This window comes from Molothrus aeneus, chromosome 1 (genome assembly GCF_037042795.1).
Source record: "Molothrus aeneus isolate 106 chromosome 1, BPBGC_Maene_1.0, whole genome shotgun sequence".
In the NCBI taxonomy this organism is placed as follows: Eukaryota; Metazoa; Chordata; class Aves; order Passeriformes; family Icteridae; genus Molothrus; species Molothrus aeneus.
In genome coordinates, this window is record NC_089646.1 from 53,240,954 (window position 1) to 53,313,042 (window position 72,089).

Below are 72,089 nucleotides of genomic sequence, written 5' to 3' on the forward strand. Positions count from 1 at the left end.
TACTTAGAGAGACATGTAAACCCCACAAATCTTTTCTGTTTTAGCTGTGTGTCACAATAACTCCTGTGTAAGCTTTCTGTAGAAGCGTACAGATCAGTGAAACCCTAAGTCCCCTGAAGTCAACTGGAAAGCTTTTGTTTTCCTGGACAGGGCAGGGCAAGAACACCAGCAAGGATTTTTTATCCTTGTATGTGTTGCAAGACTGAATATAGATTAATTTTTACTCTGTGTTCAGGTCCTTCCTATGGTTTGTTGTTAAATACACAGCATCTGGTTATCATGACTGCCTGAGTTGTAAGGATAATTTCTTTATTATTCACTTGTGATTTGTGATGGCAGCCTGAAATTTTTACCTGGTAACTGCAAGTAAAATAGCATTAACTGCTCTGAGCAAGAAGTAATTAGATAGATAACTACACAGCAGAGAAATGAGAAAACCATGAGTTAACTAAACATTTCTGCTAAAAAGAAATGGATGGATTTAGATATAAGGTTTTGCTTATTTGGCACAACAATGCATCATGCTGCCCTTGTTATGGGCATTATAAGAACATAGCTGGCTGGGGGATAATGACCCTCCAAATTCATGATTTTCACTTTAATAACACTTTGGATTAATATTTTCTCCATGGAATTTGGGGTGTTGGATCAATTTTCTGAGAGAATATCAAGAAAAGAGACCTTATCTGTAGAAAGGCCATCTTTTATGCAGATACTTGAATAAAGACCCACCTAGAAAATCACTTTACTGTTCTCATTTCTTCTCTGATCTTGCATTTGGGATGCAAACATCCTTCATACATTATGTGATAACAATAACTGGCTCATGTGAAATCAAGTTGAGACAATAGATATGAGTACAGATTTGGGACATGTCCTTCACTTGTGTGAATCAAGGATTTTTCTGGAAAGGGAAAATTGTTGTTTATGCTGAAGTTCTTCAGTGATCAAAATATGTAACACATGGTCACTTTCTCAAACTGTCTCAAAACAAATACAAATTTCAGGTTACTGGTTTAGAAAGTCCATTTCAGTCACCTTGAAATTTGCGTTAATTTTTACTCCTGGAAACAGAAAAATCTTACAGTAACCACAGCATTTGGGCAGACAGATCAGAGCAGATACAGCATCTATACATTGATAGTGTCTCCTCATTTCTAAATTTTTAGACAGGCTTGTGGAGATCTTTACACACCCAAGTTGGAAAAAAGCCCAAATACAAGAAAACAACCTTGAATGGGAATATTTTCAAGGCTTACAAAGTTAACATCTGGCTCTAAACTCTGGGCAGTACTCCGGCCCCTTGCTGTGAAGCTGAGGACAGACTCCAGGCTTGTTTTGGGGTTTATGTTTGTGAGAGGGCTGGATGATTCAAGGCCACGTGCATTTCACCAAGGTTTCCAGAGCTGGGTCCTCAGGGAAGGGTGGTGGAGGTGACGGCAGCCCACGTGCCACCCCTGCCTCTCCCCTCTGGGCTCCTTGTCACTGTCCTCGCCCCCAGCACTGTCAGAGGCCTCAAGGCAGCTCTCATTGCCTGCAACCCGCTGGGGCCGGGGAGTTCTTTGCATTTGCTCAAGTATTGGGTCATTCCTGTTTGCTTCACTTGTTTAATGGGATCCTGCAGTGCCATCCAGGTCACTGCTTTTTTACACCATCAACTCTGACCCATCCAGTCGGACAGAAAAACCTTTGACTGACATGTTGTCAGAGCAGCCTTTGGACCAAATCCACTCTTGTACTGATTTTCACACTGGTGTGAAACTTGACTTCCTTGGAGCTACTCTGGAGTTGCAGCAGTGTAATTGAAAGTGGAATCAGGCATCAGAATATCCTTTATTTCCCTGGCTGAGGAGAACCGAGTTATCAGTGTGAACATTTAAATGTGAATGAAGCTAGAGAAATGGAATTCTGTAGCCAAAGGCTTCAGGGAAATGCCTTCACCAGTGTTTAACACAGGCTGGTGATAGTCTTTTCTTCATAAATTCAATACTAAGGAGGATTACACCCTCTCACTTAGTGTATAAAATCACAATTAACGTACTATAATGGACTTTAAAGGGCAAACCCTGTAGAAATTATTTATATCTCACAAAATATTACATGAAACCCTCTCTTTCTCCTGATATTTTTGTCATGTTTCCCCTTTCTGCCTGTGTTTGAAATCCAACTTTATTTCTTGCTTTTTGTTTGTGCAAAGCTGTGGGACAGCTGGAACAGTGGAGAAAATGTAGGAAAAGAAGGATTTAGGCAAAACAGCCCTTTTGCGGTGACCAAATCCTGTCAATGTAGCATGTAATCTTCTATTTGCCACTAGCCTTTGGAGAACAGTAATACAGTGAAGGAAGAGAGAGAAAAGCTAAAGCAGTAAGTTGAGATCTCTCTATCTTCTGCTTGCTCCTTTCTTTTCTTGGCAGATATAGAAGCAAAATCCCAGTGTCACAAACTCTAGCAAGAGCTGTCAGTCTGTTGTGGTTAGACCTGTGAAATCCCAGAACATGTGGCAGCCAAACAATGTGCTGTGATAGGTCAGCAGGGCCAGCTGGGTTAAAAGGGGTGGCAAAAGCAGCAGGTGATAATTTACCTACCTCAGCATCACCTACGAAGGTCCACAAAGGAGCTTGGCTATTTGGTGCAATGCAAATATATCTCTAACTGAGTTGAATTTACATGAGTTGTAAGGATAATTTCTTTATTATTCACTGGTGATTTGTGATGGCAGCCTGAAATTTTTACCTGCAACTTTGATAGAGATTAAGTGGTTGAGGTTTCTGCATTAAAGAACACAGGATAGTCAGCCAGGGACAGTCCACCTCTGACAAATATTGCCACATGATTAAATGTAAGTATGGCCCTCAGTTGTGCTTGCACTTTGTTCAGTTGGAATATGCTTGGGAAAAATGGACACAGCTTCTCACTGAAGTAAACAGGCCCAGTCCCACTGACTTAGTATGAAGCTACCACAGTCCAAATTACATAAGGGTTTAGCCTGTGGTGAAATGCTCTTCCTTCCTCACCCAACCCCCCCACCGCCCCCAAATACTCCACTAGATTTCCTGGTTTTACAACAGCTATTTAATATCTGGTAAACTAAAGGAAACATACAAAAGTAGAGGACTCCATTCGTGATTAATGTGTAAGGACCCCTGGCTTGTACCACACACAACAAAATGAAGATGGAAGGTCAGGAAACCACTGTTGAAATTTTTATGCTTTCTCAGGTGGTCATAGCAAAACATTTCTGCTGTCAGTGTTTTAGGGATGTTCTAACACTTGATTATTCCTGCTTGCTCTGCATTTATCATCTATGAATAGACAAATGCAGATTATTTGCTGCTAAGCCTCTCATTGGGTAAGAACTGTAGATACAATGAATTGAAATTTGAAACTGTTGTTTCATTGTAAAGAAGGATGGCTGCAATTAGGAGCAGGAGCCGCATGTCAAAGAGTGGTAGCTCTGATGACTATGTTAATAAATGAAAATAATTTTAACTCAACTGTTCAGCTTTAAAGGACCTAACAAATGGAATTTTGATCTAAATAATTGGGAATCCCACCTGAGAGGGTTACACAAATGCCTCTCCATCTTTCCTAGATCCTAGGCAGTATCAAAAGTACCTTCCACTATCCTGGTTCTTGAGAAAAGAATTTTCATAGCTCTTAGAGATCTGACTGTGTATGTGTGTATGAGCATACATGTTTTGACATTCCAAACAGAGAAGGGGAAAGAGAATAATATAGCTTGATGTGAAATTCAGGGTTGGGAAGAGGAAGGGAGAGCAGTGGTTCAGGAAGTTTTTTTTTCTCTTCCAGCAGTCAGTATATCGTAGCTGAAATTGAAACCCTATAGCAAGCTCCCTGAAGGAAGCAGCATAATAAATAGGTCTTTAAGGTCCTTTCTGAATGACATGGAATGAATGCCTCTCTCTTTCCCCCTCTCTTCTCCCAAGGTAGACTTAGAAAATGATTCTCCACGTAAAGATATGTGATCTGTGCTAATGGAAGCAAATGAGAATGCCAGCTGCTGTTTCACCCTCTCTTGCACCCCTGCCCTGCTCCCACCTCCCCACAGTCACTCTGGCAGTAGTTTCATGCTTTATTTCAGACTTACTGTTTGAATAATGATAATAATGTCTTGCACTCCTGTAGTGTCTTTCATCTGAGGACTACAAAGCTGTTTTACAAATGCTAGCTCTATAGGGGTTCATTCAGCAATGTACTAAAGATGATCACAGAACGAACATACAATCCTATAATCACGCAGTTGATTATTTACTCCTTGCAAATCTATATCATCTACATCTACATCCATCCCACAGTAAAAACTTTATGACTGTCTTTACAAGATACAATGAATACATGCAAGTTTAATGCATAGAAAAAAATTTAAAGGAAAACTTACTGCAGATTTCCCAGGAGGAGGGATACTATTTATTCACTCCCTACTACAGAATGAAAAATGGAAAATACTGAGGTATTTGTGCATCATTATCTAAGACAGGTTTGTGTCTGTTCCAGCAGGAAGTTGTGTTCTCTCTACAATCTGAATTAAAATTTCTGTGTCCTTGCTGCAAAGTATCAGGTCCAAATAACCCTGGATTTTGTGACCTGGGAGAAGTTGAATGCACACCCTTGAAGCAAGGTCCTCTGTATTCTTAGAAAGTTTGGGATTCCTGATCTGAGCTATGAAACTTGCAGTTCCCATCTAATCTAAGCTTCATGAGATGTGTTTTGTTGTGTTTTCCTGTTATGTTCATGCAGGGGAAGGCCGAATTCTGCCCTTTTTGCGGTTGATAAGCAAATTTCACTACTTGCAGTTCCCATGAAAAAATGCACGTCTGCTTGTTATCTTTCCCCCCCAAAGCTTCAAATTTTTGCTGGGAAATTCCACAACTGGGCTTTTTCTAATCAATTTTACATCAGCATAATGGGATCTCTCATGGTATGTCAGAATTTTATTTTCTTCTGTCTCTATCTCAGTCATAAAGAAGCTGAGAGGAAACGAGAAGTAGGCTATGCAGTTATTTTGAATTCAAAATAAAAAATAAATTTGAGCTAAAAATGAATACATATAACTCAACAACATGCCTTTATCTAATGAGTCACTGGATTTTGACCAAGTGACTTCACAGGCTTTTCTAAAGAATCTATGAATTCTGGCTCCCTCCATATTCAGTGCTCAAGTGAAAACACAGAAAACCTGCTTTCATTATCACTGTCCCATGTTATTATTATGTGCTCAACATCCATAACTAGGCACTGCATTTTGAGAAGGTCCTGTGGTCACATAACCACCTAAATAAACTCCAGATAAGGTCCATATGGGCCTTGAGATAAGTGTCATGTATTTTGATTCCTCAGTGAAAAAAACAGCTCCATTGAGATTTCTGGAACCTTCAAGTGTTTTGAGACGGGCCATGCCTTATGCTTGGGCTGTGCAGCTGTATTTCTTCTTATAATTTGTGATTTTTTTCTGGAAAAAGTAGGCATAAGAAGAACTGTACTGCAATAAACCAGTGTGGAAAGATTGTCGGGGTCTTAGGTGAGACAGAATCCCTATCTTGGAAGTCTCATTTGGCCTGGGATTGCAGTTCACAGTGGAGTGAATCCCAGACACACAGAAGAACTTGGCACACCTCAGGGGAGGTGCTTTTTCAAGAACTAGCTGAAAGGTGCCAGGAGGAAGCAAAATGGAGCCAAGGAAACTCCTGGGCTGCTTGAAACTTCACAAGGTTGTCCTCTGGAGATTACAATTTTCTTGACAGAAGAACATGCATGTGGGTTTTTTGTTACTTCAAAATCTACTTTTAAAAAGTTTATTTTTTCAATATAGTTTTACTTGTAGGGTGGTGGCTTGGCCACATTATGCCTCTGATCAACACCTTAGGCCAGCAGCCACTGGGACTCTGGTTTGATCTGGCCTTACAGAGGCCACTGCAGTTAGAACCCGGCCTAGGAAAGAAAGCAGTAACTCCCTGAGGGGAGGTACAGACTTGGCATCTGTGAGGGGACGAGGTTATCCTGACAAAAACAAAAAAGCAATAGAGCTTCAGTTGTCCTGTAACCAAGAAAATCCAACACCAAGTGTATGTATGACCTTGTTATGATGAAATGTAAAGCTTTTTTAATTGAATGGTTAGAGCAGGATTGGTACTTGGAGTTGACACTACAAGGACATACTAGGTGAGAGACTGTTTGCTTTTTAATTTGCAGTTCTTTCTGTTGAATTAATTTGGTATATGTTCTGTTCCACACCCAAGAAATCCCAAAACAAGGCTCAGAAAAGCCCTTCAGGCACTAAAGCTCTATGGATACAGCCAGGAAAACTATTTCAGGCTTCTCTCCATCAGATTTGAATCAGCCTAAGCTAACTTGTCAGTGTCACATTACCTGTCACTGTCACCAGTAAAAAGGGTCATATTGAAAACACAGGTAATTTTAGACATTGTCCAAACAGAGAATAAACTGAAATTTCTTCTTTGAGAGGGTATAGGAGTGCTTTTCAAAAGACAAAAACAAAAAAAATTCAGAGCAGACACCCGAAGTTTCAATTTGAAAACGTCTTGTGGCTGTGTGACACTTCAAAACACCTGTCTAAGGTATCTCCCCACCACTCCTCTCTGAATGTTTGCCTCCAGCCACTTTTGACTTGTGGGCCTGTAGAAAGTGTCCCATGTAGGTGTGGGCCTCTACATAGGGGCATTTAGCCTGGTGGCAGTGACTTTCTGAAAAGCATATTGATAATTCATGCAGGTGTTCCCCCAGGGGTGTAATTTCCAGCTTTTCCATGCTTCACACACATCTGCAGCTTCACTGCACCCTTAGGTTCCCTGGCCACAGAGACCAGTACAAAGTCAGAAGGCAGCATGCACTGGGCTCTGGTCTCCACACCTGTACTCAAGCTGTACAAGCTTGAGTAGGGAGCTTCAAGGGACTCAGCTGCATAGGTGAAACCTGAGTTTTGGAGACCCCTAGGACTTGTCTACAATGGTGGAAGCCTTACTCCTGTGGGTCTTGCAAAGCATTTGTTAAAAATCACTGAATTGCACTGAATGACATCAAACACAAGAGTTAGGCATATGGAAGTAAAAGCTGGATATAAGTGTTTAATGACAGAAGGTAAAGGCAATTTAGTACATTGGTAAAGGCATTCAGTACTGGTGCAGTGCTGAAGGAAAATGTGCTCCATGCAGTAATGGTGAAGTTTAATTTTTCCATTATCCTCAGGAAGGCCCCACAGTCCTTGCTGGAAAGGCATGAGAGTGATGCAAAATATTGTGAGTGGCTGAACTGTATGGTAATCAAAACTGTTATAGATGGATAATGAGATGATTGGCTCTTGCAATTAAGGGATAACTATTGTGTGAATATTAAGAAAAGCTTTAGTGATGCATAGTTATGTTATTGTAGTTTAGATGTCCTCTGTTCTCCCCATAGTTCCCTTTTTCCCCCCTGTATTGTTGCCATCAGACAGCCTGGGTTGTCTGGGACAGGTAGAGAGAAGGCAGCACATGTGTCCCTGACCTGGGGCAGTTGGGAATGGAAAAGCTTGGTGCTTAGGGGGTGCAGCATGATAACACCTGATCTCCAATCAAGTTACAAGAAAGCAGTCTCCACTGATAAATGGCACAGAAGAGCTGACTGACGGACTCTGGGAAGAGCCAGGGCTGGCTGATGCAACCCCAGGGGTATAAAAGTCTGAACATCTATCTTGAAGATGAACTGGCTGTGTGCTATCCATGAGGGGCAGTTCCCAGTGCTGCAGCTTTCTCCTTATGTAGTTCTTTGTTGTATTTTTGTTAAGATTTAATAAACCTCTTTAAATTTTCAATGTGAGCAGTTGTCTCTCACGAAAACCACACTTGATGTAGCAGGATATATATATGAAAAATTATTCTGCTCCAAGGTCATGCTTCCACGCACAGGACAGTCCCCAGGATGCTGGGGAAGATTACTAAAATGACTCTCCGTGCTGTTGCAATGTTCTTGGACCATCACAAGCTTCTTGGTATTTTAGAAGTGCCACTGAGGGGAGGTTGGGTGGTGCCTGCATATAGCAGCTGCAGAGATACATTGCATTACTGTTAATTCCTGAGTGGGCTGGAAGGCCTCCCGTGAAAAGGGAGGTTGGGTACCTAAATCACCTCCAGGTGCCTGCCAGCAGCTTCCTTGCGTAAGGAGCAGCATTTAACATGGTCATAGACAGGGGTGTGCACGTCAGCACCCACCTCTCAGGCAAAGGTTCTCAGATGTGTGCCTGTGCACACTGGCAATGCCCGGTGCAAAATGCAATTAATTTCCTTAGCTACTGCTACCCTGTAAATACTATGATAGCACCAGTATTTTCTAGTATATTTCCCCTGTGGGGAAAACAAACCAGTTTGGACTCAGGGCATAACGTTGCCTTCAAACATACATGCACAGCTGACATGGATTTCCATGGCACCTTGCCCTGAATGTATAATTGCATTTGGGTTTGAACAGCTTTGTTTATTTGTGTATTTTGTTAATGTGTTTTGCACCTCAGGCATGTACTTTACAAATGCAAATTCTTTGGCTTACTGGGGTAATTTACGGCTTTTAAAGTCTAATTTTTGAACCATTTTGCAATAGTAAAAAGCCCTTGTTTAGTGAGATCCTTTGCCAGGGGGACCTTTGCTGTCTTTTCAAAAAGGTGCAGGGCATTCCCACCTCCCGCTGAAATCAGCAGGGCTCAGCCCACCAGAGGGAAGCTCACAAAGTCCTAAGCCTGGCATGCAGGAGAAAAATCACCCAACCTCCTCCTTCTAAATCATTATATTGCAAGAATACTCCAGGGCCCAGGGCAGAGCACGAAGCACACTCCTATATCCACCATCCAAACACAGAGAGAGGAGAGGGAGAGGATAACCCTGCACAGAGGAAATGAGAAGAGAGTATCTAGCTCAGGGAAGAACTGAGAAGATTCAGGGATGGTTTTCAAGTAGGAGCTGGCATTGGTTTTCCCACCACCAGAAAACACTTCTGTGGGATTGACATGAAAGGACATACAGGCTCCAGCTTTGGCGTGGGCAAGCAGCTTGGGGTTACTGATGCATTGTCCTGCAAAGGCTCAGGACTGGCGCAGTAGAGGAGGAGAATTACCTCCAAGTTTTAGGTGGGTAAATAAGACAAAGAATGGTCTCCAGATTTCTTCAGACATGTGATAAGAAGCCTACATCAGATCTCTGACTTTCTCTCATGTTTATTAAACATGCAGCAGCTTTCCAGCTGCTCCTCAATGGCAGTTCTTACTGGGGAAGGGGTAGGCTGGTTTCTGTTCTGAAACCCTGCAAGAAGTGTTTTGTCCTTGGCTGAATTAAGGGCATTAGTCCAGTGTTATACCATAACAAAACTGGGCGCAAGCTTGCTGTGTTACAAAATGTTTCTATTTGTATAACTGCTTCCTGAAGCAAAACCCTTAAATTTTAAATTGTAAGTACTTAAGATGTAAGGGGTTTTTTTTGTTTCTTTAATAGTTTATTTAAGGAATAAGAAATGGGAAGAAAAGGGTTGCTTAGTTTTTTTTAAGAGCCACTGAGGGTTTAGAGTTATTCCAAGCCTTGGGGTTAATTTTCAAAATGAAGTCTTTGAGAAAATAGCTTTCTAATAAAATTTTAAGATTTGGAAGCCTCTATTCTCTGGAGTTTTTAGGCGACTTGGTTTATTAAGGAATTTTACCATTAATAATTCTCAGAAATGACTGTGCTGAAATTAAAAGGGCCTAGTGATGACAATGGAGTGTACTGGTTCCCTTTGCAGCTAAGAACCAGGGGGTCAGAGGAAGTGCGTTAGTTGCTTAGTTTATCCATTCTGTTTTGTGATGAGAAAGTTACTTTAAGCCAGCTCTGCTCAGCCCAAAGCCCTGTTTAGACATGAGAGTCATATCTCACTGATCCAGCTACTCCCAGCTTGCATCAGCTTTACCCTACACTGGTATCTTGTACTTGTGAAGTGAATTGCTGAGGCTCATGCCGTTTTGACAGAGGGCTTAAAGCAGCTCAGCAAGTCAGAGTGAGACTGTGTTGGGGCATATGGGGTCTGATCCGTTAAACTTTTGGCCATGCAGCCCAGCATAATTGTATTCTTTCTATTCACAAGCTGCTAAATTCCTACAACAGGTTGCTTATATATACTTTTTCCCTCCCTATCTGACTAATAAGATTTTTCAAGGCTCAAAAGCCACATAGCCTTGAAAGAAATCCTTTCTTAGTTGCTTAACAAAGATAGGCCTGGACTTTGTGCAGAGGGTGTGGAAGCTATCATATTAACCCTTGAAGCTGCTGTCAGGATTCCTGGTTTAGTCTAGAGGAGGGCAGAGGAAAATAATGCTTTGTTCTTATAAGAACAACACTCATTTGGAGATGGACAGAAATGTTAAAATTACAGCCAACAATATTTATTAAGTTTAGGGGCTCTTTCACCTCAAGGGCCTCTCAGCTGATATCATCCTTGTTTCAGCTGGAGGAAAATGCAATGAGATGCAATTCTGCAATTCACTGGTGAGTGCACAACACCGTGGCATGAAATCTGATATCTCGGAGCTGGAACCCAACTCAGGTTGCTGCCTCCCAGCCATGCCTGAGGCACAGGTCTGCACTTCCCTGGCTTCATAGCCCACAAAACAATTATGTTTCATTTCCCTGTGTTTGGGGTCAAGTACACAACAGAAATAATCTGTGAGATTGTATGGCAAGGCTTCAGTCCTCCCTGGAGACCTGTAGGGATGCCGTAGAGGCAGTGTGTCTGAGAAAGGGAGCAACACTCTCCAAACTTGCTAAGTTTCACCAGCCCTCCAAGTGTTGCTGAAGTAGGTGAGTAAAGCATGAAACATTTAGTGGCAAACTTTTAGGGTTGCACTATATCTGCAGGAGGCCCATAACACGCTGCCTCCCATACCCAGGAGAAAGTTATTGCTAATTGTTAGGAATTTATTCCAACATGTAAAAGTAAATTCTGACCTTCGTGACATGGTAGCTGAGTGCCATTGGAGGAGTAAGGAACTGAAATAGTGCATAATACTTCAGAGGTAGATTTTTGTTTAGATGTCAGTGCAAACTATTCATTTCCCCCCCTGCCCCTTTTCTTTCTACTTTATTGGAAATTGGTAAAGAAGTATGCATCCTTAAACATGGATGAAAAACAAATGAAAAAATTTGCAGAATTAAGTCCAGGATCTGGTTGCCCACATGCTTTCTGAAGTTCAGTAAACCTAGAAATTTGTCTCCTGAAGCTTTAAGTGTAACTCTTGTCATAGTTCAGTTTGTGGTCTGCAGAATAATAAACTCAGAGATAACAAGACACCCTTATCCCAGCTTTGAACAGTAGTAGGAAATGCTGATGGTGTGCACCATTGCCTTGTGCTGATCCAGACTTCTTAAATTTCCAGTTTCACTCACTTTCAGCCTTCGAAAGGGGATCACTGTAAAGCCGCACTGTTGAGATTTACCTTGTGAACTCTGCTTAAAACTGAGAATCAGACTTATACACAGCCTGCTGAGATAACTCTAGTGCTCTGAGAAGGCAAAAATATCCAAGAAATTCAGTGTTAAATCTCAAACTCTGTCTTTAAACCTGTCCTTCAGACCTATGATTTCTGCTTCTGGTAGGTGACATCTGTAGTGATTCTGAGGATCCCTAATAATGTCTGAGCTGTTTGTTAACTCTTTTCACCCAGGCTGAGGTTTCACATATCATTGCTGAAGGTTATGTGGTAATCTCTACAGTAAAAAACAAAGGAAAAGATGCAGGGCAATCATCTTATATGCATCAGGGGTTTTTTACTAATTTTTATTTCCTTTTCTTTGAAGAGTGAGGAAGTAGAATGACTAATTTGGCTTTCTAGTACTTGCTAATATTTAATCTTAAGGGCTGGATTTCGGGCGAGGATTTTTGTAAAAAATGCTAGAATAAAATTGCTATTGAAAAACTCTTTAATCAGAATATGGACCCATTATTTATTTCTTTTGTACCAAGATTGTATATTAGCAGTTTAGGTGAAACAACAGTGTAGGCATAATGCAATAATTTCTCATATAAAAGGCTTTGGAAACAATTTAAGTTCAAGATTACTGTACTACTGTAAACTGTGTACTATCTGCTCTGTGTATTCAAACGAGGAAGTGTGATTTTTCCCTCTCTCCTTCTCTCCAGTGTGACATGGGCAGATGTTCAGTTGTGGTGTATGTGGTCATGAGGGAGGGGTTGATCTGAATGGGCCTGGGCCATTTCTGAATATTGACTGAAAATGAGTCATAGTCTGCCTTTGAGAGTTTTGTGTCATCTTCACTAAGAAGATCATGAATCTGCAGCTCAGCACTGAGAAATCCCAGTATTTCCCACCCATCTCGGTATGTCCACCTCTGTGGAACATTCCACTGTGCTGTGCTTTTACCTCCCTTCTACAGCCCAAACCATCTCAGTAATTGGCATCTTTGCTCTGGTGGCCAATCCACAACCTAACACATCCCAGTTAGAAAACTCCTCTGTGCCTTCTAGCTCATGTTTTTTTGCAACACTTGCCTTTCCTGATAAGGCACCGTGCCCTCTGCTGTCTCCTCTGGGCTCAGCATTCACATCCTACAGATAGCTGTGCTCCCTCCCCTTGTGCCTCCCTGCTCAGACCTCAGTCAGAATGTGCTGTTAGCAAATGGGATCTCTTTCCACACTAGTTCTCCTGCCCTTCTCAGAATTCATTCCAGTTATCTTTCAGGTAACAGCATGCCCAGAAATTAAGGCTACATTCCAGTGCCTGAAACGAAGCTTGTAGTGACTCAAACCAAAACATCTTTGGTCTGTTTTGCTACTGTATTACTCTTCACTGCATGTCCAATTTGCTGCATACTACTACTATTAAATCTCTGTTGACATTACAGCTTTCCAGGTTTCTCCCTCCCATTGTGTGACTATTTCCCATCTGGGCTTTTCTCACGTGGGAAATATTCACACAAATTCAAGACTTCAGCAGAGCTTCCCAGCTGCATTAGGCATTTCACCAATAAATCACTGTTTCCTGTGTCAGAAGAGAAAACTGATTGGAACAGCCTTTCAAATCCCAGATGCGGTGATCCCTTCCCTATTCCCTTACTCCCAAATCCTGTGTAACATCACAAGCAAAATTTTAAACAGAAAATTGAATCCGGCAGGATTTCGAGGAGGTTGCAGTCCTAAGAGTTGGCAAGGATCCCCATGCTACCTCTGAAAGACATTGAAAAACTGACTGGAAAAAAAGCTGAGTTTATTTTTGCTGTGTTAACCAAGGTTATGACCTAGTGCATAGCCATCAGGATCATTTCCCTGTTCCTTAAGTTTTGGCTAAGTTGATGTTGTTAAGATGAGGTAAAGTTGATTTAGACACCTGGCCACCCTGCAGGGTAAATACAGATGATATGGGGTGTTCAGGAGGGACAGCCTGACAGCCCCTTCCTGGTGTTGTTCAAGGCCAGGACCCTTCAGAAAACAAAGCAATTCCCATAGGAACATTGTCAGTGTGACTTCAGCCCTGAGGATGATGAAAAGATAATATTTCATCCAGAGTTCTTCGGTCATCAGCAAGGATGTAAAACTGGCTAAGGCAGTTCAGACCCTGGACCACCTAGTCCAGGGATTCTGTTCCCAGTAGTGCCTCCAGGAGGGCAAGGATGAGAACAGGGCAACCATATGTGGTAATTCCTTCTTTCAGCCTACAAATATTTTCAGCTCAGGGGATTTCCCGGCCCTGGTGAAGCTTTTCTGTTTTGTCACCCAGGGGATTTCTATTTCAAGCACTTATCCAATCTCTCCTCAAGTCTATGTAAACTTTTTACAATCTCTCCTCAAGTCTATGTAAACTTTTTACATTCATTGTAGTTCTTTGGTAAAAGCTCTACAGGCTCTCTAATTGCTGACTAAAGAAAACACTTCTCTATGTGACAAACCCAGCTCCATTTACCTTCATCTGGTGCCTCTGGTTCTTTTATTGGAAAAGGGAATTCACAATCCAGCCACTCCTCACTACTGTGGATTTTGTAGACCTTTATTTTATCTCCACCAAGTCTAGGCAGAAGAGTCCAAGACTACTCAGGGATTCCTCACATTAAAGCCATTTCTTACCTTTGATCATTCCTGTTTCCTTTCTTTGAGTCCCTCTTCCAGGGCTCTCAAGTTGGGTACAATACTGAAGGGAGGGAATGGAGGAATAGTACAGTGGCACAATGATTTTTCATGTTTTATTTTTTGTTAATTTTCCAGCTCCTCACTGACTTGAGTTGCCTTTGGATTGAGCCAAAAGTCTCTGCACGTTGATAACATGCAAGAGCCTGTGTTGCTGGAGAAAAAAGACTTTACTGTCTGGTCACTGCTAGATTTAAGTTTCTTAGCAATAGATCAGATCTAAGATGAAAGATTACTAACACAATTCAGGGCAGTTCCTGGATTTCTTAGCTCAGGTAAATCTGTAAGTTAGGCAGTGCCAAGGTTTGAGCCTCGGAGCTCAGTCATTGGCACCTTTGTTACTGTGCTCCTGGCTGCGGTTTCGTCCTGCACCAACCTGCCCTCTCCAAAACAACTTCCAAGCATGCTGGAAGAATTTGCATGGACCAGGGATGGTTCCCAAAGCAGTCTGGCTGCAAATCAGATGCTGTTAGTTCCTTTTACTGTGATTTAGAGGATGAGAGAGACTAATATTATAAATATGGCCAAACATGCCAGCTGGACTCAGAGACAGGGAAGGGTCATAGATATATCCAAAATCTTCCTTGTGGAATGATGACATTAACAGAAGCAAGGGCAGGATCTAGAACAGACATGGAAATGGTTTGACCTGATTGTGGGATACTAAGAAATTAATACTAGCATTGGTTATGCTTTTTGCATTTAGGTATGACAATGAATTTCTGTCTCCACAACTTTCCAGCTGCCCACTGTTATCAAGCATCCAAAATTGGGGATGATTGGATTATTCTAGATAAGAAGATTCATAAATTTATTTTGCTGCAGGGCATGAAAGAATCTATGCTGAGGGGAAATGTTGATTTAATTGATTTCATTGCAAAGCCAGTTAAAGGAAATCCAGCTACAACTTGCATGGAAAGCAGTCCTAAGGCTTGGTTGCTTTTGACTGTGATGAAAGGCTATCCACATATTTTACAAAGGTAATGTAGCTTGGGTGTAGAAAGGTGCAGGCCTTCTCCATTTGCCTCAGTGATGTGTTACCCCAAAGCATTTCTACTGCTTTAGGTGTCGTCACTGCCACATTCACTTTGCTAATGCATCTCTTTTCTTTCACTTGCAGGAGCACTGGCAGCATAAAAACAAATTTCCATTTAAATTTTTTTACCATCTGGGGTACCAAATAATATATAAGGTAACTGCAATGGAAAGTGACAAGTGACAGGAAGTTTCTTGTTTATTGCAGTTAATTTACACTGTGCATCAAGAGCATTTACATATAGTTAATGCACCATTGCCAGTGGTTCCCCTGTTGTTTGTGCAAGTCTTTTACACTACAACAGAGATAAGAGAACATTTGAACAAATAGAAGAATTAGGCACAGGCAGTAGAGATTCATATCTAATAAGTAAAGCTTCAAGTCCTTACAGAGACCAATGTAATTAGAGGAGGATTGCACTGGATATTTTAAGTTGCTTTTATGAAAACTGGTGAAATAATGACCATACTTGTTTATTGATACTGGTTTAGTGAGGAGAGGCCAGCATTCCTAGTGAGCGATTTGCGTTAGTCATCAGTTACTTATTTTGTGGCTATAAGGTACAAAGAAGATAAAAGAATGTCAAAGAACTAAAATCAAAATTCAGCAGTTGGGAAATGCCAAAATTAAGGTCCCTGACTGGAAATGTAATCAAAATGGAACAAGTTGGAAGTTATGGGGCAATGTACACGACAAGAAATAGATGTTTCATCCCCTTGTAAAGTGGTGGCTGCAATTCTACAGCTTAAAAATGTTAGTCACATAGTACACAAACTCTCAGTCTGAGTCTTAAAAACTAGTTCTTTTATGTTACTATTTTAATAATTAAATATGGAGCCTACTGAATAAGAGGAACCTCCTCTCTCCTTATGCTTACTCTACTTGAAACAAGTGCTATACAATTTTCTGTTACCTTTAGACTTTAGACTCTTGCCAAAATTCCAGAAGCTCTCAGGTCACTCCCAGCAAACTGGAGTTCATATTTGTATTCCCCAGACACATAGCTGGCTGCACAGATGGACAGTTCCTGGGGACCCTCTTACAAATTACAGAGCACCTTGGCTGACCACAAATGATTGTGCTGTGATTTTCCTGATCCATCCTGTCTAAGGAATTTTGTTTTCTGTGCATTGCCTGCTGCCCTGAGCAACACCTGTTTCCTGCTGATGTCTACAAGGTTGTCACAGATAGATGAACCTCAGCAATTCCCAGTTCTCGTTTCCTTGTGTTTGCACTGTGTTCTCAATCCTTCTGGTAGCATTTGTGTGTAACCTCCTCTTAGGTTTTCCAGGACCAGCATAAAAAAAAGGTAAAAAATTTGCGAAACAAGATAGTTTCTGGGGGAAAACCCACCCCATATAGTTTTATTTAGTGATTTGTGAAGCACTCTATCCCATACTGGTGTATGCAAAGGCTTTCACCTATAGCAAGATAGATTTTGAGCCTGCAAGGGTGTCAGCACCTTATATAAGTCTATATGGCAGGAGTGGGAATGGAAAAGGCACTGAGGAGGTGGCAAAGCAAACACATTTTCTTGGCTGTAAAAGAAAAAGAAGATAGGGAAAAAAATGTCATGACTATTTAATCTGCAGGAAAAGGAGAGATTAAAGGGTGGAGAAATTTGCTTGGAGGGATACTTGTTGACCTTGTGAAGACAAAAGCAGAATAATCTTCTGCCAAATATTTGTCTCATTTTGGCTTTCAGTTCTATTGCTGGGAAAGCCAATGCACTAAGGCATAGGAAATAAATGGAGGGAAGCTGCTTTACTATCCCTCACTGGAGAGCCAGGTCCAGCACAGGGAGCACTGGTGACTGGAGTGTGAAGCAGGCAGCTGGTGACACACCCCCAGTCAGAAGTTACGTGGGCTGCAATGACCTGCTCTGCTCATATTGCCATAGCAGCACCTACATCGTGAGGATGTGTCTGGGACTTTCCCATCATCTCTCAGGTGATTTCCAGTGACAGGGTACCCTGACATGCTGCACTCAGCAACCTGCCTGAGCAGCTGAATGGTGTTTAGTTTTGATTGTCATAGGAGTGAAGGTCTTTGTTCTTTCCATTCTTTCTGCAAGCTCTGTGGAAGCCAAATGTGCTCAGAAAACTGAAGTTACCTTCATTTGCAAGGAGTTTTTTAGCTGTAAGGTGCATCATACCCAGTCTTCTGCCTTTAGAAACTATACACTAAGCCCTAAAAATTAGTGTAATTAACTTTTTCTAAGGTAATACCTTTTTAAGTACTTTTCTTTCTAACTCTTTTTTTATCCCCCAGGCCTTAAGCTCACGTTTTCAGACTTGTCTCTGCAGGCACAAAACTTACTTTTTCTTTTAATGAAAGCTGAGATTTTTCACAACTCCAGAATCTGGAGCTCTGAGCAAAACAAACAGTAATTACAGCTATGAGACCTGGCAGTACAGAAGAGGTAAAGCCTTCAAAATGCCTTCTTGCCTCTACTAGCAAAACCTTTCTCTTACTCTATAAAAGCAGCTACTCTTCACCGAGATGATAATTTAATTTACAGCAGGCAGCTGGAAGGGGCAGCAGAGATGTGGACAATGACATTGTTTCTCTGTTGGTGGCTGTTCTGCTTCCCTCTGACCATACACAACCCCAAAGGCACACATGGATATCTGTGCCTGGGGAAGGGCAAAGGAGGAGGAGAGCTTTTGAAGTTTTAGAAAAGAGAAGTTCTGTTCTGTAAGAATTCATCCTGGTACTTTCTGAAATCTGATCCATACTTTCATCTGCTTGAAACAGAATATTCATACTGAGCAGAGACCTTGGAAAGTTTTAGAAAGAAAAGCATACATATCTTTCTTCAGTGGTTGCCTCCTCTGATTTTTGTACTGCAGATGTACTTACATCCTAAACTACAGTCCAGGTCCAAACAACCTTTGGGCTGAATAAGTGGGCAGGCATATAACAAAGTAGGTAGTTAACCAGTAAAGACAAAGCATCAATATCCTTTGGCTTCTAGAAACTCTTACTTGTACTCTTATGAAGATCACAGAATTTGTTACCCAATTATGAATCTATGACCTCCTCCAGGTGGCTGTTATATATGAAGAAATCAGAAGGGGAAAAAAGGATCTTGTTTCAAAGTCTAGGCTTGTTCTAATATAATCTTCACCCAGCCCTGAATACTGAAAGAATTTGTTTGCAAAGTTAGTTCTAAGCTTTCACTCATGTTCACTGAAACAGTTCAGCAAAGGCTAGTCTTTACAGAAACATGGTTACTGATAAAAACCTATAGCCTGCACTACAGCTGTTATTTATGACTGACAGAATTAGAGGCTTTTGTCACAAAAATAAACAGGGTAATAAATTTGTAAGAACCTCAATGTAGCCTCTGTAAATTTTTCTAGGGTAATATTCCACCCCATAGAAAGAGTCTTTCATTGTGTGTTTATGCAGAGCTTATGTCTGAGAAATTAATTGAATCACATATGGTGACTGCAATTATCAGTCAGTATCCTTTTTAACTCCTATAGTGGTTCTAATGTTTCTGTTAGTGTAAGATGGTTTTTTTTAGGTTCAGAGGTAGCAAATAAAGGGTTGTGAACATTAAAAATATGCATATATACATAAACACACATATTTGTGTGTGTATGCACCTATATATTATATTTTTTAAATTTATTGATGTATAATATATAATGGGTATATATAGATTCAAAGTCTTTCAGAGTTTTTCTTTCAAAGCTTGAATAAATTGACGATCTCTGGTCTCCTTTTCTGGAGTTTTCCCAAGGCCAGCACACGTGTGGACAGCACCAGGACTGCCAGTGTGAAAATGTGAATTAACCTCACCTTCCTGCATGTGCCCTGTGTGCAGACACCCCCAGCCCTGTGCTGTTGGGACTCAAGAAGCAGGGGTGGCTGATGGACAATCTGTAGCTGATTTATTGGGCCCAACATGGTGTTTATCTCACTGCAATCATCCAATGACCTTAAACATTGCCTTATATGGTAACACAGCGTTCTTGTTAACCAATAACGTCGCAGTTCACCATATATGGACATCCCTACCTTTCCTCACCTGAGGTACTGTTAGCTCACCTCTGCGCTGTGGAAACCCAGAGCACTGGGAATATTTCTTTATCTGGTCTGGGGTGCCCTGACCCCCAGGGGAGCACTGACTTTGACCCTCATTCATGGAGAAAGTTTCCTAGACTTCAAGATAGACTAGAATCCACAAAAGTGTGAAATAGATTATAGGGAGTAGTGTAGGTGTATCACTTGGTGAGAAATTTAGGTTTTGGGATTTTTAGTATGTTGTGGATGGAAGCAAGATGGAGGGCACAGGATGTTGTCCTGGGTTTCTTCTTTGTGCTTCTTCTTCCTTCTTCTTCGTGCTTCTTCTTCCTTCTTCTTCATGGGTTTGGCTGGCATTTTGTAATTGGGCAGGAAAGTCCGCACTGGGGGCTCTTTGGGATCATTTATTGGGTTAAAAGGGAAAATAATCTAGGTGTCAGTTCTTAATTGGATAGTTTAGTCTTAAAGAGTTTGTAACAAGAGATTGTTGGCCATTTTGTGCCTTCTAATGAAAAGCTGCTGAACTCACAATTGTGAGACTGTTTTACTGATAAGAAATACTAAACACCTGATCCAAACATGAACTATTGTCTCAAGTGCCTTCAATCCAGGCCCAGAAAAACCAATGACTGAAATCCCCACACTGCACTGCTGACATGTCCTGCTCCTGCGTGTCCCATCTTATATCCTGTTTCCACAGCCCACATCCACGCTGTGCCTCACTCCCTTCTGTAGCTGCAGTCCCTGGAGAGTGGGTGGTGTCCCTGCTCCAGAGTCAAGCCCTCAGCACACATTCCTCTGGAGACACTGAGTTCCTAACCTTTTTTAGGAAGACCCAGCTTGTAATTCCTCCAGCTGTAAATACACAATAGATGGATACCAGGCACCTGTTGCCTAACTCCTTGCCAAGCTTTTCAATTTTAAATTGCGCTGGATACTTGTTCAGGGGAATCTTTGTAACTTATTAGCTGTAGAATGTGTGGGAAAGTACTGGCCATGTGTGGGATGGCAGAAAACTGTCTTTTGAGGTATCAGAGAAAAACAATAGCCATGGACTTACAGCATAAATATGAAGCAACATCTGGTCTTAATTACTGTTGGGGAACATATGTATATCATGCATGGAAATGATATCTATCAGAGGAAATTCCTCTCAGTTATATACCAGCATAATTCAACTGAATCCAAGTGATTTACTCCTGAGTCACCTTGCTGTAACTGAAAGTGGAGCTTGGTCCACCAACTCACTGCTGTGATCCTGTGGAAGGAAGGACGATAATGAAAATACGTGACACACACTTAAATTGTTCTTTGCTGAGCTTATAGTGTAGCAGAAGAATACACATGAGATAGGGACAAGCACATCAGGGGCCTGCTTCAATAATATTTTACTGTCTGAAATGATCACTTTAACTCTTAGGAAGACTTATTAATATTTATTATTTGCATTTTAGTTGTGTCTGTAGGTCTCAGCTGAGGAAGATAACCACGAGATGTAAATCCCTGGGCTCCTGCAATATCCCCACAGCAATGACAGACGTTTTAAAAGCTCTGTGGATGGTCAGTATTCCAAGGAAAAAGTCATTCAAGATGGCATTCAGAGATGGCTGCAGCTTGTGTTACACAAGGCTTTTCAAAGAGATCCTGCAGAAATTCTTGGTATCAGACGTTGTACTTCCTAAATGACAGTTCTCTTAAATGCATATATATATATATTGCCTTCTCTTGTTTAAATGATCTGCTATTATACACTGCCAAAATCAAGGCCGTGTCCTTGTATCCTGTAGGGAAGAGAGGGATTACTTCATATACTATACATTTCACAGACAATAACACAAATATTTACATAATTTCTTTAATTAACTTATTTGACAAACTCAGTCTGCACTTGAACCTCTGTAATTTCCTCACAGATGCATGGATTTTCCAACTGCTGCATTGCATCTGTACACATACCAAAAGAGACTTGTAAGAATGATTCTTCCACCTCTGTAGCTCACTGTCATACACAAGATACCACCATTTATCCTTTCCCTGCTGTTTCTTTGTTGTGATTTTGACGTTCTATTGCAGAACATACTTCACTGCAGTTAAAATCCCTCTGTTATGCTCCAAATGTGTATTTCTAAATATAAGCCTAAATCAACCTATCTTCACCTTTCTCAAAACAATCTGTATAATCACTCAATGGTCTGCATACTTCTAAACTGTGTTAAATTGGCCTATAGGCCACCTGCAGGCAATGCCAGCTTTGATTAGCCACTATGGAATCCCAAACAGATTCTGCTTTACTTACCCACCAGGGTAAGTTTGCATTTCACACTTTGTGAATTATTAATACACAAAGTTTTTATAAAATGTAAAAAATTTCTGAAAACAGTGTGTCTTGCTGTACAGCCTTGGCTACAAACTGCTTGCAGGTCCCCTGTATGGTCCTCATCAGTACAAATGAAACAAGTAGAGCAGATACTTGAGGGTGAGCTCCCTCTGCTTCTCAGAGATACCATACAACTTCTCCACTGTTCTTCAGATTTGACAGAGTACTATTTTTCTTTCAAATTGGTAGGATGAAGCTGGGCAGAAAAAGGAGACTAGTCTTGTTTTAATATTGTAGCCAGTATGACATAGTGGAAAGATTTCAGTACTTAATTTCTCAGTGCTCTTCACCTCAGAGCGGAGTCTCAGTTCATCCTGCCTATCTCTCTGCTAACCAACAGCCAAGTACATTTTTGGTTCCTCTTCCAATAGGCAATACTGAAAGCATGTTACCTGATTTCTGTGTCTTTTCCTAGGGAGACTTGAGAAACTGGCATGATCTTTACCATGCTTTCTACCAAACATGAAGGTTCTTTAATCTGACCAGGCATCCATCCCCTGTTCTTCATCATGATGCTAGAAGTTGTTATTTTTGTGCTTCTAATTAAATTCACGTATCTTAAAAAAGCCAAGTATACAAATTATATCCAAATAGACCTTCAAGTAAAGAAAGCCTTGTGTGTGACTTCTTTATGGTAAAGAACTCCTCAGCAAGAGTAGTGGAAGGGTTCTCATGCATTTTTGAAGGAAGCCTGTGAATCGGATTTGTGCTTTTATCTGTTTGCTCCTGAGCAAACATTCCTGTCCCCTCTGGTGCTTTGTTTAGCAGAAACAAGGCAGAATGGGATATCCTAGTAAGCATAAGTTCCTTTTGAATTTTGCATGGATTATTTTCCTCCCATAGGGATGGCTCACTTTGTGCTGCATCTCTCCACAAATCAACCTTTTTCTGCAATGATGTCTAAGACCTACATCTTACTGCAAAGGAGAGACTGTAGAAAGCAAAATGTTGTAAATTGTGTGGGTTTGAACTTCTATCAGATAAGCTGAGCTTAAGACACTGGACTGATTTGTCCCTGAGGACATTTTTGTCTATCATCAGATTATTTGGGAAAACAAGACCAATACTCCAGAAATCCCTTCAGAAAATCCATGTTGTACTTACAGGGTCTGTGCAAATACTTTGGGATAAATGACACTTTGAAAATTGGAGATAGCTGGAATCTTCTGAAATTTACATATTAAATTAATGCCTTGGACCTTGCTTCTTTCCTGTGGCCATCCATAATAGGGAAGGTTGGCTGTGGAGGATGTTATGAAGAAAATAAATATGGAAATGCCCCTTCATAGGCATCACGGTTGAGCAACTGCTGCTCTGAACATCTTAAAAATGGACACTTGTTACTCAGACTGGATATTTTTCAGGTAAATGGGTTTATGGTGGCTTTGCCAGTTTTTACAGCCAAGTGTAATTATAGCTTTTGATGTTAGGAAAGTGATCTATACTGTGTCCTTCATATTCTGTTCGCTTCTGTACCTAAGCTGCATTGTATTGCAAAAATCCAACAGTTGGAAAAGTTCAGTGAAACAATAAAAAGAACAGATTAATTAAAAGAAAATGAATACAGCTGTTATATTTAGGTATAAAATTTTACCTGGTAACTGATTTCTATTACTGCAAAAGAACTATGTGTTTACTGTACTTAGCATATGTTTAATGTCTTAACTCTGTTTTCACTTATGGCCCATTTCAATTCTTAACCTGTGATTTTCCCCTAAATGTGGTCTGCCCTATGGAAAAATTAGGACCTTTACTCTGGAAACTATGAGTGTTTTGTTCCAGTAATGAAGAGTCCCTTGTTTCCTGTCCCACAGAATTCCTGGTGTATAGCTGTCTGGAGTCTTTGCCTTCTATAGCAGGAATTGAAGGGAAGCTCTAGTAATTTATTTACATGAGTATCTGTAAATATGGTTTTCATATGTTTTTTTAAGTTGGGTTTTTTTTTTGGTTGTTTTCATAATATTGCAACTATTGAGCCTCTTAGTCTTTCTGAGCAAATGCAAAATTGACTGTGAAAACAGAATGTAAGTTATCTTTGGTAGTCAGTTGAAATATCTACTGCTCAAAATCCAGGTTTCCTTTGATTAATCATTGTCACATTTTACATTAAGGCACCCCACTGTCCATATTAACTTCCTTTCTAATTGCATCTCCATAGCTCAGTAATTTCAGTTGTGCATTTTGGAAGTCCTCTTTTTAGTTTATTCAGCAAAGTGCTAAAGTAACACAATAGCTGGCCTTTCTGACAGAAAAGTAGTACAAAAAGCTTTGTTCTCTTTCATCTGGCAGTTGTGGGTTGGTGCTCAAAAGATGGTTTCATACTGCACAGGGGCAAAGGGGTTAACCTGTACTTATATGTTGTTGTTGATTTTTATGTCAATATCTTGCAAATTAAAAATCCTGGCAGTAAAAGTGACATGTGAGCAGTCAAGTGAACAGACAAGCAAAAGCTTTCATTCTGGGAGGTTTAAACAGGCTAAAAACTGGACTGGGACATGAACATTTTGTTCTGATAATGTTGGTTTGGCTCTGCTACAATTTCATTACAGTGTTTCTAATCACATTGTTTCATGTTTTTCATTAATCTGAGGTACAATAATCAAGTTCAATGTTTCAGCTATGTAAGGAAAACATGAGCTGCCTAGCTAAACCCATTGAAAATATCCTTGCATGCACTATGGAAAAATACACCTTCATAAACAAAGTGCACATGTCTCTCTGATGCTTAATCATGTTCCTCAGAAATAAAATGACCATGCTATATATGATTCTTAAGTGATATATATAGAAACAAGCTGTTCCATAAGCAATGTAGGTAATGAAGCCTGGTTTCCTTAAGGTTTGTGGTCTTTGTTCTTAAATCCTCAAATTCAGTTCCCTCAGAGTTTACAGTAACAATGACTCACCCATTGTGGATAATATTAGAAGTAAGTCAGGGCTTAAAGAAAGGCATGTTCCTACAGTATGGCATGGCAATGTTTGTTAAATCTCTGCAGGAAATTTCTACTAAATGTAGAAATTTAGGAAGCCACATGCAGAGCTGGTTAGTATTGTTCAAAACCAGAAGACTCCAAGCTCTAGCCATGAACTTAGACACCAGTTATGCCAAGTGTACAAAGCAGTTTTTCCAAGCCCAGGCTAAGAGCACTCCTTGCATCATGCTGAAGGTGAATTTGTGCTGTCAAGTGACACCTCCAAAAAAGCTCCCAGTGCTTCAGCACTCACCTGGGAGATCAACAGTTTTGCACAAGAAGGATGGGAGCTATATGAAGTGAAAAAATGGGGAAAGATAAGCCCATTTAGGTGTGCTCTGTTATTTTTCCATTTTGTACTTTGCCCATAAATTAGAGACTGTTTTGGGTGACATACTCCTCACTCCTCACTCCTTCCAGTGCAGCTGTATGCCTTCACAGAAAATTGATTAAGGAGTTGTGAAGCTGCACCTCACTGGGCAGTTTGATGTGGGACCCTGGGAACTGGTAGAAAATGAGAGAAAAGAGAAAGAGATTGTGAACACAAACTTGGTCACCATGTATTTTCCAAAGGCTGTGTCATCCATGAGACTGCTGATACACCTGGGAGGAGTGGGGAGCCCAGATCTCTTCTTAGCCACTGCTGCCCAGGTGAACCCTGCAAGGCAGATACAAAGGCAAATGCACATCCCAGAGCTCAGATATGAGTCATATACCCACCTGCTCTTCCCTAGCAAGACGGGGACCCAGCAGGCTGTGCAAAAATGCAATTTCAAGTAACAAGGCTGAAATTAAAACTCAGGGACTTGTAGAGCACAGGCAACAGGGTTATGCAGCAGCTAAGCAGACCTGTGCACACTGCTTATCATCCTAGTACTTAATAAAATCACTTCCATCTTGGCACTAGTCTTTATTCTCTGGCCTTGGAAAGAGAGAGAACAGCTTGCTTATCAAAATCACGTTCAAACTTGATGTTGGTCTTTGTTGATAATGGTATGTGTGTAGGTCAAACTTACCTGTCTGCTGCAACTGACATGGTGAAGGACCAAGAGAGGTTGGAAATGTTACCTGGTGGGAAGCAGGAGTAGAGGATGAGACACTCTTTAGGCTCAAGTTAGAGATGAATATCCTGTTAGTTTCTCCTCTTTCTTCCTCCACTTATTCTTCCTTGTTGGAAGCCACTGTTCCTCTAGGGGAGAAGGAAACTGATGGATATCTGAGGTCCCATCTCAGCATCATGTCTCCTCATGTTGGCCTCCCAGTATTACTAATAATTTATCTGGCCTGAACACCCCATTTATTTCCAGCTCACACTCGCGTCTCCATTAGTTTTCTCTTGATGACTCTGTGTGTGTTCCCAGAGCACCTAACACATGGTCTGTAGATCCTGATCATTGCTTTATGCACTAGGTCATTAGTAACAGCAGTACTCAAAAAAAATTCGTGTATTGATCAGATATTTTAAAAGTGGCCCATCTCCATCTCTGAATTTCCTGGTTTGTCTTTTCCTTTATGTATCTGATTTTTAGATTGCTATCTTTGCTTGATAGAAACTACATTTACTGTCAAGAATGTCAGTGATATGAAGCTACTAGGAGGCAATAATCTGTATTCTCTATTGATAAACTATTGCAATAAAAATCAATAGCACATTTAGCAGTTTACAAAAACCTCACTGCCAGATGGTTTCTTCTGACATTGCTGATCTCTTTGTGTTCTTTGGTCTTATGTATATCCCATAAAGTTTGTACATTATTGCATCTCTGCTTTTTAACTGCTGCTACTGTAAGAATGAACTAATCAGAAATCTCTGAATGCCAGTCTAATAAAAGTGCATAAGGATGGATCATGAGAATGACCTGAATGCATAGGGGATTTATTGTATGAGTATGAGAAACTGTTTGAGACTAATATTTTTGTTTGATTTATGAATTCTGTCATCTTTTATAATCCTCAAATTAATAGAAAACAGTAGGGTCTTTGCTGTACTAAAACAAAAAACAACTTTCCATTGGTAAACTTCATCTACATTAGTTTTTCAAGCATTTTGAAAATCCAGAGTTCCTGAAATTTTTGAGCTGGGTTATGATTTGCTAAAATAATAAGAGACCCTCTGAGAGTACGGGTTATTTTCTTTTATTTCATTTGCTGTAGTATGTGGGTCTGGTTTTGTTTGCTTTGGGTGAGTGACTTTGTTTTTAAATTCAGGACCTGAAACGAAACAAATTCTCTCTGCAAAATGTAAAAATTATTGTAAAAATGTAAAAATATTGTAAAAATAGTTGTTTACAATAAAAAAAAATCAAAGAAAAAGCTTTTTGACATGTATTTTGATTAAGTAATAGTATTATCTTATAAATCCATGAGATGGATTACAAAGGAATAGCTTACTCATTTCCAGTTGGAAATAATTTTGAAAGCATAGAGATAAGAAATGTTGTCTATGCAAGGAGAACACCTAGAATGAATAAAGAAGGAGATGAAGAAAGGGGAGGAGAACTAAAATCCATAACTGAAGGAAAGCCCATTATTTAACACCTAAACATATGTGTGCATATAAAAGCATACCTTATAAAATGCTTAGTTTTCAGAATGATATAAAAATTGTTGACATTTTTTGCCTGAAGGAATGTGCAAGAGATGTGAGACCATGTACCCCAACTGGCTCCTCTCTGTCTGGGAGGTGAGTTGTTTGGGATGACTGTGAGTAATGGGATTGCTGCACAGAGCTGAGATGGGCTCTGCTATTGCACCATCAGAGAGCTCTCTGGTAGATAATTGTGTTCTGGTTGAAGCTCAAGGGACTGCTAGTCAGATCCATCCCATCTTCCATTCTTTCTCATGGTTTTCTCCAATCAGGGCCTTTTTATTTTGCTTTCTGCTGCCTGACACATTTCCTGGAATGAGATCTCTTAGAATGCAATGCTCAGGAGTGAATATTCTGACTGTGACAAACACATGGTGAAATGCAAAGCTAACTGCACATTGCTAACTGCAACTTCCCCCACTTGGCCAATACTTGACATGTATCAAAGGGTTTGTAGGTTTCCAAAGAAGCTAAAATAAGGAATTGGATAGTTTTCAAGTGATTTAAAAAGTTTGTTTGGAGAAGATGAAAATCTACCATATTTTCATATGGGAATAAAAAAAAAAAAAGAAAAAAAGAGATGCTTTCATGTCAACATTTAATCAGTGTTACTAATACATTCATCTTCATCTTTTGAAGAAACCCCTCTACCATTAACTATTGTTTGCTCTTCCATGTTCATCTGATGTCAAAGTTACCACAATAACCTGTGAAGATTAGACATTGTTGTTCTCCTGCTAGTATCCTGTAATTTCCTAATTCCTCTGATACACAAAATAAGCTGGTTCTGAAACTCATAGCAATATGTTGAACTGCAAAATAATGGTTTTTGGAAGGAAAGTTTTGTAGGAAACACTGTTGCCTAATGAACCAGGAACAACTGCCTGCATGCCATGAAGATTCTTCAGAAAAGGCATACATAACATTAAAAAAGAATTTTCATTCAGCCTGTTTTTACCTCTATGTTATGTGCTGTTGAGGCACATCAGTAAGGGAAGAATTTTGATTGTACAAATATTTATATATATTTCAGAGTCAAGTGCAGTAATGAAATTACTTTTGGGCAGAAACTTTTTATGGCTCTCTGTCAGCCAACAGATACACCATCCCACGAGTTACGTGCCAAACACACCACCTAAGATGTGGTGGTGAATTCATTGATTACCCTTTGGTTGTCACCAGTCCATATGGTGTCATTGAAAATGAGTAATAGTATTTTTGTGGAATTTTTCAGTAGTTACTAGGTTTGCTGTCTTTATTTACAGAAGTATATTTATGTTGGATGTCATTACTTTGTTTTGGAAAAAAATCAATACCTTTAATGTCAGCACATCAGTAATCATATCTGCTAAATATTAAATGGTAGGTTAAAAAACCATGAACCAACAAAAGCCAAACAAGTAATGGAATAATTTTGCATTAGGACCACATGGAAAAATAACATGGAAAATATTAGTAGGCCATTAGGCAATTAAGTATGTGGTATATGTTCACTTAGCATGTGGGATACTTTGCCCATATGTATCAAAATAAAGAAATCAGAACTCAGTGAAAGTAGGAAAAACTCAGGGAAGGGAAGTATTAACAGCATATGGAAGAAGAGGCAGCTCTTATGTGGGAGAGAATACAAAATCTGGTTGGTGTGTGAGATACTCCCTGTTATCTGAAAGGAAAGGACATACATGAATTTGTGCCTGAGACTCAGTCACTTATTTCAGTTGAGAATATAACCTGAGAAACATAAAATGAGTAAGTCAGTCCTTAGTGAATTATTATCCTCTCAAAGTTTTTCTGCATTTCAGAGTTGAAGATAGTATTTGCACATGGGTTTTGGTTCTTCTGTATCCTGAAATAGGATGGAAAATGATGACAGAGTAGGGCACTTTGTCTCAGCCACTTTTTTTTTCCCTCTTTTTTGAGAAGCAGAGGAGTCTCTGACTCAGAACACGTAATACAGAAAAGATCATAGACTTAACTTCTGCTATGGCCCCCAGGAAGTCCTGCTGCAGCCTTTTGTTGTTGTTCTGTCCTAGTAGGTGTCTACACTCACTCTGCATGGGTAAAAACGATGAGATGATGTGTAGGAAGTAGAAGATCCAACTTCAGAAGCCCTGTCTGATTTTAGTGTTTTACCTACTCCAAGAATAGTTCTTACAGTTCATATTGGAAATGACTCCACAAAAGAATAGCCTATCTTATGAATACATTTTGTAATAAAGAACAAAACAGATCAAAACCACATTGTATAGACAGAACATTACAAAACATTGTGAAAATAATGTGTAAAATTACTTTCAGGTCTCATTCTTCATGGATTCATTTTTGGCAGAGTATGTTTTATTGTTGGTGGTGCCTTTCGTTTGGATACTCTGTGCCAGGGGCTGTACTTGCTTATAGTGAAATTAATGTTCCTACTACAGAGCTCCTCCAGCCTCAGCACTGATCTAAAAAGAATAATTAAGATAGGTAATTTCCATTTCCTATCCCAGGGCAGATGTAGTAATGAAACAGGCTGAGGATGTGATTCTAAGTGATTCTAAGCTTTTCTTTAAAATAAGGTTTATCAAGCCTGAAAGAATATGGGTGGAACTTGTAAGAGCCAATCACAGACATGCAAAAATGGGGAGTGCAGTATTGCAATGCTGTGTGCCTTGCTAATGTATTCCATCCTTTGCATACAGCTAAGAGGTGGTGCGCAAAGCTGCTCTTCACACACCCACTGACATAGTTACTGCAGACTGAGACATCCCCCTGATTGTGGCCATGGAGAAGACTCAGAGCAAGTGAACCTCTGTGGTCATTTCATAAGCATCAGGTGAAATTTAGTAGTTTTTTTGTTGCTTAAACGTACTTTTCAAATCTGCTTCTGACCACAGTTTAATTCCTCCTTCATTTCCATTATTTTAATCTTAATTTGCCTTTCTTCAGCACCCCATTTAGGCCAAGAAGGATTTGGTTGGTGATTAATTGGAAGTAGATGTAGGAATGCATTGGTTGGAGGGAGAGCAATATGTGCCACTCTCTGGGTTCCAGCCTGACCGAGACTTGACCCTTTTGTGCTTCTCTGAGTTTTTGTCTTTGATTTCAGTAAGTTTTGATGATGATGCTGTTCAGGAAACAGAGCAAAAGCCCATTGTTTTCTTAGATTATCTCCTCAGATGCACCCCTGAAGTATATTGCTTGGTCTGACTGCAGATCAACCACAAACGCTAAAGCAAATAATACTGTGGGAGCCTGAAAGTGCAGATGCCATTCAGAGTAGTCACAGACACTTTGATGTGGGCACTCAGTATATTTCCTGTGTTTCTTCACTCTAAATATAGTTTTGGCTTTAACTGTTTTCACCCAGTCTCTCAGTCCAGATCTCCGTGCCATGGAATGAGAGTGTATAAATGCTGTGCACCTGATGATTTGGTATGTACTGTTCCATAACAAAGGCATGGTTTTGGAAGGATCAAACTCAAACACACACAGTGGTCACCAAGGAGTTTGAAATGCTGGGATTAATTTCATTGGCTGTAGAGACTGGTACTAGCCAGTAATCCACACCTCCAAACTCAGAAAATTAGGCACTTGACTCTGGACTTTAAATCTGGCACATGTATAATTTGAACCAATCCAAGAGACTTGTTATGGCAGAGTAGCTGAAGATAAATGAGTACAAAATGCCTTGTTTCAAGACTATTATATCTTTGTAGTGAAGGAATTGAAAATACTTGCCTTCTGCCACACTGTACCATTTTCTTCATCTGTTTACTTAGGTGCTTAAAAATGTGCTGTAAATCTATTTGTGCAGCAAAGAGGATGATGTCTAAAAAGTTATGAATTGCATATGTGCACCAATTCTTGACATGTTCTTGCCAGCACTACAGTAGTCATTATTATCTCCCATACTTTAGGTATTATCATCTCTTTTTCTCTCTCTGAAGGAATAACTTCCTTTCTTATTTCATGCACCATGAATATTTTTCATCCACATATTTTTTTTATTCCTTTTGGCAACTATACTTCCAGGTTGCACCAGCCAGATGGGCTGGGATGGTCTTTAAAAATGCTGTGCAAGACATAAGATAATGAAGAATCCATATCACAATAAAACATTTGAAAGACCCACAGAGCCTTCTTTTTGTTTTCCTTAATTTTGTCTGTCTTAACACCTATGTAAAGGAAAGAGCAAAGTTTTTGTGGAAAATGGAGGAGTACTCTTCAGGTGTTTCTACCTTAGTGGTCATCATGCAGAGCTGATATGGCTACTCCTCCTACTCCTCCTTGTGCAACTTTTCCCCCTAAATCTCTGTTGAGCCTGGTTTCCTGACTGCACTAAAGCCTCCACAGTTCCAGTGCCAGTATGCCCATCTGCAAAACTATGTTTGGCACTCTGTTTGGAAGCTCCTGTCTCCAGCTACAGAGGCAGGAAAATCAAGGTTGTTGTGGGCAAATAGTAGGATTCGTGGAAGTCTAAACCTGAAAGAATTGGAAGGACCATCAGAAAAGTGTAAGAATGGCCCAGCAGAGTCAAGATGCCTAAAAGTGTGGCAAACCTCCTTTACTACTCTGAAATCCCCTAGGAAATCCCCAAAGGAAAATGTGGGAGACCTAAGGTTGGTCTGCTAAAAGCTTCCACAGCATTTTTGAGTAAAGTATGACTGAAAGATGGTTTGATGGGAATGTAGTATGAGATAGGATGTGAAGCAAGGCAATAACCTGGAAGACAGTCCAGTTAGAAAAGGACACATGCAGGCAGGAGAAGAGGACCACAGTCCATGGTGGAGGGGAAAAGTCACAAGACAACTTGATATGTGGAAAGCAATGTAGAATATATATTAAAAAAAATCATGAAGTGAGAGAGGGAAATAGGGTCACAGAGGATGTTCCAGCATAAGGAGCTTGATGTAAGCCGGGGAAAACAAGAAAGTACTATTTCTGCTTTACTTTCCACCTGGTTTTCCACCAAGTGGCTTCATTGGCCAGTTTCAGTGGTAAGCTCTTGCGTTTTATTGCAATAACCAGAGAAATGTGGTTAATAAACAGACTGTCCATAATTTTATTTGTTTCTATCATGACCCCTCATAGTCATCTCCTCTCAGAGAAGAAGAATCCTAGTCTCTCTGGAAGCCACTTCATGTTTCTCACCTTCCTCATTTTCCTTTGTTTGTTTTCTGGCTCCCTTTTTAGAGTGGCCTACTAAGGAGAGGAAAGGACTGATAGACTAGACTGCATTCTGTATTCGGAATGTTCAATTCCATATTGTTTCCCTCCACTCCATTCCTAGTTGTTCTCAGTTATTCAGAGGTCAATTACCACCTCTTTTAATGATGCTGAAGAAAAATTTTTGACTGAATTGAAGCCCAAACCCAAAAAACATGGCCCATGAAAAACCATTGCTTTTACTCTGGAGAAAATATTATGTGTTCAAAACCATACAACCATTTCATAAAAGAATGTTCTTCACATCCATTTTCTTAAAAAGGAAAAAAAGAAAGGAAAAGAGCTGTCTGGGTTAATTAAATGACATTATGTCATCAGCACACAGGAAAGGTGCATAGCAAGAAGGGCAAGAGAATCTGATACAGAACTTACCACATTTGTTGTCTGCTTTGTCTGTAGGATATTTGGACAAAAATAAAAGCACCCATGTGGTGGCTAATAATGGAGGATAGATTTATTAGCAGTGGAAATGGTCCTAAACTTTTAAGTTCTTAATGTTTCAGGGACTATTTAGATGTAGAATTTTTGGCTGAAGTACAGTTTGGAATAGTTTCTGGCTTTGGCTTTTTTCTTGCATTTGAAGGCATTTGAATTCTGTTCTGCTGTAGGTTTGATAGACATGCATATACTACAAGGACAGGCAAAAAATATACAAGTGTGTATGCAGAGAGATTGTTTATAATGAAAATTTGATGGTCACCTTAAATTCATTGTAAGTATTTCAGATTATATACTTCATAATTTTCCCTGAGCTAGAAAAGTACTATAGTTAGGGTTTTTTTTCCCTCTAAGGAAAGACATGCCAAAAAAAAGCAATTCCAGTAAACAGATAGTACTTCATAAAACTTTCCTAAAATTGTTTACTTGTTTTTTTCCTTTATAAAGATCATGTAAAACTTTTACAAAATCCATAATAATGAAGAGAACCTAATCTGGTTAATATTATTTATACTAAAAAGTGTATTTGCCTGTATATTCTGGCAGTCAGTATATCTATCCTCTTCTTCAAGTCCTTTGAACTCATGCAATTATTCTGGTCAGACAATTATCTTCTCCTGTGATGTCTTTGAAAAACTGTGTTCTTGCAACTTACCCCAAAACTGCTGCAAGTCTCTCTTCCAGGAGACATGACAAAGTTGAGATTCATTGATTATTTTCTGGGATGAGGTGTCCATAACACAGCCTCCAACTGGGTCATTCCCAGATATTTAGTCTGTAACCTCAGGACCTAAAAAGAAGAGCCTCTTCTCTTGAACTGAGAATCTGTTAGGTAAGAAGGAGCAAAGAGGCAGAGATTCAAATACATATTCCTCTCAATAAGAGAGGAGACAGGATGTGTTGGGATGGGGAATGAGTGAGCCATGGAGTCTGCTGTTTTTCTCCCATAGGGGAAGCTGCTCAACAATCAGACTTCTCTGAAGTGAGTCAAGATCACCACTCAAAGTGAAGACATTCTCACTACCCTAAACTCTACCAGCAGAATAAAGAACATATACTGCGGTCCCAGTAGCAAAAATAGGAAGGAGGAGTAAGACCTGGACAGTCAGGGATGTGTGCATTTTTTTACCTGTGCATGTCTGTGAGAAAGATAATATTGGAAGAAAGCAAGTTTGTTTTCTTCCCTTCAGAAAGGTGACTGTGATTAAAAATGCCCATGTGGACAGAGGTAAAAGGGTGTCCTTATTAAGCCTCATTTGTTCATTATCCTCCCACTCAATAACCAAATTTCCTCATTTCTTTTCACCAACCCCATCTCAAACCCCAAATTTCTCAGCCATTCAATCCCCAATCTATCTTAAAATCCCCTTCTAGACCTCCCATTCTTCCCTGTAGAGAAACTTCTGAATATGCAGCCCTGCAGCCAGATACAGCTTGGCAGATGCTGTAGTCCTCTTGTGTGTACCCATGCCTACTTTTTCTCCTGCTCTATAAGCTGAACACAAGTTGCACATACATCAAAACAAAACTCAGAAAAAAAGAGATGGCAACAGGAACATGTGCGGAATAAAATATATGTGCTGTAGCTCAGTGTTGTGAAAAATGACTTCCTCCTCACAGGGCTCAACTCTGAGTTCAACATCTGCTAGGCTACTTAGCTCTTTAGTGGACACTGCATCATTGCTTTACCAAAAAGAATATCTTAACATGAAAACAGGGTTATCTTACAGTGATACTTGCTCAATATTTCTACCTCCTTTCTGGCAGTCTGCAGCCTAGGCACTTTTGAATTAGAAGTTATATCTGTATCTTCCTGTTTAATCGCCCCTTGTGGACTTCCATTAATTTGTTTATTTATATTTTAAAGCTTTTTGGTATTTTGACTTCTACAGCATGTGGGAGGAGGGAGTTCCCCAGTTTTTTCTAAGCAAGCAAACTGCTTTGGTCAGAAGTACAAGCTTGACCTCCATCATGAAACTAGAACCAGGACTGCAAAGAATGTGTGAGGGAAGCCAAGTTCAGTTTTATCAATTTGTGGTCCAAGCTGTAGACTGTGAAATCAAACTCACAGGATACAGAGGTAGTAAGTACCAGACTATCTGGAGAGACCCAGGTCCCAACCTTTTATTTAAAAAAAAATCACCCTGTGGCTTAGCAATATTTGTCATGCCGTCTCCTAGCTACACTCAGCTGACTCCAGAAGTAGTTCTTAAAGGGAAGCAAATATTTCTTTTCACAAAAATAGTGAGATTGGGAAAAGGAAATGTCAACTCAGTGCGTGGCTCAAAAGACTTCTCAGGGTAACACAATCATGCAGCCACATAGTTGCTTCTCAAATGGTGGTTAAAAAGTGGCTTTTGTCAATCACTTGGAAAATGTAACCACCTTATCAAGCACTGGTGAAGCTAATAAAAAGGGAGGAGTGGGTTGTCCTGGAATTCCTCAAAAATCCCTTCAAATATTTGCATTATTGCATTTCAGCTGGATTCCTTTTAAACTTCCCTGCTTGACTGTCCAGAGCATTTCTGTTCTCTAGCCCCTCAAATAATGGTTCAGATAGAAACTCAGTTCTTAGAAGTTTTTTTCCTTCTTTTCTGAGGGAAAATGTGAAGACAAACAACTGCCTGGGATAAGCTGTTTCTTATCTTCATCTTGTAAAACTCCTCCAGGAAAGCTAATTACAACATGTAAGACAGGGCAAAGAAGCACCAGAAAAGGAAAGGAAAAAGAGGCCTTAAAACCCACAAGCAGTCAGAGGAAAGTCCTGGCCTTTATAGTTACCGTCAGCAGCAGGAGAAGCCTGGAAAAGGTTGTGCAGTGAAATCTGTGGCTCTGTGATTCATTACTTCAAGGGGAGGTTTAACATAGCACAGGAGGCTGAGCGGCCCCAGCATTTCTGTGCCTGGGACAGAGCTGCTTGATTTCATGGCAGTTGGACGGCGCTCCAGGATCACAGTCTTTCCCAGGCAGCAGACTTGAGCCTTAAGTACCTAGACTTAAAAAAAAAACATAAAAACCCCAAAAAACTAAAAACAAAATCCCAACCAAACAACAAACCAAACCAAAAAACTCAATCCTCACTGCAGGTCCCTGCTGCACCTACACTCTGGCATGGCTCCCAGCACTGGGGTCAGTGTGGCAGCAGCTGGGAATCATGACATTGAGGGACAGCAGAAGGCTACTAATTAAACAAAAAGTGGATTTATTGCAAGTGGTGCCAACGATATGGTGGTAACAGCAATACATGTTTGTGGACCTTCCTCCAGGATATTTTTTTCTGGTGTGAGCAGCTTTGTGTTGTTTCCTGGCTGGCAGTTAGGTGAAATGCAATTGCATTATGGTGTTATTTTCATCTGCATCTTTGAAACTTCAGTGGGTATGGTATATTTCTACCAGGAGATAAAGGGTGGTTATTTTTGAAAAATTTCTTGTTGTGAGGGTAACTGGAAAAAATCGCCCTGAGTCACACTTGGGTTCTTGAGAGTTCTCAGCACTGGGGACCTCACCAGTGAGGGCAGAGGGTGGAATTCAATGAACAGATTCCCAGAGAAAATCAATCAACATCTTTCCCTTGTATCACAAGATTTCCCCCCCAGATTTGAAGAATGTTCATTTTAAAACAAGATATTGAAAAAACCTTTTCCTTTTCACTTATATGTGAGGATCCTAGTCCAAGGTTTTCACTTTCTCCTTCAAGTGCTGCTCATGAGCCAGATAGCTGAAGCAGGAGGTGTGAGCTTGAGCAAACCATTAATATTGTGGTGCTTCTGTTTTCTTTCTTGTATGAAAACACCATAGCAATTCTTACCTAGCTTACCATACATTGAGAGGCTTATTATTTTCCAAGGACTGGTGATCTTGATCACTGTCTGCTAAATCAGTAACAAGCCTTCCTCACTTTTTTGTGCTTTTCTGTTTGTTTTGGTTTTGTATCTCCCTCTTTTTATTTTCCTTTATTCAAGCCAGTTCAAGTTCCTATGGCACTTTGTAGCCCTCTTTTACTTTTCACCTTTAAAATTTTAAAATCATCATTTAGGTCATTATTTTTAGTCTCTACTTCAGCTCCTACTCAGTCTGAATGTTGTCTCCTCCAGTTCCACAAACTCTGTACCTTGTCCATTTGGTCCCACCGTGGAGCCTGTCAGATTGCTTTGAGGAACACCCAGCCTTAGTGATGGTGCACCACAGCCTCTTCCCCCGCCCAGCAGTAACATCCGCAAAGAATTCCCCTCTGCTAGTGAGCCATGGTGACCTCCCCTTCCTGAAACCATGCTGGCTATTTTCTGTTAATCTGCTCTTTTCCAAATGTTCTCCTTTTTGACTCTTAAAAGAGCTTCAAAGGCTTTTGCTCACAACTCATGTCAAACTGACTAGTGTGTAGTTTCCTACTATGTCTCTATAGGTTCACTTTTAAAGTTATGCCATTATGCATTAGTCATCCTTTTTCCTCAGAGACCAGTTCTGAACTCAGTAAACTTATGAAAACATCTACCAAAGTCTCTCCAGTTCCTACTATTATTCCATTCAGTATTCTCTGATGGCTGCAGCACCAGGGTCCCAAAGCCTGGTCCTGTGGAAGGTCCCCAGGCACACGTCTCATCTTTGTTCCAGCCCTGGAGTTCAAAGGGTACATCTAGAGGTGCCAGAGGAGTTTTTCTGGCTTTGCACAACTGTTAGTGACCCCAAAGACTGTCCAGAGAGCATTTGAAATACAGTTTCTGGTATTAATGAACAAAGCAGCCTCCAGAGAGGTGCTGTAATTTACTCTAGGTCTCCTGTATCTTCAACTATATCACAAGGCAATAGCTAAATATCAATTCCTTAGGAGGACTCCAATGTTGCTTTTTCTGTCCAAGTAATTAATTTACCATCTTCTCTTGTAATTATTTATAACCATGACAATTTGAATTCTGCCCTTTGGAGACTTAAAAGGAGGGAAAAAAACACTGTCACCTGAGAGCTTTGTCAGCTTGTTTGATTTCTCTACTTCTGCACTTTTGTATAGCCCGTTCCCATATTCACTATGTATTTCCTGAGTTTATTACATGTGATTTTGGAATATTCACCATTCCTATATTATGCCTTATGCTACTGAGATGTTCTCTTGCCTTCATTCAAATGGACTTGCCAAATGGGATTTCCATATCAATGTTGTTTCCTATCTCAGTATTTACACTTTTGCTTTTACAAATAAATATTTATATTTTACAAGATATCTTCCCCTGGTATTTTCAAATATAAATTAATTTAATAAATGAACCTATGAAGCAATAAGGAGTTATAAATACAATTGTAAAATTTATAGTAATGTACAAGGTTTGAAAACATGTACTTTAAATTTGGGATCAGTGGGAGAAAGAAAAAAAGCAGAATGTCCTAAAATACCAAGATTTATAATGAAAAGTTACTTTGAAGATGAGTTTTTTACAGAAGGATTAGCAAGGAAGCATACTGGATGTTTAAGGGAACTCATTTTCCATCTATACTAAAGTAATTACTTTTCATAGCTTAACATAGATAAAAAATACCTTGACATAATTCCTTATAGTTCCCCAGGACTTCAAAAAACCAATGTTTTCCAGACCAGCAGAGTCTTTGGCATCTTGCGTCTGCCTTCATGGAACTCAGTGGATGTTCACATGTCTTACCTGTAATGTGTCCCAGCACCACTTTTAGAGGAACATAATTGCAAATTATTTCTGCTCTGTCACTCTATTTATCTTTTACAAAGCCAGCAGTGATCGCATGGTCTTTGAGGACTTTCTCTATTTTTGGATATATTTCTGTACTGCTGGTGGCTGGGGAAGGCAGGATGTTTGTCTTTTTTTGCTTCTGTTTTTGGTAAAAGTCAGTTTGAGTTCAAGGCCAGATGGAACATGTTCTTGGAAGAAAAACCAGTGAAGATTACTAAATACACAAGTCCCATATCCTAATCAAGAACTTCCAAACTGAAAGTAGTTGAAGAGTGGGACATTACTAATGGGAAATTTCAAACATGCCTGTCTTTCTTTGTCTTCTTTAGGTATCCATTTAACCACCACAGTTGGAGAAAGCATGATGTGTTCAATAGCCCATTGCTGTGATATGTAATGCCTTCCTGTCATTTCTTTTAATTCAAATTTTTTTTGACAACACAAAATGGATTTGTGTTTACCTGGTTACTGCTCTCCCACAAGGAGAGCAATTCAGGTGCTTGGCTACACTGTAAATGTGTCCAGAGACATTTAGGACATTTCAACAGTCTGTAAAATGTAATGAAAATATTCTTTTAAAAGTCAGAGCCAAAGAAGATGATCTGCAGGACACTTGTGCCCTTCTGGGGAGGCAGTAAGAGGCCAGGTGGGTCATCCTCAGGTGCTGACAGTAATGTGTCTGTTCAGGCACTCATATCTCACCTAAAGGCTTTCAGTGTAGTCAGGAAGAATATGTACTCTCAAAGGTGGGATTTACACAGGCTGTCTTAGATATGCACCTCCAGATGGAGTAACTCAGATCATATGTCTGCCTCTTGGTGCTAGAGGGATCAGAGGGCTCCTGGATAAGTACCTAGAGATGCAAAGTGTTGAGACAGGAATGCCGTGCACCATTTCTTTTGCCTCCTATCTTCTCTCAGGGTTGACTCTGTTAAGAAAAGAAACATGCATCTGACTCTCAGGCTATTTTCATATGTGGTTCCCTGACACAGCAGTGCCAGCTTGTCACTCTAACCCTGGCTGGCCAGATACTTGACCAGTCCTTCCCTAAAATGTAAAGGTGTGAAATCCCACCAGGCAACATCAGTCAATGGAAAATGTTTGTTTGGGCAGCATATATTATCATTATACTCACTGAATCTTTCCCCAAAACATTGAATTGGAACTCTGCTCTAGGTTCCTGCTTGCAATGATACATGCACTTATTTATTAGGTTGACTTCTTCATTGTCAATCTCTTCTTTCTCTCTCTCTCTCTCTCTCTCTCTCTCTCTCTATATATATATATACACACACACACACACACACACACACACACACGTATATATATAATTCTATATTCTGAAGAGACTTTTCCTTCTTATTTTCAGCAGCTGGAGACAAACAATAGAATGGAGACCTTAAAGAACTTTTAATGCACTGCATGCTACCTGCAGCTACCTCTTCAATAAAAGTGAGATCTGCTTCTGGATTGTATCCTTATGTGGAGCTCCAGTTTCCAAATCCTTCTTTCAGAGACTCCCTGAACCTGGGATGGTCACATTTTTTGCTGCTAACTTTTCCAAATTCACCATCTGGCACTTCTCAGTGCTGAAGAGTCAAGATAGTTGTCAGCAGCAATGCAAATCATTGTTGTTTTGTTAAACTAACCTATAGTACATCGCCTTCTTTTTTTTTTTCTTTTCTCTTGCTTCCAGAGGGTATAAATAATAATGTTTAAAAATGAATAAACACACATGCAAAGACATATAATATCTCAGTCACATTCCTAAGTCCTTGCTCAGGGTTTTCATTCATTTACAATGCCAATAAAACTCCAACTGAGGTGAATATGATTTTGATACTAAAAATTGAGTAAAATTTGCAGGAGAAATTTGGCAGAAATTTGCAACAGCAGCATTGGCAATCCAACTCAGAATGCTTATTAAAATGAAAGCTGAGATGCCATTTGTGGCTTGGAAAAAAAAAAGTCTATTTTGAGGACTTGGCGTTTTTCCTCCCATCACTGTATCCTTTCTCAGTAGCAGCACAATCTTTAGCACTTATGGATGAAGTTCTGAAAATCTTGTCACACCCGCTACCTGCTACCACAGCAGTAATGAGAAATACACCCCTGGCCAATGAGTAAGTTCTCTAGCATAGACAGACAGGGAGCATAATGAACATCTTTGCTTTCAGTCATTTTGGTCAGTGAGTGGGCTGGTTCATTCATTGGTTTGGTTAAACAGCACTCCTTCCGAATACCATATTTGCAAACTCCCTAGCAAAAAGCAAGGCTCTTCAGCAAAAGCTGTTGAGGACAGGCTCCTAGTGGAGGTTGTATTTAGCACCTGTGGGTTCCTGCTGCCTATGACACTGCGAATTAGCTTGATGAGGCACTGCAGAGTGCTGGAGCTGCCACCCTTTGTCCCCTGGGACTGTCACTGTGCAAAGTTTTCATCTCCTCCTACCTAACCGGCAAATGAGATTATTTTCTCAGATACAAATCTTTGTTAATTATGAGCAGAGATATTTTTAAAAAATTAAATAACAAAATGTAATCTTGGAGAAGTGAGCACTGCCACAGAAGCAGTTAAGGATCTGTTTGGAGATCTTTGAAATTTCTGTTAGTGGGATTTCCACACTGATACAATCTAACACTTTTTGGGGACTGTATACTTCTGTTATGCTAGGATATCAGAATTATCAATCTTTTGATTATAATATTCATGATAGTCAAGCAGACCAGAATGAGCATTAAAGTGTAATTTAATTTAACCATTTCCACTTTCATATTTCCATAGTTGCTGATACAACATCCTGGTGCAGCATATCCTCTCATTATGTCTCCATTTTGCCTTCACATACTGCTCTCTTCATAGTTTTCCCTTTTCCACTTTTTTCAGACCTGTGGATCTCATTCTGACCTAAGGTCTACCATTATAAATTCAAAGTACTGCCATTTTTTGGCATTGTGTGTTTGTACTGACACAAATCACAGCAGCCTCAGATCCTTGGCATTGCTCATATTCTTCTTTTCTGTTACGATCTCGCTGAGCCCTGTGCGTGACTGATCACTGCAGCTCACTCCTGCCAGATCCTCAGGCTTCTCCACCCAAATCATCCTCAGATGACATTCCTGCTAACGAAGGATATGTGCTGCAGACTGCCTTCCTCCTGCTCCTTTGCCCCATCTCCTCCTTATCCCACAAAAGGGAAACCTTGAGAAGGAAGGAATACAGTAAAAACCATGGGAGACACAGGGAGGAGGAGAGAGCCTGGGGTTCAACAGCTCCAAGCTAATCTGTCAACAAAATCTCATTACAGTAATATAAAGTAAGTCTGTCATTGTACTACCAAGGCAAGCCCATCCTTGTCCCACATTGTTTTGCTACCAGAACTTTTTTCCCTGATCCCACCACCTCCTTGCTTATCCTGGATGGTCACAGCCCTTCCTTGTCCACTTGGGGAGAGGTAGAGAGCCAGAGGGGCCCAGAATCCCCACACCTACCTAGTGGGTTTGTGGTTCTTGACAGAGGAGGGGAGTGAAATGAGTTAAGGTGGCAGTTTTTAGAGCTGAGTATGGTGCACATTGTTGCTCTCAGCTTTTGTTCATGCAGCTCTTAGTGCTGAGTAATAGCAAAACCTCAGTTTTGTGTCACTGCAGCTACAGATCTAGCAGCTGCTTTTGCAGCTTCAGACCACAAGATACAGTCTGACTGACAACCAGGAAAGAGAGGATCCAGCTTCCTTTTAGTAGCATAATACCTTTGGCACCAAATGTATTTTCTATTTCACACTGTCACACATGATATTCAAAATGAGTGCCAGGCTGTGTGAAAGTTTTCTGTTTTGCACCAGAAGATCCTGAATCTAACAGGAAAGCTTTCCCAGCCTGCAAGGAGCCCTGGTGATTGCTTTGTGAGGCCAAGGGGAAAGTGTAAACCTGACGAGCTTGGGGGTTTCTCCCTTTGTCTTCAAATTGCATTGACTCTCTGATATCTGATAGTGGATTTTTTCACTTAGCCAAGGGTAAGTGAATGCTACCAATGGGTAGCAGAAGGCAAGCACTTTTAACTGTGGTATATTTTTCTAATTTAATTAAAAATTTTTAAAAAAATCTTTCAAACACTACTGAACCTCAAAAAGGAGTGAGCTGAGCAATTTTTGAAATGGCTTAACATGCTCACAAGCCAAATGACCTTTGTGGAGGAAGTCAAGAAATTGATGAAAAAGCTGTTGAGCTTTGTGTTCAGTGTGGGCATCTACTTCAAAACCTCCTAAAGAGAAGACACATTTCCTGATCCAGTCATTGAATACAAGAATTTATTAAACTTTTATTTCTTGCGTTATGCATCCATGAAATACATGAATGTACTATTCAGTTGAAGGTTTATGAATTGGTTTTATGGAAGGGCTAATGTTTTTTTTAATCTTACATTACCTAATGGTTAAAGCTAATCCAGAATGTTGCTGAGTGTCTGAAGCCACAAGTAAAGTTGGTTTTATGTCTGGCCCTTTTGGGAAGGTAGACTGTCTTGCTTTTTAGATTTAACCAGATAGAAAAATCTGTTTTCATATATGAGATTTGGACAGACATTTTTCTGTTTTCTTTTACTGCTGTTCTCTTAGGTTGCATATAGATTTAAAAAAAAGAAAACAAACCCAAACCAAAAAAACAAAAACTCTGAATCCTGCAATACAAACAAAAGGGTCTAAATGTTGCAGAGACACATATTGTGATTTATTGTTCCCTGTAATTTATAATTATGGTATTGTTACTGTCTCAGCTATGAAGATATTGCATTAATTTATTTTAAGAAGATTGCTACATGAGCTGTATGTGTATCCAAATAAATATTATTTGACTTTTAATGCAAGGATAAAAGCTAAGATGCTGCTGAGATAAAACGTCAGTGCTGTACCTGGAAGAAACTTCTGCAGACCAAACTTGGCCCAGTTTCCAGTTTTATTGAAACCAGATGCCTTTGCAGCATCTAGCTCCAAAATCTGTGATACTTTGTCTAATCTATAACCCCTGGGAACTGCCAGCACCCAAGATACACCATGGGAGGGTGTCCCAGGGGCTGCCACCACAGTGGTGCAGAAACGATGGGCTTGGTGCAAAGGTCTTGCTTTTCGTGTAATTTGTGAAGAGCATTTAACTACGAGATGCGAGATTTCTTGGGAAAATAGATAGTGACTGCAATCTCTCTGAATATTGGAGGATGTGTCTGGACAGATGTTTGGAGACAAATTAGTGTGAAACCCTTTGCAGTCCCCTTTGGACACCTTGTAAGACCCAGGGCTGAAGCTACACACAGGGCTTGGGAAGAATCCATGTGGCACCAGAGCTTCCCTCCCTCCTCTGCAAAGGGTATCCCAGGACAGGGGAAGGCACTGGCCTGACTTGGCTTCTCCCAGCTGCCATATGGTTCCTCAATGACTGTGTCCAGCTGCCACAAATTAAGGCTGTCCCTCAGCCTCAGACTGCTGCAGGCTACCCTGGAATTGGGCAGGGAATCAAAGAAACACATCCGACTGACAGCCCAACCGTTCTCTGCCCCGACAACTGCTGGAGTCTCTGTATTCAGCCTGGGACATGTGGATTTGTATGCAACAGAGCTGTCCAGTCCAGCAGTACTTTCAAGGCTGAAATTAATGTTGGTTAACATTTCTTCCCCTCTCTTTATCTCTTTCAATTTTACATCCCCACCAGTCTCCAATAACAGGTAACTTCACTAACCGCATAAAGCTGTTCTTGAGGTGTGCTGGTCTGCCAATGGAAACTTTAACAAGACAGTTTTCTCTCATGGGATTTCCCTCTCAGGGTTTGGTCCTTTTGTTTTTTGCTGGTTTGGGGTTTTTTCCTCTTGTGAGTAATGGCACAACTACTCATAGGTTTCACATGAGAGAAAGCTGCTGTGTAATGGCCTCATTTTGAAGGTTCAAGGGATGAGATAATTGGTATATAAGTTACAGAGGTTGGCCTGTCTGTAAGATTGACTGGATTCTACACCTACACTAATAGAAATACACTGAGAAAAAGGGATAAAATTTCCGATCAGAGATGTGCAACAGTCACAGAAAAACTAGCATTTAGGGAAAAGAAGACTTGTTTAAAGGAAAATTATGATGGAATATGGCCTGAAAGCAATCTGCAACATGAGATCAGCACATAGAGCTGCATCCTGGCTTCCTTTCAGCAGACATAGCCCCAGTTATTGGAAGGAAACATTGTTGAAACCATGTATGAAACTTCCTGGATCCTTATCCCATTTTGCCTTCTGTATGGTAGTATAGAGGACCAACAAATATCATCACTGTTTTCTTCAAACTTGGAATTGTTGCACAGTGCTCTAGCTCAAGAATCTAGGGCTTTGTATACTGTACTTCATCAAAAGGAATCATTTAGAGGAAAGTAATATGGTGCATAGCTTGAGACATCAAGGCTACCAGGAGAAACGTTTTAGATGTATTTATTTACATTAAGATAGTTCCTGCAAGACAGGAGAGAAAATAGTCCACAGAACTTGTGAAAATGCTGAGTATTTCTGTTTGAACAAATTTGAACACATTATGTTTTTCAGCATTCAGACTATATTCATGCATTTGTCTACATCTAAAACACCTCATTCTGCCCCCTTCAAAAAAAAAAAAAGAAAAGAAAAGAAAGAAACCCCTACATCTTTTACCTTTTCCCTATCCAATGCTATAACACTAAAGTGAATTTCACCCTTATTGGTCAAAATTTCTATTTCTAAAAGTGCTTCTTTATCTTATTTTTTTCTGCTTCCCCGGGCTGAGTTGCTCTGAGGGAGGAAAAAAAAATCCTTTTTATGGGTTACATTACTTATGTAGCAGGCATGAAACTGCAAACACCTGGTAGAGTTTCCCTTGTGTGAGCTGCAGCCTACCTCAGAGTACTTTGCAAACATCTGAAACTCATTCTGTGGATCTCAAAGGCCCTCTCCATCACTGATTGAATATTTTTATGAGATTCATTATGGAGCAGCTGTGATTGATACCGGTGATCACACAATAGAGGCTATTAATGTTTGAGATGTGGTCACTGTCATCCAGAAGAATAATTATTAAATTAAGGTAAATACAACATGTACCCCGATTCCACACACATTACGCCTTTTTTTGGCAGGGAACATCTGGATGAGGTGATGCTTGCTGTAGGCATGGGGATGGTTGGAGTATTGGCTCACAAGGATGTTAATTTTGGCTAGTGAACTGAGAAGTAAAATATCAGAAAGAATTGCAAAATTAATATCAGATTTAAAATTGCTAAATAATAACTGAATGGACAACAAAGTATTCTGTGACTGTGCTTCTGCCTTTCTGTGCATTTCCTGAAATATTTTGTCTTTGTTACCAGGCAACCCCCAAAGTTTTCGCATGCCATGCAGTCTGTAGAATCTGTGTTATCACCTTATACTTGGACACTCCATGCCACTGTCCCTGTGGAAAATAATAATATTTTTCGGGTGAAATGTGAGTGTCTCTTTCAAGAGACTCAGACGCAGACATGGCATATGTACCCGTAGGAATTTTTTTGTGTCTTTTTGTGTTTGTTTGCACACACATGCATATGTAGCACTGTGTGTAGGGTGTGCAGGACAAACGTGTGTGTGTACCTCAGAACAAGGAGAACATCTAAGAAGATGATTTTCATACGAGGGCAACCAGCAAGCAATCTAATTCATAACTTAAAAGAATCCCTGGTATCTGGAACACAGCCACTAGCAGCTGAATGGTGCTAAACCACCAGATTAAAATGAGGGGGACATTTTGTGAGTAGCACCCTCTAAAGGAATCCATAAAAATGTATATTGAAAAGAAGAGAAAACAAGAGCTGATTTTTTTTCTTGCTGGATTTCACCTTTAGTAGTTCTTGATATTTCATCTTAGTAGGTACTCTAGTTTGCAATGGATTTGTCATATACTATTTAAAGTAATTAATTGATCACAAATTAATTTGTGGCTGTATATTGGGGATCTAAAATCACCCCTGTAATTAACTTCATTGCTGCTGCTTGTTGAATTTTCATGGTATTGGCCATTTAAAAGAAACCTATCCAGATTGTTTCATCTCAATGGAATTATGTTGTTTTATACCTGGTGGATTCTATGAGTAGGACAGAGGACAGAAACTGTGGGGTTTTTTCGTTGCTTTGATCCTTTGTTGATAGTGTCCTATAATCTTTTTTCTTGTCTAATCAAGTGGATAGCATTAAAAGAATAAGACACAACATCAAAAATTATTATAACAAGCATCGATCTTTATTCAGTTTTTTATAGGCAGAGTCTGCTTTTTTTCTTGTTTCCTACATTTTTTTGTTCTTTAAAACCAGTGGCAATAAGATCTGCAGTTATAAAAAATCCAGTGTTTTATTTATACAAATATCTTGCTACGAAATGACAAATGAAATAAAGGGTTTATTGTTTCTTAAAGTAGCCAAATTCTTCTTTCAATTATACCTGTATTGAATAGAGTATAACTATACTGAATTCGGGGCTGTTCACTGGTAGAGACAAAAATTTAGCTCATATTTTATAAGTGAATGAAGTATTTTACCAGGTTCTCCTTTCCTTCCTGTGTGAGTCAATTACACAATACATTCAGAGACTTGCTCCAGCTGGGGCTTTACACAGTAATCTGCACTACTCATATGCCAATCTCAAGTTTATATTAGAAAGAATCTTTAAACAGTTGTAAGTTCAACAAAACAGAAATTCAGGGTTCAATGTCAGAGAATTAATCTTTTTCCAGATGTAACAGAACCATAGATTATCTCAGTTTATGCAGCTGAAAACTGCATTTCTTTAAAGTGCAATTATGCTTACATTTTACATTTGGCTAAATTATATCTCTTCTCTGCAAGCTATACTACTAGAGGTGACTACAAATCAACATATGGGTTTTCTCTAATGCAGAGAAAGCCCAATTATGGCAAGGCTGATTGGTTATTTGACATTTATATGACGTACACCTATCCTAAGGTATGGAAAATTATCATTATTTTCAGATGGGAAATACCTGGCAGACTATTGAACACTGTCTGTGAGCACTTTTGTTGTACAATACAACACTCAAGCTTTACATTCCTTTCAACCATGAGTGTTGGAAGAAAAATTCAGGGGAAAAAACCTTGACATTCTACTTCTGTGTGTTCTTTAAAGACAATCACTATTTTTTCCCCCTGTGCATTCTACAGTGCTTTTAATTTGAAAAATCCTTTTGTATAGGTGATTGCATCCATCAGCATTTGAATTTCAGTGGTAAGACCCCAGTCACTTTAGCAAATGTACTTGTGCAAGGTTGTGATGTTAATATCCAAAACAGTCATTCTTAGCTTTACTATCTCCAGAACTTTTCCAATATCCTAGAATTATGTAGTCCTAAAAGGAGGATGGATAGGGTATCTTCTGTGGCACTTTTCTGCTGGCTCCTTGGAGGAGGTGAATGGCTGCTGAAAGAAGCCCAGAGGAGCCTTGTTTCTTACCACATGTATGGGAGCAGTCCCGAGCACAGTTCCCAGCTTCCAAAGGAGTCATCCACCCACTGGAAATACTGGCATTAGCACCTCTGATGTCTTGAAGTACAAACTGAGGGACCTTGCTTTTCAAAGTGCTCAGCCTTGCAAAACCCAGTTGCTTTGTTCAATGAAGTGCTAATGAAGGCAACAGGAGATGGCTGGCCAAACCAGAGGTCCAGCTCTGGAGGTCTGGTTTTCTTGGGCGTTGTCCTTTGATTCAAGTCCTGTTAATTCCACTGCGACTCTGTGTTGTAGTTGACTTTGGGAAAGCTGGGAGTGTGTTAGAAATATGAGTTATGTGGGTAGAAAAGGTTTGAAAGAGGGCACAGTCTGAAAGTTAGCAAGCAGGGCTCCCTGGGTGCTCCCTGGGTGCTTAGAGTGACTGACATCCCATGGTGCCTTTCCAACACTTCTGTGTCCTAGGACAACTCCACATCACCAGACAAGGGAAGTGATATCGCGTCTGCGTTTTTTGGTCATACTTCACCAGAAATCCATGCTGTGCTACCAAAACCTTCAGTTTTGAGTGTGCATGTTTTTCTAACCTAATTACATTTATGAGGTGATTTCTTAAACCACCTGAGATGAGATCACATCCACACCAAATGGACAGGGAGAAACTTGCTTTTTATCACAGCAACCAGCTGCTTGAAAAGAGTTCTCTTTCAGTCATCCTTTCAAAAATCCTGCCTGATCTCATACATTTGTGTCCCTTCAACTTAGCTGTGTGCTCTTTTAACATGTTTCATTCATTTTTATCTTACAGTATATGATTCAAAGGGAAACACAGCATAGAGGGGCTGCAGATAACCTAGAAAGGCCTGATGGTGTGCACTGCACTGTGCCTCAGAGGGTCATGGTGAGTTTGAAGTGACATTCGCACTTCTCACAGCAGAGATGAAAATTCAGTTATAGTCAAACCTCTTCATTCCAATGGGCCTAAGATAAGGATGCCCAGAGTAAAGCATGCAAATCTGCTCTATCCAAAGCTTGAACTTAAGAAACAGTAACTCAGAGAAAGAAAAGAGGAGTTCATATCAGCACATATGAATATTTTTATCTTATTGGTCTAGATTTTTGCTCTCACTTTCTTTTTCTAATTCTAAGGCAGAGAGTTATTCTGCATCCATATGTGTATTTACTGTGTCTTACAGCACAGGAGTGGTCTTGGAACTGTAAGTAAACACCCCCCAACCATTAGAACATCTCCATACCACTTCTGAAAACCTGAAACCTCATAATAAAACCAGTCCTGGTGACCTCTCTCTATCTCATGTTTAGAGGGATGAATATTGGTGGTAATTTTTTCTTGGTAGTGATCAGTCAGCTTTCTTAAAAATCAGAAGAGGATGTGTCTATATAAATAGAGCTTTTTCCTGTATTTACTTGTACACTGGTGTTCAGAGGACTGAATTATATCTTAGATATAATTCCTCTCATGCTCTTCATGCTTAGTCTGTATTCTAAAAGCCATGATGTAGCATAGAAGTAGACAGAAAATGTATCTGAATGGGTATATGCACAAACATGTGGTACTGTGTGCACTTCACTATGTTTAACACTGGAATTTAAGACATTAGTTTGCCTGTGTGTTATTCTAGTCTTTTAATAGTGTCACTCCTCTGTGATGCTTTACAATTCAGAGAAGCATCCATTATTTATTTTTATTCCCCCAGGTGACACGAGGCCCCAAGCTTTATTTAATACGTATCATCAGGCCCTGCAGTGAGTACAGAATTATTAATTTCCTTATAGGCTCACTTGTGGGCTGTTATGAGAGCAAGAGTTGGGTGAACATTTTTAAAACGGTGAGACTGATATCTGAAATATGAGATGCAGTGGGACTGTTGTCTCAATTTTACAGATGAGGAAAGGAGAACTGGGGTAAAAAATAAAAAGCCAATCAAAGGTATCCAGTAATTTGGAACAGTGAGCTTCAGGAGGACTTGCCAACTTTATACAATTTGAATATTTAATGCCTAGCTCTGGTTTGATTTTTTCTTCTGTGGAGGGTCAGACCTCCACCTACATCATCTGAATGCAGACTCAGTCACACCCCATTTAAGCGGTCACCATGACTACTTAGGCTGGTAGCATTTCTGGCATCCTTGTCTGGACTTTGCAGAAAACTTACAGAGAGACAGGATCATGCAAGGAGGGATTCATCAGGGCTGTGTAAGGTGTCCACTTTAGGAAGAGATGAAGGATACAATACAACTATGTATTTTTCTCCATTGGCTATGAAAGGAATAAGGACCACTAGCTCAAGGCTGAGGCCCCAGGTCAGCTGAGGTGAACTCCTCTCAAGGGTTGAATGTTAGCAATAACGAAGTTAAAACTTCAGTTCTTTCTATATTGATAATTTTTTGATTATCACATTAGATACAGGTAGCAGTGTTGTATGACAAACAAGGTCCAGAATAATAAATATGTGTCCATTAATCACATGTTCATCAGATATGTATACATATGCACACACAGATTTTTCAGCTATCTACATGTTTTTTATGTATGGACATTGAAACATGAAGGCATTTCTGAGAAATTGAAGGGCAACTAATGCAGAGCAGAGCTATACTGCTCTTAAATTGAAATTTAGATGTTCTTCAAAGGGATTTTATATGGAACAGGTAGAGTTTCATATTAACCATTTGGGAAAACACTGCAAAGATCTTTATTACTGGATATAAACCTAGGAATGTCTGCACAGCAATAGGATGGGTACATTTATGTATTACTTTGTACAAGTATTTTTAGTGCCTTTGCACTCAATACTAGTGATGTTGCCTTTTATATGTCAGATGTGAAATTTAATTCTACTCCTTTATCTTTGATTTACTTTACAACAACAATTTTACTCAAAGGATTGCCTACATGGCTTGCAGACAACTAGCTGAGCAACTTACAGGTAGGGTATCTGGTTTCTTGATTGGCACGTACTGCACTCCATGTCCAGAGGTCCAAGAAGCCCTTACTTTTTTTTGTCCAGCAACGCAAGCAGAGGAAGTGCTAATCAGTAGTATTTTGTTGTCGTTTACTTTCTGCAGTAGGCTTGATTGTGTTCCTTGACCTTGTGAAATTTAAATCTCCTCATCTTGCAGGCAATAGAAACGGCTGTTGCTGCGCGATCCATGGCACTGTGGCTTGGTTTCTTCTTCCCACTCTCCTTTTTCTTGTTAACCCATCATCTTGCTGAGTGAGCTAATTTGACTTATACTGCTCTCCCAGCTAATCTGTGAACTGGGAGTGGAAATGAAATGAAGGGCTGACGTGCTTCAAGAGCAATCTTGGGGCTGAAACAGCAGATAGGTAAAATTTAAAGGGAAGTAAACATGCAGCTGTATTCTCAGCATCTACCTTCCACCATGACAATCTAGGTGCTACTTTCAAGTCTGTGCTTCAGTTTCTGACTCCTTTTAATTTCCAAATTATTTTCATCAGGCTTAGATACAAGATTTATTTCAGCTCTGCCTTTTGTTAAGCCTTTTAAAGAAAAATTAAGGAGCATGACTTACCAGCATGAAATACCAGGAAGGTATTTCATACCATTTTTTCAGAGGGGTTACTACTGTTGTGTCTACTGGTTTTCTTGATTCAGAATAATTTGAAGGAATATGGTGAAGCCTCTTCAATCAATGCTGACCTGTCAAAATGTAAAACCACAATTGTTTTTAGCACTAGTATACTAGTGCACAGATTAATTTAGGGTTTTCTTCTAGACCAGCAGATACAGACAACAATTTTGAGATTGCCTGCAGATCAATAGAAGTATTTGAGGTGTTTACTCAGATCTAAGAATTAGCTGTTTTGTTTATAACTAGTTGAATTGTATGTACATAATTCCCAAGCTCTTGGTTTTGTTTAAAATATCCTTATTCAGAAATCCAGAAACTCTTGCCAGCTGTAGCAATGACCACATTTCTCTCCTCACTTCCCCGAAGAATGAAGAAAACCAAAACAAATTGCTCATTGCTTTGCTTTCTTACCATTCTGAGGTCACAAGTTCCAAACTCAAATGAGCATCCCACAGAAAAGCTGGTTTTGTGTTGATTATCCCTTGGACACTTTTCCAAATCATTGCATGTTCCCTGTTATTGAATATTCTAAAAAGACTGAATATAAATTCCCAGACAATCTACTCTCACGGGTTTTATTTAATCTATCTTTAAATTATAGCACCTTTTGCTAATCTCTTACTGGGGGAAAGGGATGATCTTTTAAAAATCCTTTTTTTAAGCATTTAGCATTATAGCACTTATAACATTATAAGAAAGCATTATAGCACTTCTAAGGATTAAAGCATGCTTGGGTCAACATGGAGCTCTTTAAATACAAAACTGAGTCTTTCCACCTGAAGTGTTTAAAAGTATTACCTCTTTGCAAGGGGCTTTTTTAATTCACATTGGCCAAACAGGGAAGACAAAGCCCACATTCTTAAATTATTTATCAATAAATGAGGATTTTTAAATTATTAATTAATTTATAATTGTAACAGCTATCTGCTAAGCTGATTGAGCAAAGCAAAAGCAAAGTACTTCCCCTGGATCTGAACAGAACTACTGAACGTGCTTGGTGCTGCTCTGCCCCATGGCACCTACCCATTGCATCCAGTGGGACACACCACACGAGCAAAACCTACTGCACTGGGTGCTCCTACAACTGATCTAATGCCAAACACAGTTAACAAGGGAAAAAACTCATGCAAATAGGGGAATATGTCAGAATTGAAATCTAGGGTAGGAGAACACAATCCTGATCCTGGGTCTCCAAAACTTTTTATAAAGTTTGCATACATTCTGTGTGTTACCGTCAGATCTTTCCCAAAATCCATGGAGGAAAAAAAACCCCAAACAAAACAACAAAGGAAAATACTTTCAAGGATTCCAGTGTGTTTAGGAGCCAGGTCTGTATTATCAGAGCAGTACTAACAGTTGAAACTTCTATGTCCATGGGAAAGAGAAAGTGCTCATTTAGAAATCATTTTCCTTTACAGAATTCTCAGGCTGTACCTTACACGCAAATTTCATTAATGTAGATGATAAAATAATACAATAAGATACCTTTTTTGTCCAGAATTCTCAGAGTAATAAAAAGAACAGTGGCCAAAAGTGCTTTAAATATATTAACTTTTTTTTTAACTCTGCAAGCCTTTGTTCTCAAGAAAGAAAACTGCTGTTTCACTTCCCTGAAGCCATTGGTAATATGATGCAAAAACATCAGAGAAAATCTAATCCAAGATAGGTGCAGTCCCCAAGGGAACATGCTCTTCTTTGTTTTATATTTCCATTGGAAATCTTGGAGATTTTGCATGCAAACATCTTATTTCATGGGGCTGCTTCTCAAATTGAGAGATTAAATCTAGCTCAGTATAAAAGCCTTTTCAATAAAGTGGGTTGCACAGTCTTCTGTTTACAGAAAATTGATGCATCATCTGATATGTCTGAAATTGCTAACTTCTGTTTCAGTAAAGCTGAAGGAATTTCAACCAGCCCATTATCTAATCAAGAAAAATATTCCCTTAGCATCTTGTTTTAAGGTAGCTGGCTGGCAAGCACTGTTTGGACTACTGTATATCACAATTCATTACGGTTCCAAAACAGACTGATTTTCTTGAGAAAGTCATATTTTTAGAACTATTCATCATACACAAAGTGTTCATAAATGCCTCAAATGCTACAAAACAGCTATTAAACCCTAACTTCATTTTGCTTTTTTCTCCCCTTCATTTAATACATAATCAACATTTAAATATATAAGTGGTCATTCTTGTTGGATGCACATTGACTGAACTCACAGCAGTAGTGACACTCAGTGTGAGCCACAGCTGATTTCTCAGTCCTCAGAGCTTTATGGGTCCTCTGTGCCCATTATTTAACTTACCTTCCACCAAGGCAGAAACCAGCTGAGTTTGCTCAGTCCTCAGCACACTGATGTGACTGAATACATCCCTTGCATTCAAGCAAAATTGCAACCCAAATTTTTTCAAGTAGCAGGAGGGAAATGTGCCTGTTAGTGAAACCCTGTGAGTGTGGACCCAGCAGTGCAGGGCCAGAACTTCTCCCCTGCCCCTTGGTGATGCTCCATCCAATATGCAGACTTCAGGTCCTGCAGACGGTTGTGCCCAGCAGCAGAAGCAGGAGTTCCAACAGCTTTGCTTGGTAAACTTGTAAGGGTGTGGGCAACTAGAGAGGGCAGTGCTGTGTGGGTATGCTTCACCAGGTCTGCACACCTTTGTCACTGCTGTTCTCAGGCAAGTGACACTTTAAAACAAGTACCACAGAAATTTTTCAACCCAGAATGCAGAAATGAAAGCATGGCTGAGAAGTGGGGCAGGTAAAGTGTACAGAACCAAAGTCATGGCCCAATGTATTTACAGCTATCAGGGCTGCAAGCACTCTCTGCTGGATTTCATCTCCTACCAAGTAAGAAAGAGATTAAAGCTTTAATTAACAATGCCAACTTTTTCTGCAGGACTTTCCATGAATAGATCTCAAAGGCCTTCACTAATGAGTTAAGTAAAAAAAGCGTGCATCTCCTGGGTTGCTAACCAAGCCTCCCAGCACTGCTGCTTCCTTCCTCGCCATTCCTCCCTATTTGGTTTCATGGAGAAGATCAAGTCTCATATGCTTGCAGGGTAGGACCGTTGACAATCCTCCAGGCCTGGAAGGGGCTTCACTGTCCACTGAGGCAAGAAATATAGAGGATATTTTTCTGGATTTAGCTTGAAGAAATAAAAAACTGATCCCTGTTCCCAGGAGGTGCAGTAAGAAATGTATCTGAAGCACAATCTGCTGCCACATACCTTTTACTAGTGTTTTCATCTCAAGGTTACTTCTATTAAAAAAAAGTACTTCCCTTGGCAGAGAAGCCAATTAACACATGAATTTTGAATTTAGATTTTAGATATTTGTTTTAATGAGCAAACCAAACTTAATCTCAAATTCCTGTAATTTTGAACAATTGCTATTTTGCAACTTATAGCAGTACTTCTAGGTACTAAACTAGCACTCAGGCCTTAATGTACTAGGCATAGTGCAAAAAAAAAAAAAGGAGAGAAGCCCTTCCCTGATGAGTTCCTGAGCTAAATACATAGGTTGAGGTAAAGAGAACATGAGATTATACATCATGGCAAGACAGGGCCAGTCACCTAGCTGTCTGTCTGCCTGCCAACTTACGCTGCTTCTTCTCTTGGGAGGACATTTACTTTCAACCAACAAGCTGCTATTTCTGCTAACAGTACCATCTGAAAACTATTTAATAAAACAGAAATAAATTGGTCAAGTATCTGTAATAAAAGCAATTAGAACTAACAAGCGTGATGAGAGCAGGCTGTCCCAGAGGCAGCAGGGTCAGGAAGGGAGTGCCCCATTATCCTGCCCTTTCTGCACGAGCCCCTCAGAGGAGCAGATGTGAGAATGGCAGCAAGACTTCCCACAATGGAATCCCCCAGCCCTAGTCCAGAACAAAGCTTTTTTTGTCAGCCTCATGCTTTTTCTGTACAGCCACGGTGCACAGACAACCTGACTATACCAGAGGCCTGGGGAGGCACTGAAGTTCCAGGATCTCATCTTCCTTCCATACCTGGAAATGTACCCTAGGCCCTTCCTGGTCCTTTTCTCTCTGTCCCCTCACCTTTCTCAAACAAAAAGTCTTTTCATGTCTGCTGAAGACAGTAGAGAAAAATATGAAGATGCAGGTAGTATGAAGAGTTTCAGGTGTCAATTCAGGTAAACATCCAAACAGGGAAACCAGCCTCAAACCTTGATTCCACCTGAATAGCACTCAGAAAGTCAACCCTGGCAACTGCTCCTCTGAGTCTGATGGTAAATAACTCCAGGCTGTCCTCTCCTCCTGCCAGCAACAGTGGTAGCCCTCTTTCCATCCCTCTGAAGACTACTGGTTTCATTCACTGAAGAAGGGCAAAAACAGACAAAGGTTTTTTTCAGTGTAACACAACACTTTTGACAAATTTCATATCTGAAAAGATTTTTTGTGTAAATAAATGTATAAAGAGTGGGGGGACAAGGAGTTATGAGCTGACTGCTACCCAGGATCCTGTCAGCTCCAGAGGGAGAGTCATCCACTGGAACTAGTGCCATGGGCTACACAGCAAGGCCAAATCTCACACTAGGTTATGCAGTCACTCAGGCCCTGTTTAATCAATTGGAAATCTTTCCTGAGGCAGAACTGAGGTAGAGGCTTAACCCATTGTCATTGGACAGAACAGCAAAACCTCATAGGATGAGAAGAGAAAATCCCAGATGTGTCTCTCATGGGCAGCTCCCTGTTTTGGTGACTGTTAATTTACTGCATTTTTTCCCTTTGTTCCTGAAAATGTCAGTGACGTAAGAAAGGCTTATGACCACCTCCCCCTCACACACAGTAGGGATTGATCCTTGAAGGAGATGGAAGTGATCCATGAAGAAGTGCCTCACAGGCCATTGCTGCTGTGAGGGGGAGGCTCCCTCTTTGACTGGGAGGTAATGCTAGGAGAGCTCACAGGCTGGAAATGGAGGATAAGATAGGAATGGGAGCCTGCAGCTGGGGAGCAGAGGCTAGAGATTACTTTTTTATTATTTTATTTTAAACATATGTATTAATCATGGCTCAAAGCAGGGATGGCAATGGGAAACTGCAGCTGGAATGGGTAAGGCAGGAGGAGGAGGTGATTTTTATTTCAGACATAAATTATGTATTAATTGTGGCTTGAAGGAGGGGTCAGTGTGGGAATCTGTAGCGCAGAGAGGACAAAAAGGAAAGATGATTTCAATTGCAAGTATATTTATTGAAGTGTAACTCAAAACAGGGACTGGATGGGAATCTGCAGCTGGAACTGATAGGGTAAAGGAAAATATTGCTTTGGTGGAGTGGTATTATTTTAAACACATGAATAAGTCCTTAGCTGAAAGCAAGCACAAGGGTGGGAATCTGCAGTTTGAGGATGTCAGGTAACACTTGTGGGAGAGAAGATCTTTATGTCTTTTCAGGTGCATTCAGAGCTTGTGAAGGTTGCTGAGCTGACTTTGCTGGCGCTGAACCACCATCTGTTCTCAGAAATGGGTAATTCAGGATTCCCTAGCAGCCCTCCACTTCCCTGCTGGCTCTCGAGAGTCAGCTCTGCCTGACAAACACAGATGTGCCTACGTGACCGTGGCATGGAGCTCACAAATGGAGAGCAGGGCAGCTGGCTCTGAGCGCAGCCTGCAGCTCCACTCAGTGTGACCAGCCCTGCTCAGGAATGGTTGCAGCCACCATTACACCACAGTACAGCCCAGACTTCCTGCAGGACAGCAGCGGTGTGGGTCACTGTGGCCCGTTTGCCCTCTGCCTGGCCACCAGGCAGCGGTCACCGTCCATTGCCTCAGTAGGCCACCATCCCTCATACTGATGATAAGTGATCTCCAGGCTGTGGGGTTTCCCTGCAAAGAATGTCAGATGGAGCCAGCTGGGAGTGGGGCCGTGTGCTGCCTATGTTCACTCTTGGTTAGCAGGAACAGTCATTTCCCTGGAATTGGCCTAAAGGAGCTGGTTGGCTGTTCTGGAAACACATTTTGTTGGAGAAGGCATATCTTGGAATTCAAATGGTGTGCAGTATTGGTCAGAAAGAGAACACTGAGCCCACCAAAGTCACCAAAGTGCTAGTCACCAAAGTGCTAGTGCCAATTAATATTCATGTATCCCAGAGACAACAGGCTTTTCCTGTCTGAAGCTCTGGTCTGAAGCCTTGTGTCTGGCCAGTATGTTCTGTGTTGCAGCCCTGAGCAGGAACATTACATCTTCCACAGGGTGATGTCTGAAACAGCCACAAAACACTGTGGATTTTTTTTCAGTGCATCATTGCAAAACCACCTGTCCTGAGTAACTTTTCACTAACAAAGTGTGAAGACTTTTAGAGTATTCATGGAGCTTCAGAACATAATTTAAATTATTTAAAGACAGTTAGCTTTAGTGTTTGCTTCTTTGTTCCAAAAAAGTAAAAAAAAAATAGAGAAATACTTGATACTTCCTTACATACTTTTCGTGAAGCGTACCAGTGTCTGTTTCCCTTCTGGCTCTACAAAACATGCCACTATATCTGTGCTGCTGCTTTCCCTTGAAATTCCCACAAGTGCAAACCCTCTTTACTCATACTGTGCATATTTGTGTACATCATCTATATTATATAATTGAGCTTTAGCTCTGTAAAAGTGTATTTTTCCCAGTGTCTAGCACACTCAGGAGAAGTTATTCCTGAAGGAGATTCAAAGTGCCTGAACCATCACAATGCAAAACTTCCCAGTAGGCTCCAGAGCTTTTTAGTTGCCTTGTGGGACTCATGCATGGCATGATGCTAAGTGATGAAGGAGGCAGGAGTTTTTGCCACTTAGAGGAAGATCAGTGCTGTGCTCATCAGCTGTACCTGACTTTGCTTTACACATAACAGACCGTCACTGAATGGTGAGTTGCAAATGAGAAACTGGTCAGAAAGTCTGGGGAATTGGTCAGAAGGTTTAGTATTAGGTTATGCTGTTGAGCACTTGCTATACTTGAGGAATGTAAGTCTTGAGGTAAACATTGAATTTACCTTAATTCATGCCAGCTGTGGGCACTCCAAAGAGGGGCCTTAAAAGGTGTCTTTTCCTCTGAAACAGCAAATCTTTGCTGCTTTTCTTGTTCTAATCAGAGTTGACATCCATCTTGTTCCCTATCCTCTGGATCTCAGATCTGCTCACATTTCAGTGCTTGGCGTTGCTCTTTGCCTGTGGTAGCCAGCAAGACTATGACAGGAAGAAATAACCACAGTTTTCAGGCAATGTACTGTGCCAAACTCACAGTCCAGACCTTGATCCAGTATCAGTCACCTTCAAAAGCTCATCCTGATTTTCTCCACCTCAGTGAGCAGGGGGAGACACCCTCGTAAACTCAGTATGTCACAAAGCCCTCACTGTATCTGAGTTCCTATTTCAAACTTTCCCAAAATTGCTGTGAATTCATAATAGCTTAAACGAAACTTTCTGGAGCTATTCTATGTCTTGTGAATCAATAGGGATTTCTAAAAATAATCATCGAACTGGCTTTTTTTAATCCTGTTCTTTCCTCATCCTCTTGGAAAAAAAAAAAGAAAAGAAGAGGTTTGGATTTGTTCTTATTATTTGTTTCAACTGAAAGCTTGATTTTTTTCCCCTCATTGCAAAATTAAACAAACAGGGGGAAAAAACACATTTTCTTTTTAGTTTAATTGAGTGTGTGAAAACTGAAGAGACTTAAGTACTTCTTGAATTTCAGATCTTAGTAAGATCTACTTTCTATTGCAGATTCTCTGATTTTACTGGTTTTACTTGTTCTACCATCAGCCAAATTTCCTACTTTTATGTTACTAACTTTTTTTGTTTCATAGACCAATCGCAATCAGATTTAGGGCACAAAATAATTTAAAATTTCTACCTCTTCCAAAATGAAATGACTTTTCTCCAATATTCACACATGGAAGACAGCAAGCAAAAAATGTAAGACAAAATAAATAAAAAAGCATTCAAAATATAGTCTAATTTTTGCATGCCTGCAAACAAAAACAATAGTTGATTGTGAATGTATCTAAAAGGTGGAGGGGTCCATGGATTATTCTGAAAAGCTTAAGAGCTTTTTTTGATTAAAAATGGTCCTTAAAACTTTCATATATAAAAGTTTAATAAAAAAGCAAAGTCAAGCACTCCTGACTGTAAGGTATTCATGGTTCAGTATTTGAATATTATTTGGAGATGTCCCGGGGTGGCTCCTTTTTCATTTTGCTTCTGCTGCAAAAATTTTAAAACTGATGATATTTAAGAGAGAAATTATAAGGGGATGTATTCTCACTTGTGAGTCCATGGTGTTGGGTTTTTAGAAGACAGTTCAAACAGCTGGAGTAAGCTCAAATCAACGCATGTCTGTATGGGAAAGATAAGTAAATTATCTGCTGTTGGAACAGACACCAATCCTGGTGGAGGGGGCTGAAAATAATGTTATTATCCTCTGAAAGTTTTTAATATTTTGAAAAAAAGTCTCCAGTAAAGTGGAGATGAATATTAAATATTGTATTTGGTCACCCAAAATTTTCAAAATTAAAAGTAAAGTTTTACACTGAAAAGGGCAGGTTTTTTTCAATGCCATTAAAATAGTATTTTGATATCTTCAAAATGCTTTCCCAAATTTTGTCAAAATGAGAAATGTTCAGAACTGATCTTTTTTCCATGAAACATTGATTTTTTGGTTAATGAATGTACATTTGCTAAAACAAAAATGTTTCCTAAATTCCTACTAGCCAGTGTTTTTTAAATTCTCATTTTGAGGATGCTTAGGATGCTAATGTAAAGAGACAGCTCATCCAAATTTAAGTTTTCTTTCTTGGCACTCTCATTGGCTTTCTCAGCAAAAGCAAAGGTTTACAATGAAGACTATATCTTTCTCTTGAATTTTATGTGTACCTACTGTTCTTTACCCATTTTCCAACAGAACTCCAAACTAAGACTTTTCCTGTTTTGTAAGACAGCAATCATTGAACAGATAAACAACTTCACCTGTGCAAACTCCTACATTTCAAGACACAATGAACCTTTAACTCCCATAAGCTAAATCAGGACATGACATAGCTCATATGGGCACAACTTTTGCCTTCTCTGATCTTCCCTTGGTTCTCTCTGTCATCCTTTTTCAGTTCAGTCAAGTTGTGTGTCGGATCTCGCTGCTTCCTGGGTTCCCAGGCTTTGAAGCCTTTACTGTCCTCCAGTTCCTGGCTCTGCAGTTCTCATCCTCAAACCTTTGCTGATCATACTCTCTGTACGATACTTTCCTGGGGCTTCAGACTGCCTATTGATACTTTCTCTTTCAGATCCTCGTCTCGGCTTCTGCTGTGTTTCTCTCAAGCTTGAATTCATTCATGGCTAAACTGCTCCAACTCAAAGATTTTAGAGTTGTGAGGAACTAGGATCTTCTTACATTGGACTAGTCATGTAAAACACAATACTCAAAGTGTAAAGAAAGCAAATAATGGAAAAAATTACATTCCCTCCCACCTCCCCTCCAATAGAAGCATGATAGTTTCACAATGTCATCTAGCTAAGGAATACATATGAGAACTACACCTCCAAAAATTAGTGAGATCAGCAAATGACATTAGACATGGGAAATCACAGGGAAGATAGAAGCATACGCTTCTGAAGTGTTAGCACTTCTTTCATGGTGATGCTAACAGGCAAATAACCCTGGAGAAAGTGTGCTGTAAGCATAATGCAAGGCTCATGTAGGACTAATGCACTAAAAAATTAGCTTCCTATCCCCAGAACTGCACAAGGCAAGCACTGTGCTTATCGCCTCTGCAACTCATAGAAGTTTGTGGGATTGCCAGCACAAACAGCTACACAGGAAAAGCTAGGTATACACAAGAAACTCTTGGTGTACATCCAAACAAAAGAAAGAATCCAGGGTGAAGAAGCATGAATGTTAATAATCTTGCCAGGGATCCTTTCTTCAAGGCTAATAGTTCAGTAACCTCCTTTGATGTATGACTTGAATATATCACAGCATCTGCATGCCTCCAGCACCTCCCTTAATGCACAACTACAGCCAGAATTAATTAGTAAGCAGGAGAGGGAAGGAGCAAATGACCCCGTGTGATGCCGATCAGTTTGTTCTTACTGCTAGTGCAGCACTACCAATAATTTAAGCAGAATTTTAATAAAGCACACACAGTCACTGGTTCCCAGTAGCCAAGAGTCTGTGGTAGACTTCACACCCTATAGCTTTTAATTATGCATCTCTGTGAAAACAAAAACCACAGATGCCTAAGGTACTGGACAAATCCCTTAACCTGCTCAGACAAAAGATGAATGTCCATTTGATTAATTCTTTCATTTACCTGTCCATTTTATTACTCCAAATCTAATTAATTTTGTTTGCACTGAGGGATTACACTATCTTGCAAGTGAGCACATCAGCAAAACAGGGAGTTCAGCTGGGCTTAATCTAAAAGGTTTCAAGGGAGAAGTTGGACTCCACTTGCACTGCTAGAATGAGCAAAAGCCAAAGTGTAACAACCTTTGACTGTGCTTGGCTGTAAGGTCTCTGACCATGAATTAGGATCTGAAAGCAATCCAAATTCTCAGCTCCTGCTGACAATATAGTTGGAAGGGAAAACCAACTGTATATACAGTCTTGCCATTAAAATTCTTTGCAACAACCTCTGATGTCTTTTATGAGGACATCAAGTGTTTTCTTCAACACAGTTCCTTTTCTATTAAAAAACTTTTGTTTCTTCCTCCATGCAACCCCATGCTCCCTATTAAGAAAAAGCATGAAACTTCTCTTTCTTCACTCCCTTTCTTAAGGCTTGTGATGACCTTAGCCAAAGATAGCTTGCTGGCCATAGAAAGACCATTGGTGGTTCTTACCTTTTTTACTCCTTTTCTGCGTGTGTTCCCCTTGATTTTAACCTTAATTAAAGCCAAAGAATGATTGAATTCTAGGACTCGTGTAGCTATTGTACCCCACTTCTATTTGTCACAGTAGATTGCTGTCTACTGTTTGCCTCTATTTCTTTGAAGAAAAAGATTCACTGTTCTGACATTACAATAAATAGAAAGAAACCCCAGTCCAACTGCAGCCTTCAAACAGTATTGCAAATAACAACAACAATTACTCCTAACAATTACATAAAGTAAATTATATATCACTTTCATGCCTAGGAAAAAATTCTAAATCTTCTATTCTGCCTTATAGGATCAGCAAGATTGCTGTGCACCACATTTATATTTATAGAAGTGAAATCACCACCATGTAAAGATGAGAGAGAACAATTAAACAGTCTCAAACTCAGTTTTCCAAGTCTAAAGTGGACTAGGGAAAAACCATTTGGGGTCAAAACTATCACTGAAGCAATAAAACTAATTCCCTAGGCTAAGCTCAGTGACTTATTTCAGTGGGGTTATATCAGGGTGAATTTGGCCCATTATTTTTTAATTGCTTCCAAATGTGTCTCTGCCTAGTGAACTATCCTGATAAAAATAATGGATCTCATGAACTCCTCAGTCAGAAGCAGCACCAAGGTACCGCTAAGAAATGTCTACTGGTGAAGCCTCCTCTCTCCATCTCTATGCACACAAAAACATAAAGGCAAAAAGTTGATACTTCCCCATAGTGAATTTCAGACAAGAAAGAGAAGGCAAGAGACTTGCCAGAGAGCAGTATTGCAGCCCCATGGCCGATCTCACTATTACCCTGGAGCAGCTGTGGTGCACAGCCTGCTTAGTTGCCTCACCCAGATGGACTTTCCTTCCCACTTTCCTTGGTCCAACACTCTTCAGAGCTGGAGTCATATACTAGTGTTTTCTAGCACTGTAGTTTTAAAAGACATTCCTCTGCTCTCTCTGGAGCTCAAATCAGTCTCCAAATTGCACTGCCCGACTCCTGGATGCAAAGTGGGAGAACCCACTTGTCTCATTAACACTCCCAATGAAAGGCACCACATGGATTAGTCCTCTCAAAATTGTTTGTGGGATACAGTGAGAAAGGCTTGGAGCTGCAAACAGCAAGGCTTAGGGAGGCATCAAACCTAGTCAGAACTTGTACACAATCATTTCTGAGATCTCTGGGTTTTGATTTGGCTTCTCTTGTGTTGGGTCTATTGACCCTTGGCCTGAGCCAAGGCATGGCTGACCTTTACACTTAGTATTTTGTTGCATTTTACATTGAAATCTTCTCTAGACCCATCAAAACACAAAATAGTCTGCCTTCTTTGTTTCCTACAAATCACAGGAGAAAAAGCAAGGTGGTGTTTTTGTCTGGGATTGCAGCAAAAGGAATGCAGTAGAATACCACTGTACTGATGGCTCTTATTGGAATTTCTGTTGAGCAAACTAAGAGAAGATATCTTGCTGTACACATGCCATAGATGCTAGACATAAAAAATCAAAACAGGAATGGTTGCTTTGTTCCACCTAAACAGAATTCCTGGTCCCTCTGGTCTCTGGAATGCTCTTCTGATGGTGCACGCTTTCAAAAATTTAAAATCCTGGAGGTCCAATCAAGACTGGATATTTTTTTCCTTGTATGCAAAGTTTCACACTGGTAAAAAGGAGATATATTATTTTAGTGTTAAGAAGACTAAAAACATTTGATATGTGGGGCTTTTAAAATATGTTCTTTACAATATTTTATGAAAGAATAATATGTTTCTAGAGCAAACAGTCCAAAATCCTACCTATTGGGGTTTTCCCTCACAAACTCTAATGACAGAAACACCACCTTGATGTCAGTTTGGTTCCCTAAATGCTTGACAGCATCTACAACACAAAGATGGCTGAATTTCAACTCAAATAAAACTGAATGTCCGTGGGTCCAGGGAAGTTCACTGAACATCAGTGAAGGGGTTTAGGAGACAGGTCAGTGATACACATTACTATACTGCCACTGCCCTGAAAATGCCAGCTGTTCTCAAATAACCATGGCAACAGATGTTCTTACCTCCAAGGTAGGGTTCTATTGCAATGGTGAAACATGGATAGCCATTTCTTTTTGGGAACAGAGCGGTGTGTTCAACAATTTATTTCCTGTACTATCATCTAGGTGATTGCTGAGAATAATTGAATAAAATCTCTGTAGCACCTTGGTCAGGCAGGAGCTGAGCAACAGTGCAGGCCCTTGTCACGGGGGTTGGCTGGGATCAGCCACCTCCAGTTTCTGTTCACGTTTCCCTTTGAGTTCAGTACTGACTTGGCACAGTGCTGTGAAATGAGGATGCTGAGCCTGCCCAGCCAGGCTGCTGTAGGGACACTCCAGTCAGCAGGGAGACTGCTCTGGGACCATGTGTGTGGCTGTAGGTACAGGGAATTCCAAACTTGGTTAAGGAGTACACTGAGGCCAGTTCTATCATTGCCTGTGTGATTCCAGCCTTGTTGTGCAGCTAACACAGGCATGCTGCATGTTCATGCATTCAAATGCCTGCTGGGCTGCAGGGCCATTGCTGTCAAGAAATCCTATTTTAGAGGGTCACTCTTGAAAGCATCCTTAAGCAACACTTCTCCCCATGATTCAATTTCACACTACTTCTCACATGTTTTTTTATTTCTATTCTCTGTTTCCATTGCTGATGGAAGGACTGAATCTCTTCATGTTGGCAGTTTTGGCCCCCCTCAAGTTCATGAGTTATGTAATTATATTGTGGTTAGAGCTACAGAAGCCAGTGAATACCATTACATGATTATAATACACAGAGTTATCAGTATCTAACTGAATGCTTTTTAATGTATTAGTATAAAAATTGGGAGCCAGAAGTGACATATTTACTATCAGCCTCTCTCCCTTTTGTCAGTGGTATGGAATGAATGTAAAACTGAACAGGGGAAAGTGTAGTAGCTGATACCTATTCCAGATGTTCTGCTAAAAGGTGCCATTTATGAGAGGATATGATTGGGAACAGTCCTGACCTAATACCTAAAGGATTACAGTAACTGTGCATTACACACACACACACACACACACACACACACACACACACACACACATATATATATGCATACATATTCCCAGGAGCAATGTGAGAATTCTACAAGTCTGGAGGGGAAAATGTGGAAAACACTGGATCAGTGAAAATAGAATAGTAAAAATATCTCTCCTCAAGTTTAAAGCAGTAATGTAAAGGGTTGGGTTCTCTTCCTAAATGCCTCAAATTACCAAAAGAACACTCAGCAATCTATGATTCTGTGATTCTTACTTCTCACCAAAATTCATGGAGAGGAGATCTGAACCTCAATTTAGTTCAGTGTAAAGGTCAGAAAAATATAAAGCTTATCTGAAAATTTCTATCCAATCTGCAAAGCCACATTGGATATTGCAAATTTTCTGAGCTTGATTCTTTACTGGTGATTGGGCACCCTCAATTCTAATCTCAAGTGAAAAAATGACCAAAAACTGAGAGAAAAAATGGAAGTGAAGAAAATATTGTCCATCCCTGAGTAATATTTGTTCAGCCTCTAGGTGAGTTCAGGACTGAGTGGAATCTGAAGAATTCAAGCATAATTAAAATTTCATCATCAATTTCTTAAGAAAGAAGGACCAAATGAAACTATTTAAAGATTATACTGAAAAAGTTAAAGAAAACTCTGATAAAACCCCAACAAAATAGTCAGAGGCAGGTGACCTCTTCACTTTCATTTGCCACACTTCCATCCCCTTATTAGATATATGAGAACAAAAGTGTGCCTGATGCTTTACAGCCACGTAGGAAGATGCTGTTGTTCACTGAAATTTTACTTAGACTCCTGAGGGTAATGGGACTCCATGTGTGTCTGGGCTGCCTGCACTGCACTCATTAAAGATTGCATTCTTTCCTGAACAGCTTGTACCTATTCACATGTCATAGGATAATCTTCCAATTACCCTGGAATGAAACTGTGAAACAATGTTGGGAGATGAACAGTTTCAAACCAAGGGTTTGGAGATTAGATAGGGATATGTGTTTCAGATAAATCCTCATGTATTAAAGAGCGTGTTTGTTTTAATGACAACTTGAATACTACATCACCTTTCCTAACAGGGAAGCAATTAAACCTTCAGATATGTCAATTAGCTACTGATGGGCTGATTTCCTGTTTGTTAGTGTACCATTAGAGAGTCATACGGCTCTGGAAAGTTTCAAGACTGCTGTCTGGGGCTTTTTGCACTTCAGGGACATTTCTTGCAGACATTAAACCCCTGTTTGATTCCTCATCATTAAATATCAGCTAAAGTCCGGGAGCAGAGGAGAACTTCAGGCTTGAAACCAGCAGAACTGCAGAAAGTGAGCTGCTACCTCATTATGATCATAGAGTCAATAAAGTCACCTGATGGCAGATTTAGAGGAACTCATTAGGAGATGGAATTTGGTTGTTCAGACAAGCTGCTGTGATTCTGGAACCAGGCCCTTTCATTAAGGTCTTCAAATAGGATACAACGCAGAGGGAGGGGGAGCCTGCAGGGCATTGCAGCTTTAAAGCACAGCAATAAGAATTCTATATGCATACAGCACTCTATATTGCAAGGCAAAGGAGTTAAGCTCTTAGGTGAAATTTAAAAGAAAAGAATTGAGAAAGGAATTTAAGACACCTATATCTCCTTAAAAGTGATATTTTGTAATTCTGACTTAGAGTGAAAGCCATGACATCCAATAAGAATATAGTGCAACAGACCTTTTATTACCTAATCTCTATGTAAATTTACTGCTTTCTTATTCTTGGAACTTAACTTTTTTAAAAACATAATTGAATTAATCTAAGTCAAAACAAATGCAAAGCTTTTCATGTGGCCAATACATCTTTGCTGTGTTTCTCCAACCTGATTGCTGCTAAAGCAATTGTTGATTGTTGCATTTAGCGCACAGCTTCTAATCAGTGAGCTCTGTTCCTGCAGCACTTGGCCTTATCTGAGAAAGGTGAAAAGATGCAGGTCCTAAAAAATATTAGCCTAAGACACGTAAGTCATAGACATGTCCTGTAAAGCCAGCCCAGAGCAGGAGAAACTGTCTCGTAAGCAGCAGGCACCCTAGTGAGCTGCTGAGCTGTGCGTGCAGAAGTAGAAATAGGTGCTATAATTTCGAGCCAGAGAGAAAACCACCACTAACAATTCCCCTTTTGAGAATCACCCATGTAGCGAAAGTCTAGCTATAATGAAAGAGAATAAAGGTCCTGAATTCTTTCACTGCAATTTTGGTTACGGCGAACTTAGAAAGAAAGTGAATGGAGTGGAGCAGCTTAATTATAAGAGGGCTTGCTGTGGTTACTTTAAAATCTTGGAGAGGGTGTAGGGTACTTTTTCTCCCAGCCATCTCTTTAAAACTAAGGAAGGTCAGGAGTGTTCTGGACAGTCACCCAGAAAGCACACAGTTGGTGCAGTGTGTACTTGAGCTGCTATGTTTTTCACCATCCTACGTCTGCCTTCAAAACATTTAGCTTAAAACTTTGTTCAACAGCCTTGCAATTGAAGGAAACATTGAACAATTTAGCTCTGCTAGAGAGGTGGGTGCATCAAAACAGTAGGCAAATAATAGATCATTATTACATCACTTGATAGCTATTTCAATAGCTTGAAAAAAAATAAATTAGAAGCCTGGAGAAAGTAAGTACGCATCTTTTTATGTGCTGAAAGCTCAAACAAACTTAAACTGTCTGATACTCTGTTTGCTGTAACTGACTTGGCTCTGTGAGCAGTTCCAAAGCCATGTTTCTAAAAAATACAGTCTGTGTTTAACTTATAGGCATGAATATGTAAAGGTCCTTACCAGTGTGTTATTTGTCTGCCATGTTCCTGTTCCTGTGCCTGGCTGTCCAAACCTGAACAGGCTGTCTAGTCTTCCTTTCTGCACTGACTGAAACCAGCAGGAAGCTTCTTACAAATGTTCATGCAAAATGTTAAAAAAAATCACTCTGCCCTGCTTTTTCATTTGCTTCTCTCTCTGCTGCATTTCTATTTACTTTTTTTTCTCTTTTGTGCTACCACAACACCTTGCAGGCCAAATAGTGGCCTAGAACCACTGTGCACAGAGTGCTGGAGGAACATGAAACATCCAGGCTCTGTCCCAAATGGCTTAAAATAATGAAGTCAAAACATAAGAGCAGTGACCACAGATGGATAAGAATAAGGGAATAACAAGATCATACTAGGGGGTGCTTTCCGTGCGCCTGTAAGCTAGCCATGTTCAAGTTTTTGGCACAGGAGAATTTTAATAAGGGATTCAAAGGAGGATAACAGTTGGTTTTATGAATGCACATGCAGGCTCTTCTCAAGCCTGAGGGGCAGCAAGGGAGAAAGCACAAAAGATGCTTGTTGGAAAATTTAACAAATTGATCAATTGAAGCTGGCATCTGGGGTTGACTGATGCTGGGCATTTATATTTTGATAGTGAATAAAAAGTGACAAGTTGGGAGTAAGCCATGAAGGGCTTTGAAAGTTAAGAGAGCCACAATAAGCTTGATGTCCCAGAGGAAAAGGGAATCATTGAAAGGGTTCAAAGATAATGGATATAGTCAGAACAACAGGCCAGGAAAATGATTTATATTGCTGGGGCCTGAAATGAGCAGGGCAAGAGTGCTTTTGTGAGGGCCAGAGAAAAGGGCATTGCACTAATAGAGATGAACGTCGAACAAGAACTTCAGCAGTAAGAAGAGACAATAAAGACTATTGTTTAGAGATGGTGTGTGGAAACACGGTGTGGGCTGAACAGATGGCAGACTCAGTGAGAAGACAGGATCTCATGCTTCTGCATGTGGACATCCAAGGCTGAAATCAGTGTTGCTCACCACAACTGAAGATGAATACAAGAGAAAGGATTTGTGAACATTCAGGGCTTTTAGTCATTGTTGGTGTGATACCCAGAGACTTATCAAGACTTTCATTGGGATAGAAATACATATGTCTAGAATAAATTGCTATGGAACAGAGCTCTGATTCTGTATTATGTAAATTGTGATTTGTTTGCATGACTGCATGAAATTATCCACAATGGATAGAAGAGGAAGAGAAGAGAATCTTGTGGAAAGCTTAGAGAAGGCAAGAGAAAGGAAGATACTTTGAGGAGAAAAGAAGGGAAAATATTAGGAATAAAGAAAGGAAAGGTGGTCAAGAGAAGACTATTCAATAGTGTTAGTAGTACTCATGGGGCCAGGAAGGTGAAGATGTAGAAGGATTATTGAGATTTAGCTAAGGATTTGCCATTTATGGTTTCTGCAAGGTAAAGGGAGAAGAGAACATATGGGGAATATAAGGTAGCACCAGAAGGAAGGAATTCAGGGAGTTATTGTAAAGAGAATCTTCAGCCTGTTTACAAGGAAAAGAGATGGGTGGAAATTATAGATGTAAATGAGGTGAAAGTTAGGAGATTTTAGCTAAGAGAAGAAACCAGGTATTTTTGTAGTGTGAGGAGAGAAAAGAGCCAAATGAGAAAGAGAGTGAAGGAAAAAGGAAGGGAGCAGATAACAGCAAACACTGAGACTGGAAGAAAGGGTAGCATGAGGTCACTGTGACAAGCAAAAGGTCATCTAGAAAGAATGTTAAACAAAATATCTGATTTTTAAATATATCTTACAGGCTATTTGTGGGAAATGCATTTGGGAATAAATATCCACAAGAATTTGCCCTGAAGATCTGCTTTGAAAACCTAAGCACATGAAGTCAAGAAACAGAAACATAGACAAATAAGACATGCTAATTGAAGCAGCTCAGCTTTCAGTTCAGGTTTCCTAAGCAGGACATTTGTAAAGAAAAACACATCTTTTGAGACTGGAAGACTACAGAGAAATAAAAAAGAAGTTCTGAAGGCATATGAGTTTCTGTGTTGGTATTGACCTATTTCAAATGTTGAGGGGTTCAGAGTGAGGGGTTCATTTTTCATCAGAATAATACTGAAGACTACATTGTGTTCACAGCAATATTCTGCACTAATACATGGCTTTGTGGTTTGCATTTTAAAATCTCAAGCACATCATGGTCTCATCCTTGCTTAAAGTTACACTCCACTGAATTACTTCTAAAACTTAGTTCAGCAGAAAATTCCTTAAAAAACTAGTGTTTTAAAAATTTTCCAGCAGCCTACCCATTTTGAAACCCTTCTGACAAAGTGCTAATGACACCCTCATGAAATCTTGCCTGCTTTCCAAACATCTTCCCTGAGTGCCTGCTCCAGGAGCCAGGTCTCCAGGACTTCTTGCTCTTTGAGAGCAATTCTTAGCTGAAAGAGGGAGGCAGGAGGTTCAGAGTTTAACCTTCCAAGTTTCACACAGTTTCATTGCTTTGAAAGCAGTGATTTTCAATACCTTCAAATAGTTTTATTTCCTTCTTTATGAGACTTCTGATGTTTGTTCAAAAGTGAAATTATTTTCCCTCAGCACTTCTGAACATGCAGAACAAAAATACCAGCTTTCAAACACCATAAATGTTAAACAACAAAGTGAAAAATTGACACATGCTTTTCAGCCATTAAGAAACTGTATGAAATGAGACCTGTTTTTCCTGCACATTGTCAAATGTGTGCATTTTGGGGGAAATTCTGGTAAATTAATGAATGAGCTGAATTCACATTAAAACTTCCATTGAATGGTGCCTGTATTGCGATACTTAACAAATGTTGCTTGTGTTATTTGGAGCAGAAGAAAATTAGCTGCAGTTTGGGAAGAGGGAAATGCATAATTTGGTATTGGTAGTGCTTTTCAGGGAACGGCACAGACATCTGACTTCTTCATTTTATAGCTGAACTTGTGGATGAATCAAGTGATCAGGGCAAGTAACCCTATTAAAATAGCAACTTTATATTTTATCTTTGAAGATCATATTTTGCTACATGGTTTTATAAAAGCATGATCTTTTTAAGAGAATGCAGTCTAAACTGCATGAGCTAGGTTATATAAAGGTATGGACTTAGCAACAACAAAGTAAACTACGTTGAAATAGGTGAATTAGGGAAATTTTGAGAACAGGGATTGAACTCAATCCTGTAAACACAGATAGGTCAGGCTGTTGTGCTGGACCTCTAAAATAGTTTCATGTGGCAATCACTGTTGATCTGTATTTTAACGGACAAAAGTGCTGTAAGAATAAGCTACTGGGTCAGCATCTTACTATGGTAAATGTCTCCTATATTGTATGAAGCCATAATATTGTGTGGCTGCTTATGAGTTAAGTGCATGCAGGACAAAAAGGTGGAGTGATTACAGTAACTTCTAGTTTAGAAACTTGAGCGAAACAGACAATAATCACTATACAAATTTATATTAATTTTATTTATTTAAGGTAAGCTGATCCTCAAGTAAAGTAATTTCAAAGTAGCCTGAAAAGCATGTTTTATTTTTGAAATAAATTCTGAAGAAAGAAGGTCACTGGAAGGGCAACATCATGGAGACAGAAACAGCTTGAGAACCACTGAGAGCACACAGCATCTCTTCCCAGCACCCCCATTTGCTGCATGGAAATCACAGTGTACTACCTATTATCCATCTGCAACCAACTTTGGATGAATCAGCACCCAACATAATAGGACCTTGCCCCAAACACTCACTTCTGCTTGCTTCATGA